At 45.2% G+C, this 68686-nt stretch overlaps 7 protein-coding genes across 11 annotated transcripts; 3 read left to right on the top strand and 4 right to left on the bottom strand.

The window, feature by feature from the left end:
* Positions 1-14502: 14502 nt before the first annotated feature.
* cdkn1cb (cyclin dependent kinase inhibitor 1Cb) lies at positions 14503-16645 on the bottom strand. Its single transcript, XM_040163668.2, has 3 exons — positions 15860-16645; positions 15634-15751; positions 14503-15196 (listed from the first exon to the last, which is right to left on the bottom strand). Exons 1-2 carry the CDS (start codon positions 16389-16391, stop codon positions 15636-15638), a joined length of 648 nt encoding a protein of 215 aa, XP_040019602.1. The 5' UTR covers positions 16392-16645; the 3' UTR covers positions 14503-15196; positions 15634-15635.
* A 3743-nt stretch (positions 16646-20388) lies between these two features.
* Positions 20389-35895, top strand: ptdss2 (phosphatidylserine synthase 2). 3 transcript variants are annotated; one of them, XM_040162904.2, is made up of 13 exons: positions 20389-21147; positions 21743-22119; positions 25166-25267; positions 27126-27208; positions 29266-29333; positions 29937-30071; positions 30471-30521; positions 30834-30947; positions 31874-31992; positions 32123-32237; positions 32403-32548; positions 32982-33167; positions 33842-35895. In XM_040162904.2, the coding sequence occupies exons 2-13, from the start codon at positions 21905-21907 to the stop codon at positions 33993-33995; spliced, it is 1488 nt and encodes a 495-aa protein (XP_040018838.1). In that variant the 5' UTR covers positions 20389-21147; positions 21743-21904; the 3' UTR covers positions 33996-35895. The 3 variants fall into 3 exon arrangements, with proteins under 3 accessions (XP_040018838.1, XP_077939074.1, XP_077939075.1); XM_078082948.1 differs by having other exon boundaries at positions 20899-21259; XM_078082949.1 differs by having other exon boundaries at positions 21071-21106.
* A 723-nt stretch (positions 35896-36618) lies between these two features.
* LOC120808868 (transmembrane protein 168) lies at positions 36619-40790 on the bottom strand. Of its 2 annotated transcripts, XM_040162115.2 has the most exons (4): positions 39247-40790; positions 38975-39117; positions 38030-38304; positions 36619-37826 (listed from the first exon to the last, which is right to left on the bottom strand). In XM_040162115.2, the coding sequence occupies exons 1-4, from the start codon at positions 40375-40377 to the stop codon at positions 37276-37278; spliced, it is 2100 nt and encodes a 699-aa protein (XP_040018049.2). In that variant the 5' UTR covers positions 40378-40790; the 3' UTR covers positions 36619-37275. The 2 variants fall into 2 exon arrangements, with proteins under 2 accessions (XP_040018049.2, XP_040018048.2); XM_040162114.2 differs by having other exon boundaries at positions 38975-40790.
* Positions 40791-41194: 404 nt separating this feature from the next.
* On the bottom strand, positions 41195-48120 carry samtor (S-adenosylmethionine sensor upstream of mTORC1). Its single transcript, XM_040162117.2, has 5 exons — positions 46215-48120; positions 44321-44462; positions 44106-44234; positions 43621-43735; positions 41195-43495 (listed from the first exon to the last, which is right to left on the bottom strand). Exons 1-5 carry the CDS (start codon positions 46537-46539, stop codon positions 42857-42859), a joined length of 1350 nt encoding a protein of 449 aa, XP_040018051.2. The 5' UTR covers positions 46540-48120; the 3' UTR covers positions 41195-42856.
* A 149-nt stretch (positions 48121-48269) lies between these two features.
* ppp1r3ab (protein phosphatase 1, regulatory subunit 3Ab) lies at positions 48270-52755 on the bottom strand. The gene is made up of 4 exons (XM_040162112.2): positions 51815-52755; positions 51458-51510; positions 51275-51372; positions 48270-50859 (listed from the first exon to the last, which is right to left on the bottom strand). Exons 1-4 carry the CDS (start codon positions 52645-52647, stop codon positions 48397-48399), a joined length of 3447 nt encoding a protein of 1148 aa, XP_040018046.2. The 5' UTR covers positions 52648-52755; the 3' UTR covers positions 48270-48396.
* Positions 52756-54826: 2071 nt separating this feature from the next.
* Positions 54827-59007, top strand: LOC144383752 (uncharacterized). Of its 2 annotated transcripts, XM_078082947.1 has the most exons (6): positions 54827-54917; positions 55520-55664; positions 57229-57318; positions 57791-57877; positions 58184-58292; positions 58710-59007. In XM_078082947.1, the coding sequence occupies exons 2-6, from the start codon at positions 55533-55535 to the stop codon at positions 58883-58885; spliced, it is 594 nt and encodes a 197-aa protein (XP_077939073.1). In that variant the 5' UTR covers positions 54827-54917; positions 55520-55532; the 3' UTR covers positions 58886-59007. The 2 variants fall into 2 exon arrangements, with proteins under 2 accessions (XP_077939073.1, XP_077939072.1); XM_078082946.1 differs by lacking the exon at positions 58710-59007 and having other exon boundaries at positions 58184-58660.
* A 210-nt stretch (positions 59008-59217) lies between these two features.
* LOC120808869 (forkhead box protein P2-like) lies at positions 59218-63668 on the top strand. Its single transcript, XM_078082945.1, has 8 exons — positions 59218-59346; positions 60172-60259; positions 60387-60506; positions 60889-61024; positions 61348-61418; positions 61634-61735; positions 61834-61955; positions 62616-63668. Exons 2-8 carry the CDS (start codon positions 60176-60178, stop codon positions 62836-62838), a joined length of 858 nt encoding a protein of 285 aa, XP_077939071.1. The 5' UTR covers positions 59218-59346; positions 60172-60175; the 3' UTR covers positions 62839-63668.
* The last annotated feature ends 5018 nt before the right edge of the window (positions 63669-68686 follow it).

Below are 68686 nucleotides of genomic sequence, written 5' to 3'. Positions count from 1 at the left end.
CTACCATGCGGGACCTACTCCCAGTGTGGAGATATCGTGTGTCCTACACATTAGTGAGTAGTGTAGCGGGGTGTTGCCTATTGTAACCTCCTCCTACACCTTTTTTTCAGTGTGCATTATGTAATATCTATTTCTATTCTGTTTGTCGAGGGGATTTTTTTTTCGGTGCAAAGGGAAACCAAAGCGAAAAGCTCAAGGGTTGTAACGTCATCCCTCAAAAAGAGATGCAGAAGGAACACGACCGATCAATTGTCACTGAGGGCCGACGCTCAGACGGAGGACACATTGCTGATAAAGGCCTGATGGCCGGAGCTTTTACAGCCTTTTACTGTCTGGTAACTCAGCGCCAACAGATGTGTTTACACAACCTTTACTGCCGCCATTAACACGCTGTCAGCGTGTGCGTGTGGAAACAATTGAAGGTTTGCCTCAGAGACGCATGCAGAGCTTGTTACTGGAAGGTGCTTTGATTGATCTGAAAAAAGTGATCATTTGATCATTTTGGGGAATTATTTCCTCCGTTCTCAAACCGCACATTATGAATGAATTTAAACCTGTCAAATAGAATTTCCTTCTTCCTTCTTCTAAACATATTTATTGCAATAACCTTGTAATACACTTTTTAAAAAATAAATTCAGAGAAAAAAACAGGTTTGGTTTGACAGATAAAATGTTTGACGTGAGCATGATTCATATTTTTGTAGAGATTGTAGAGATTTTGACAACTAAAGAAAGAATAAATAAATAACGGCTGCCAAAAATGTCATGATGCACACATTATCAGCGTGGACAACCGCTTCTTTTACTTACATAAAATAAGATGATAAGATGCTAAACACAATATTTGTTTTGTTTCGCATCATAAAGGAAATCATCATTTGCATCAACAGCTGAGCAAAGCTTGTAGACACGATACCAGAGACTGATCCCAGGTCTCCTGAGCAAAGTAAATCAAAATGCAAGAATATTGTCGCGGCTGTTGGTTTATGGAAAAGAAACATAGTGACTCTCAATGGCATCATAGTTTTCTCAGTTTTTAAACAGTGTAAATATATTTTTTTACGTGACTAATTTGTTGTGTTGCAGGACGATTCATGGCCACCAGTGTTCCTCTGCGTCCGTTCCAGATAAATCATCTATAAAATTGCAGAACGATCGGAGAGGTTTCATAGATGATTGACTGGACGCTGTTTGTGTTTAGAGAGTCCACAGCTGCACGGCCATGTCAGCCAGGCCAACACCTACAGCGTGTTTCTCTTCTGTTACATTGTGTGTTATGGACAGCTGCCAGTGGAAAGAGGGGCCAGCGGGGGGGGGGGGGGGGGGGGGGGGGGGGGGGGGGGGGGGGGGTGGTATCAGTGTTTGCTCTGGCCCGCCGCCAAAAGACTCGTCTGTTTTCGTCAGCTGGCGACAACGCGCAAAGGAGAACGCCAGAGAGTGTAACAGAGTGAAAAGTACGGAGGAAGAACAAAAGATGGAGTGGGATGAGGAAAAAGAAGAAGAGGAGACGGGCAGACCGAGGAAACTGAAATAGATCCTCAAAGAAATGTTCGAGAAAAGAGAGAGAGAAAATCTGGACAAAGCAAACAACACTGAGTGGATTTGCTTTAAGTACATTGGAGCTGAGGGACCAGGAGGAAGTCGAAGTACAAGTCGAAGCCCAGATGATGGTGAAGAGGAGCTAACGGTAAAATGAAGAACGAGGATCAGGAAGAAGGAAAAGAAAAGCCAGCGCAAACAATACGGAGAAGGAACTGGAAACGATGGAGAGGGGAAGAATGTCGATGTGCAGTACTCTTTAACTTTCATGCAAACAAACACAGAAAGAGGTTTACGCTATTGTGCCAGTCGCCTCCACTGGCATCAACGTGTTTTCATTTCCTGTTCTGATAAAAGACAAATTCCATTTCCTTTGTGGACCAGACAGACACTGAGAGACCACTTAGACACCACAACCGACATCAATCACTCCCGCGTGTTCCAGTGCAGCTGCTCTGTGATCAGCAGCAAAGGACTGGACTGATCCTTCATCCAGACAGACACAGCGACGGCAGAGATCACTGCTCATTTGGTGCGTCTGGCCCAATGGTTTCTGAATAGGTGGCTGGTTCATTTGTTTTCACTCTTGTGAATTAAATCACACTCAAGGGGCTTATCGCTCTTATCTGCTAGTACCGATAAAGTTAATCAATATAGTCAAATGAATACATTACCAACTAGCACATTAGTTGATAGCAGCGATAGCAGTACCAGAGATGAGGTAGTACGGTTACATACTGAGCTAAACAAATTAGGCCCCGCTATTGATCCCTGAGGAACGCATGCACTGTTGGTGGGAGACACACACCCTTGCACACACACACACACACACACACAGTGTGTGTCATAAGCTAGCACATTATTGCCATGTTCGCTCATCAAGTTACACCAGTTACAATCCTAAAGAACTACAGCGTCGGAACCCATACACTACTTCCTCTCCCTCTTTCTTTCACACACACACATGTCATGCAGCACCAGATCCGTCATCCCATCTGTGACTTTGATCGCAGAGACCACAAATCCAGCCGGGGCGGTGTTTATGGTGTGCAGTTGTCGCCTCGGAGCAACTTTAGAGTGAAGGAGGTGGGCGTGACGGCGAGCGACACGACTTCCAACTTCATAAAGAGCAGCTAAGCGCAATTAGTCGTTTTTTTCTGTGTGTCTGCTCAGAATGGGGCTGCGAAACACCCCCGCTAGCTAATTGGGGCCCACATCTGACAAGGAACCCTGCATTGATGTCAGATCAGAGGCCAGATGTGACGTTGTGGGCGGATGAAAGAGTTTTAATAGACAGAATTCATTTTGTTTTTTTCCATGCACAGAAGCAATGAGCGACTGGAAGGTTTTATTCCACGGAGCAAGGTTTTGGTAGAACTCTTTTCTAAGAATAATGGCTTTATAATGCCAAACGATGAAATAGACTGCTGCTTATAGTGTAGAAGCAGTGGTCCAGAGGTCCAAGTTTTCTGCTGCAGATAAGAGGACCCTCAGACCATAAAGCTTTGTGTTGAAATACTCTGCAGGCCGCTCATTACGGGCATCTGATAAAAAAGAGTCAAACAAAAAAAGAATGATTTGTGTTTTCATTACAAAAGATGAACACACAACTTCTCAGTCCCAGTGGCTTTTTTTGCTTACTTTGTCGACCTCCCCTCCGGTCTCTGTTGCAAGGGTCTCTTGAGGCTCACTGACAGTTTCACGTGTTTGGGTTTTAACATCTTAGCGCTCTCCTTCTTTGTTGGGGTACTTTAGTCAAAAGGGAAAATCCTCTTGGGTGCAGCAGAAGCAGGGATTGAATGTGTTTGTAAGATGGTCAACAAGCCACTCGGCTACTAAGGGACCGAGCTACTGATCCACAGTGAAAACACATTCCACTCCGATAGTTCATCGGAGAGAATCAACATGGGAAAACCTTTGTCCTTTTGTGTAGAGCGGAAGTGCATGCTGTGGTGCATCTTCACTGCATCTTCAATCGGGAATGGAATCAATCGGTGGTTTGGTGCAGGTAGTATACAGTGTTTTATGTTTAATTATTTATGAAATGAAACTGTACTTGGACTCCTGCCTCATCTGCAGGTCTCTCAAAGACAATCCAGCCTGCAAACGATCCACATGTCAGAACCCTGAATTCACACATCAGCTCCATCACCAAGAAGGCTCAGCAGAGGTTGTTCTTCCTGGGGCAGCTGAAGAAATTCAACCTGCCAAAGACGATGATGGTCCACTTCTACACGGCCATCATGGAGTCCATCCTCTGCTCCTCCATCAGCGTCTGGTACGCTGCAGCCACAGCCAAGGACAAGGGCAGGCTGCAGCGTCTCTGCAGAGAGGGTGGGAAGCCGACCCCTCTCACCCCGGACACAGACTCCTTGACCCCTTCCCTCGGCGGGCGACTTCCGCCACAGAAACAGCTTCTTTCCCTCATCAGTTGGTCTAATGAATTGAGTCTTAGTGGCCCATTGACCCAAATAGTAACATTTGCACAGTGGTTACTCACCATGGAAACAAATGGACATACATATGGGTTTTAACAAACTTATCTTATCTGTTTATATGCTTTTAATTTTGCTTTTACATTTTTATTGTACATTTTTTCGTTCATTCTATTTTATTCTCATTTTGCACCAATCACCAAGACACATTTCTCTGTGTTACATACATGACAATAAATACATTTCTTCTGATTTCAATACTGCTCCTCCCTTTGGCTGTTTCAAAGACTTTCCCAGGACCCATTTTATTGATTTTTCTTTCATTGTCACCCACCGATAATAGAAATGACATTGAACTAGTTGTTGTTGGAGACAGAAGTCTGCCATCCTTGTCCTGCCACCCTGTCTCCACCTTCTATTTCTCACATCGGTCACATGGGGGCATACTTGAACCGGCAGACTGCTCTTTCCCACCCACTTTGGCCACACATACACAGACACACGCACACACACACACACACACACATACAAGGATACACACACGCTCTCACTTACAGAGGGCTCCGACATTCACTCTCACACAGGGCGACGCCCCCTCTCTTTTGAAAATGCACAATCGCCATTCACTGTGCAAAATCACCACGGCCTGTCTGCTTGGGTAGACTTTATCAACACACGCACGCACAGACACACACACACACACTTCACAGAGGGCCCCTCGCCTTATTGCCTCTCCATTTGGCTAGTGCCATTTGTTCCACGTGTTTTGTCGGAGGCTGACAGCAGAAAGTCGCTCTGAGCTGGTGGGGCCGGGAGGCTGCGTGATGGACGGGCTTGTGCTGACTCGTTGAAGTCCTGCGTCGTTACTCCGAGACCTCACTCAGCCTTTATCAGACAAGCTTTTCAAACAGGACAAGCCTCACTGAAGGTCTTGCGAGAACAGCGAGGCTTTGGAAGATGATCCTATTGCAGTTACTGCAAAGAAGTGCAATTTAATGGCAAAATCATATTAGAACACTTTCTAGTCCAAATTTTCAGTTTGGTAACTTTTTACTCCCAGAGGTCTGATGATGAAGACAAGATGTTTGTATGATGTACAGATATTTCCAGCAATAAAGTAGCGTTTGGAAGTAGATGTTGTCACGTCCTTGGTAAATATCAAGCTTATCTGAAGAATGATGTGTGCTGTTTAATTAGGGGCTAGACCAGTGGTTCTCAACTGGTTTGGCTCCGGGACCCACCATCACCCCTTAATGACAAGCCGCGACCCAAATACTACCTGAGACAGTCTGGAGACAGAATACACAAAAACAAGTTTAATGAAAAAACAAACAGCCAGCAGGTAGCGATGCTAGAGAGGGAACTATTCCCTTTTACAGTCAATTAACCCCAAAGTGTACCTTAAGGACACGAGGTATTCCAACATACATAACAATTAAGAATCTTCAGCCATTTCAAACAAACTCAACAGCTTTCATGCACAAACAAAAAAGTGGAAAAAAGACACGCATGACCTAACTTTAACGGATCTATGACAAACACTACGTCTTGAGGAGCAGCTTTTGCACAAATTCAAAATAAATGAAATAAACCTGGCACACGCGGCTGAAAACATGGACGGACGAGCCGACAAAAAACGACACTCCGCTGCATTAAAAAAGTCCCTTCAAAATAAAATCACAGGATGAATTAAAAAAAAAAAATGTTATTCTAATTTTTATTTTCCCAGGCAAAGGCCCGCGACCCATTAAAACATCATGCAATATGCTTCCCAACACACGATTAATCTGAGAGGGGCAATAGGATGGAATGCATAAAGGAAGACTATTGCATTTTTCCCAGTTTGTCCTGGATACCGGATACATTAATCTAACCAGGCATCAGAAGCAGTGAAAATTGATGATCTATCTTGACGAGGGGTCCCAAATACATATCATGGATGTAGATCTATGGCACTTAACAAATCCAATGACGCAGGTTCTTCCTAGCGTACCCTTTCCCATCATAAGGAGGGGATTGGGGGCGCGGAGGAGGATGAAGGTAAAAGGGGGGATGAAATTTGGGGATGGACAAGAAAGGGGGTGCCGACAGCATCTTGGAGCAGATGGCGCACCTCTCCCTCTCTCTCTCTTTTTGGTGCCGTCCGCTGGGAATTGGAGAGGCCTTTGAGCATTCCTTTGGTGGCCAGAGACAGATAAGTGAGTTATGCAGTTCACCACCATCTGGGCTCAGACAGCGCCTGGCCTGCAGCTGACAAGAGTGTGCGTGTATGTGTATACTATAGTCATAGCAATGGGGAGGGGTAGTGGTGCGTTTCCATAGCGATAGGCCATATTCATGGAGAAGGGGCCTTGCATGCGCTCGCACGCTGCCCTCCTCCGAGGTGTGTCCTCATTGTTAACTCAGTTAACAACCAACTCAGTTTTTTGTTTCTTCCTTCTTTTTTTTCTCCGGCCCCAAACGTCATTGTCGACAAATTTCAGCCCATTCTTGTGCAGCTGACAGTGTCTTCATGGAACGTAGCATCTGTTGTGAAACAGAGGGAGGGAGCGAGGGATGATGGCAGGGGACCATGTTCAGTTTGCCAATTTCCCCTATTCCCATCGTTCCAGGCATTGTGCGCTTTGTAAGATGCTGTGCAGCTCTGCCAATTCTGAGCCGCGCATGACCTGCTGCGTATCTGCACCTTGGTTAGGTCTTTTGTTTTTCTCAGAGGTAACATTTTGCTAATTTATCTGAGTGAACCGTTCTGCAAAAGTTGTCTTACTCTGCATTTAACTTTATTTCTGTATTCTTACTTACAATCTTTTGGTGAATTATATTGTTGCTCTTCCAGTGGAAACTATAGCACCTGTTCATCCTAGTAAATGAAAACGAATAACAAAATACTGGCAGAAGCAGTGGCGGCTGGTGGATTTTTTTTTTGGGTCGGGCCAGCCAACCAGTTTCAGGAAACATCCCAGTATGATTCAATGCAAAAAGGGTATCAAACACACATTATTACTTTGCAGTTAAATATTTAACATTTAACATATTAAGGACATCTTCATATATTCTACATATAAAACAATTCAGAATATGATATAACTACCATATCGTAACTTTTATAAATATCATATAATAATATAATATCATATAAAATCATATAATAAATATATACATATTTATCCTTGAATACAAGATAAGATCTATTAGAACATATATATTGAGATGCACCTATGAACCAAGTTTGTTGGGGAAAGACCAACTCAAAACTTCACACAATGAATTCTTTTGGATAAAATCCACGTCCTGGTTGTGTGTCCTCACCGCAGTCCTGTGTGCGTTGCAGCCGGGCAACGTCCTTGCGTTTTCAAAGAAACGCAAGGACACGCAGACGCAAGAGCCCCTTGCGTGTCCCTTGCGTGTCCCTTGCGTGTCCCTTGCGTGTCCCTTGCGTGTCTTTTCACACCTCCTTGCATGCGTCAACCCATTTTTCTAGACTTGCGATTGGTCTGCTGACTACGTCCTTTACAGAGTCTCACATCTCCGTTTTCACAGCACAATACGGCCGTTATTAAAAGGAAGAACGTTTACGGGAGAACGGAGCAGATTGAAGAACTTTTGTGGGAAGAAATGCGTAAATATGAGCGCTTGTACAAGCCGTCATTGGCGGACTATGAGGACGCCGGATGGCCTCTGATTCATGGAGGGAGATCTCCACAAACGAGGGGACAAAGTCGTGGAGGAAAATACGGGACAAATGTGTCCTTGATGAAAAGCAGCAGTGTGGATACACGGGGCAATAAAGTCTATGATTGATAAATAAATAAAGCAACCAGCGACTTCCACACACAAAGACGTGACTCTCCAGGTCGTCTTCAACAGAACACGTGACTCCACCTGTGTGGATAAAAGGGTCAGCTAAATGACTTGTGATGTAATGTAATAGCTAGCTAGCTAAACTTCCCGGTGTAGAAGCGTCATATATCTGCGGCTTCCCTTCCACGCCTATCCGTTGTCTGATCCACCTGTTTTACCGCTAGTTTCTCCAGCAAAGTTCTCGCCCTGACGAGAGCGCAGCGGAGAGGACGTGCAGGAAAAGCATATATTTCGCAAAGATATCTTAATCTACAAATATGAATTATAATCCACGTTTCAAAAGCACAAAAACACAAATATTGACAAATTTATTTTAACATAATAAACAACAGAAATGACTGAAACCTTTTTTTCTCTTCTTTCTTAGTAGCTGCTGGTGGCCCCATTGGCCTCCATGGACCAGCTAGATATCATTTAAATCTAATAATTTAATTTGCTGCAACGTTCTCCCTCAGTTATTTTTCAAAGGGTAGGAAGATTACAAAGTGGTCTACTCGTCACTTGTAAGAAATGCAGGATTCTAGAATCTCTGAATAACACCATGCGTTGGATTTGAATTGAAAGAATGTGGCCAGGCATCTGTTGGCATTCCGATGCTCTGATGAAGTACAGTGCCAGCTCTTTAAAGATAAGCTGCTGCTTAGCCCCTCAACACATTGATTTCTATGTATGTACACAATGTAGGCTGTTCAAGTACGAAACCCCAAAACACACAGTGAGACACTTTCTTAAGTCTTCCTCAAAGCAGCCTACCGCCACTTCAACTGCTTCTCTTTCCCTTTTCAATGCATCTATCCATCCATAAACATCACTATGTGTGTGTGTGTGTGTGTGTGTGTGTGTGTGGGTGTGGGGGGGGGGGGTCTAAAGCCTTTCTTTTTGTGTAATTGCAGGCAATTCCATTGCCCTGCATGGAGACAACAAGATGTTGCTAATCCACCGACAGAATACAGCAGGTCAAGCAGCCAGCAGCGGCTGAATTCATTCTCAGGAGCGCAGCCACAAATTAGGACAGCCCGACAAGGCCCTGCGGCATTCTGGGTATTGTTGAGAGCTGCCAACAGGCCTCTAAAGCTTCTGGCCCGATGTGAAGGAGCCGCCAAGGAAAGGTGAAGATTAATAGTGGCTTGGTGACCTGAGAGTACGGCTATAAATCTATATCACCATCAGACGCTAAGACAGTCTAAGCAAGTCTTTCTTTGTGCTGCACACACACACGCACACACACACACACACACACACACACCATCAGCGCCCATTGAAAATGAAAAGATAAAGAACAGATTGACCTTTCAATAAACAAAACAAAGACAAATCTTTCGACATTACAGCTTCACATCGTCGACTTTTCTCAACTTGCAAGTATTTCCAAATAAATCCAGCGTGTCAGAAAATGATGCTGGCAGACGGAAGCATCTGAGAGCCCAACTCTCCCGCTTCTCGGTACTATGCAGCCTGATGAGTGATGGCCCTTTGTTGCGTGCCCCATAGAGGCTGCCGTGGTCATCCCTTTTCATGGGACCCTGCGAGCAAATGGAGGCGTGAATAGCATTAGTCCGAGTCAGTGCACCCAAAGCAGTGAAGCCAGCCCTGAAAAAACGGCCTGCTAGCCCTGTTACCCAAGTTTTATGGGCCAAAATGATTGAAGGAGAAGAAAACTGCTCTGCCAATACAGAGGGACGGTGAGGAGAGGAGAAGGGCGAGGAGGCGCGGCGTCAGAGATGGATGGATGGACAGATAAAACAGAGACAGCAGCCGCTCAACAGAGGACTCGCATCCCATGCAAGGAGGGATGTGAAGGGGAACAGGTTTGTTTCGGGGAGACTGAAAAGGATCCGGACAAAGGGAGAGGGCAGAAGAATGGAGGTGGAGGACTCTGGCTGTCAGGACTGGCGCTGGGATGGAGTTAGATCTCATTTCTCAAGTGTCATCGCAACTATCTGTGTCTCCTCCTCTCTCCTCTCTGTCCAATTACTGCCACAATGAAGCGGACTGCTCCCCCGCAGAGTCGCATATGGCTTCTCCGGGTTGGAAAGCCGTCACTCGCGAGTGAAGCTATGCAGTTTTTCAGATGTACAGTATGTGCGAAACTCAAAGGGTTCACAGTAGGTTGTTGTTTGACTGAGACGGGCCGCTGCTCTGCCAGCGGCCCTGCAGACAGCGGGATTAAATCATCCACTGTTAGCTTCAACGTCAGCCTTTAAGCTTGTCGGTTTCCAATTTGATTTCTCCATAAAATAAAAAAGAGTCATTTGCTCAGGAAAGGAATACCAGTATCATCTGGTGGATTTTGTTTTTGGCAGCGCCAGCCAATCAGGATTGCAGTTTTAGTAAACATCCCAGTATGAGTCAACGCAAAAAAGGGTATCGAACACGCATTATTACTTTGCAGTTAAATATTTAACATTTATTCCAACAGTTTAACATATTAAGGACATCTTATTCAAAAAATGCAGTATATCAAGGAAAATATGGATATATTCAGAATGAATATAACAACCATATTTTAACTATTAGCAGGCAAATCATAGCCTATATTTTCCACAGATACATGAATTTACTAATATTGTCGGGTAAACACAAGCACACAAATATTGACTATTTGTCAAACGTATTGTTTTAAATTTGTAAAAATTGTTTTTGTTTTTTTGTCGCTCCTGGTGGGGCCACGCCCCTTTGCCCTCTATGGACCAGCCGCCACTGCAATACTTTGATTTGATCAAAAACTCTTTTTGCTCTGATTTAATAACGACTGCTATGTGATAATGAAGTGGAGCTATCCAGACATGACTCAGTCACTTTTGAAAGTTGCCTAAACCTTCTGCTCCCCTGATATATTTTGTTCAAGCATTCGATAGTTACTTATAAGATCACTTATACAGTAACACATGCACACGCACACGCAATATGTTGATTGCAATCTGTTGATGGTGCCTGTGTTTGTGTAACTGCAGCTCGGGGTCATTCAAACAGGAATCACTGTCTTTTTCAAGGACATTTTGCCAGCGTACACACATGAATGAATCCTTCACAGATGCTGTTTGTTTAGTGTTTGTTGACTTTCCTGCTCGACATGTCGCGTTTTATAATACTGATATGCTTTTGCTGTAATCCCTCATGCTGTGCTGTAAAACATCTCTGGTTGTAATACTTTAAACACAGATAGGGTGTAAATACATTGTTTTTTAATAAATGTGTGTGCATGTATATGAGACTTTGTATTGTCCCTAACTTTGACTTTTGGGTCTTAGACAATCGTAAACACGTTTGAACCCTTTTGGACATTTGAAAACATTCAGGGTGTTTTGGACGTTTCTATGATGGAATGTTAATGGTGGAATTTAGTGCTGCTTGGCGCCAAATCAATACACCTCATGACCTCTTCACCCACTGGGCGGCAAAAGGAAAGAAATGAGTCAAGTGTTTCTTCTGGTGGGAAGATGCCTTCGTGGGAGAGTCAGAGGAACACCTCCATTCATGTTTTTGAGTTGGATTCATTACAATCTGCCTTCAGTCAACCTGTTTTACCACAATACTTTTTACGAGCTCCATCTTTTGCAGCGTGCTTGTATCGATCTCTCAATAATGATTCCAAAGCCTACAGGATGAAATAAACAGTGTTAATATGTGCAAATTATGACAATCACTCCTGATGTATTGTTTATCAAATGTGCGTTTAAAGTAAATGTAAATGTTCAAAACGTACTTGAAAAGAACAATTGTATCAGCGGCTGCATCATCGTAAAGGAGCAGCCTTTCAGTGTTAAATCCCCTTGATGCGTGCGGAGAGCAAAGTGAATTAGAGATGGAGGTGGGAGGCTGATTACCCCCCCCCCCCCCCCCCCCTCCGGTCCGACTGAGACCAAAGTTGCGATGCAAAGAAAAAGGAGGAGACAGAAAGGAGATGTTTGAAAAGCTGCCACGAGTCCCCTGTCACACCGCCTCCTGCGTGGATTGAGCCGTGCGCTTTGTTGCCCACGGGCATGAATACTGAGTGGATGTCAAGGGAAAAGAGGAAAAAAAGAAGCCTGCCCTGAGAAAATCTACAAAATAAGGATATTTTCCTTTTTGTATTTTATTGCTCCAAATGCTATTCCAAATATTGGAAGTTCCTTTATAAAGTGAGGCGTGTGCAAAAAAAGGAGCAGATGAAAATAAAAGAGGCGATTTGATGGTGAAGAATCGGTCAGATCTCCTCATTCTCTCAGTTCCATTTCTCTTATTTCATTTCTGGAAACAAGATCGTATCATTTGGAGATAATTGGCTCCCTCCTGCTTTGGTTTATTTCAGAACAATCTACGGGATTTGGTTTGATTCGACCTTTAATCACAAGCCGATCTGCAGGAGAGCGTTTGCTCTTTTTCAACAATCGTGTTGATCTGAGCTCGTAAACACACTCAGACCTGAATCGAGGCCTTCATTTGTTGCTATAGGTTGAAAAAAAGAAGTGCTTTTTAGGGGAGGGTGTTAAAGGGGGTCAGGGAGCTTTAACTCGGTGACAAAGCCTCATTTGCAGGTCAATGCGACGGCACACTCGCCTCTCCTGCATCCAGCGCGCCTTTGTTCCACGTCGCCTGCGCCGATGCCAGATGGTCATGGAAAATGCTAATTCCAATGGGCGGATTTTGACTCTTTTCTATATTTAATTGCAGCCCCCGCAGATTGTCCGGTTAATTGTTGGTATTTTTTATTTTTAGTTGTTGCGTTGGTTCGCAGCCCCGAAGCCACTGTGATGCGTCTGAGACGTTTGCAATTTCACATAAAGGAGAAATAATTTGGAGGTTTACTGGTAGCTGGCAAGATTGTATCAGCAGTCATTGTGCATCAGGCAGATAGAAATAACACGCTTTGCCCAGAGGACGCATTTGGTTCAATGCTAAGATCCATTTTATTACTTAACTTGACTCTTCACGTGTTTTTATTGCTGTGATAAATTACGATCGAATTCACTCGGATTGATTCGTTCCTCTTAGTAGAGGATACAACATAATAACGCAATACTCCATCACTTTCATCAATTTCATCAATTGTATGAGTTCGATCTAAAATTGATCGAACCCAAATGAATGATGTGCGGATATAAAGTATTGATCTTTAAACGAAATAAATACTTTAAAACCTTTTTTTTAGGATGATCATTAAAAGATCGACTTTACTTTTGTTTTGTCAGTGAAAACTGCATAATCCAGATCATCCAATTAAATATAAATATATATATATATATATATATAAATATATATAACCAGCTGCAGCTGGTATTCTACTGTAGGGAGCTTGTTAATGAGGTCTACATGTTAGCATCACTTTCCTGTAAGTCCATCAGACATACAGCAGGGATACTTGTCTTTAAAGAACCTCTTTAAACATGTAAAGGTCCTTCAGGGCGTAAAAATGAACGCCTTAAAGGTCATTTTCCTTCAGACAAATATGACTTGTTATACATGGCAGTCTGATTTAGTTCAGACTTTGTGGAGAGAGAAGCTATGACCTGGGCTGCAATGGCCCAAATGAGAGAGCCGATGCGATTTAAAGTCATATTTATTGGGACAAATCGCTGCGCGGCTGTAGAGACAAATAAAGCCAGAAGTGTCCTTGAGTCCTTGAAAGTGTCCAGTCTCCAACATAGCGGGACTTCATTAAAGTAACACACAAACAGCTGTTGTCTTTAACATGTAAACTATTGAGAATTTAAACCTCTGCACTGAAAGGCCTCGCCGCTCCCCGTGGGCATATGGGCGTTAATTAGCTGGATATAGCCATAGATTAATTATCATATTTTTTGCCCATCCGTATCAATAGAGCAGCCAGACAAAGTGTCTTTTGTCCTCTGATGCAGGACATTGTGAATGGGTCTTGGCTATGTCTACATGGATTTGCCATATGGCAACAAAAAGGAAAGAATGGAGCCGGAGGGGCTTTGTGTTGGGAATCCGAACAAGGCCGTCACAGCTTATGGCTGCATGGAGCTGACAAAGTCACCCTGGCCATCAAAAGTCTCCATTTTCATCGCGACATTAAAGTCAGACAGTCAAAGCAATTGAAACCAGTGGAGGAAAAACGTTGATAACGTTGTGAAATGTGCCGTTTGTTCGTTTGGCTTCTTTCTACTAAGAGGGTGTGAATGGTTTGTTTCAATTACAAAGACTACTAGCTCTCTTTTTCCAGCTCTGGCAGGTGGCTTCCACGCCCGACGTATCCACGGCGGTGTGTGTGTGTGTGTGTGCGCGCGCGTGTGGGAGTGGGTCTTTAGAGGGCTCGTTGAGTGCGGGTGGATGTGGGGGTGTCTCCGTGCGGACAAAGCGGGGATCCAAAGGCAGCTGCTGCTTCTTTCGAGGGGCGAAAGGCTCTTTAAAGCCCGCAGCTGCCATGCGGCTCAATGCGCTTTGCCCCGTCAGGTACATGAGCCACGGGGGCAGACAGATAGGGGGCAAAGCTCGATGAAAAGTGATGTACCTGCGCCCCCCCCCCCCAACCATCCCTCACCCTCCTCCTCAACGGGAGCCTCGAACGTCTGCGCCCGCGGGGTGCGAGGCGTTTGTCTTGTGTCATATACAAAGAAATCATTTTGAAGTGATTCGTGTTTACGGATCAAATCAACAAAAACACACAAGTCAAGTGTGATTGGACTCACTGGTTTCAGAGAGAGAGAGAGACCAACAAATCGGCTTCAAGTTGCAGTGAACATTGTTTTATTCTCCTCTTTTACAGACAGAATTAGGCCACTTGTATGCAAACACAAAAAACGGCTCAGAAACACACAAAAAATTGGTTTTTCAAGTGTTGACTACTAAGCTACATGATTGCAAAACATCACAACAACACGAAATGGAAATGATAAAATAAAAACCTGCCCTTTGGCTAAATCAACAAGGCATTTAGCAAACGTAAAGAAACATAAATAAATTATAAGTTAGAATAGACTTAAAATATACATAGAAAAACAGAACAGAAATAAACAATTATTGTCTCTATAAAGCTTTACACTTTTGGCCAGTGTAGACAATTATTTTAAAGTAATTTAGGATTGCACAGATGTTAAAACATTAACACTGTCGAGTGGCTGTATGCAAAGCAACAATGGATGCTACATTTGTACTGGATAGAAGTCAAACATGTCCTCTCTCTCCTCTCCCCTTCCTCCCCAAACCGTGTCAGTCCTGAGAGTCCGGTCCGAGTGCTCCGGGCGGCGCACCGAGCCGGAGACACCGGCCGGTCGGCCTTACTTCTCCCGCACCGCCTCTCCCTCCTCCTCCTCCTCCTCCTGCTCTCTGGCGTGGAAGAAGCAGGGAGAAACATCCCCGTCTTGATCCTCGTAAAAAAATGGTATATAGTGCAAAAAATAAAATAAAAATAGAGGCACCTGAGGAAAAGAGTAGAAACACGGTCAGTTTGGTTTCATGTTTCCTTTCTAGAAACAGTCGCTCCGGAGAAGAAAGACGCGGCGCAGCTTTCCGAGGAAACCCGAGATGTGACCTCAGCGGCGGGCGTCGCCCTTTACGCGCAGCCCTTTCCCGCCACATCGTGACGCACGTCCCCCTCCCCCACCCACTGGTCTTACTACAGCTACTACTATCACTACTACTGCGATTTCGCCACCGCCCCCGCCCCCCAGATAACACCGCCTGCCTTCCTGCACTGTTTTTGCCTCACGTAATCAATTCCAATTAACGCAAACAAATGATAAGATAAGCGCGTGCTTAAAGGTGACTTTTAATAACGAACGAGCATCTAAGGAAGAAGAAGTGTCGCAGATTTAAGGACTGGAAACGGTTGACAAAATACGGTGAATCGTCTCACCTTCAACGGATCCTCTTCCGTGGGGTTTGTTCCACTGGGATCGGAGACTTGGAGAGGTGGCACGCGCTTGTATCATTGGGTTTTTTATCGGCAGCCCTCTTTCGCTTGACGAAGAAGTCTGCGGGAAACGAAGAGATACAGTTAATACACAGGAGGGAGCTTTGGACACTGAGCCCAGCCAGGAGCGCACACGGGAGGTTTCTGAAGGGGTCGCGTGTTCTTTTACCTGTGATGTGTGTGTTGTTGTCAGTAGCGGCCGCTCTCTTGCGTCTCACACACGGGACGTGTCTCTGCGCTGGCCTCCCGGAGTTGAGCGTGTCTGTGCGGTTCTCCTGGTTAACCTCACCCGGGCACGGAGCGCCGCTGCTCTCGGGCACGGCCAAGCGCTCCAGTACATCCATGTCAGGGGCCTCCGGGAGGACAGAGTCCGCCGAGGGCCTCCGCGTAACGGGCGTCTCGGCTACCTTGCTCCTTTCGTTCTGTACAGAGTCCTGATAAAACCCCGGGCTGGTATCCACGGGCACCTCTTCCCACTCGTAATCCCCCACCAGCGGGGTGTTGGCCTCGAAATTAAAGTTCCATCTCTGTTGGTCCCGTTCGGAAATCTCCCGCATTTTGTCTTTCATCTCACGGCTCAGCTCTTCGTGATCCACCGGTCCGAAGAGGTTGCGGCAGACGGTCGTGCGCCTGTGGAGAGGGAAGGTCCTGCGGGCCACCAGCCTCTCCTGCACGCTGCCCGACAACTGGACGTTGGACATCTCCAAGATCTTGCAAACCAAAGCCAAAAATACACAGATGAAGATGCCCCCTTTTTAGCTGATCGAGCCCCGTCGTGTCAGCTGTTGTGCTTTTGTTGTGTCTCTGTTCCTCCACTCTCGTCTCCGCTACAGGACTCGGTTTAAATGTACCTTCTCGGTACGGACGTGGGAGTATATAACCTACCGAAGACCCCTCAGGCAGCGAAGCCACCTCCCATTGGTGACCTGAAGCCCAACCCCCCCGAACGAAGCCCGCAGTCCCCCCACCCTGATTTCCCATCGGCCCCTGGTGCCCACTTGGCTGTGCGCCGAGCGGAGCAGGTTGCTTTTTCCTCCCAGAGAGTCGAACCTCTGAGCGGACTCGATGTCTGCGTCAAACGTCAATTTCTGGGGGATCAATTTCTTACACTAGCAGCTGCTGGTTGTGTATCGATTATCGGACTTTATTTTCCTCCTTTTTCCGCACTATTGCCACCGTATTGTGCGATCGATAATGGACTAACGGGGATCGATCGTCTTACGTTTCATTAACTTAACGGTATATTTTTTAACCACTTTTCAAATCGCAACCATGTAAAATGCTCATAGAAAAGAAACAACTTTTTAAAAGCAAAATGAATCTCGCTGGTTTCATTCTGTGTCTAGTATTGCCCCCCAGCACACACTATTTCCTCACCCATCATAATGTCACTGCGAGCTCCTCGGGTTTGTATCGGATCACACCCTTATTATGTGTGACTATTGTTCAGCCGCACCGAGTATTCGGTGTTATTCATGCAACAATATGGATTTCGTTAAATAGGCCTGCTGTACATTACATCCATTACAATCATAACCATAACCATCAGTGTCTTCAGATCAGGACGCGCCCAGTGACCTCTAGTGGCTCGAAGCCGGTACTGCACCACGAGCTGGTTGAACGTGCAAACGCATCAGCAGGAGCGTGCTGTTTACAGGACACCTTCTCGTGACACCACGCTGTCACATTGGACATGTGAGAGTTAACAAAGTCACGTAATTGTAAAGTGCAAGACCCCCCGTGGAGGGGGGCATTAGGATGGCATTGTTTGCAGCAGAGTGCCTTAATGGTTCGTTCACTCGTTGGTTCGGGAGGTTCTTTCACCCACGTGACGTTCGGTGCTCACGGCTTGGACGTGTGATTCGGCTGTAGTGATGCTGCGGATGAATCCACTGTGAAGTGTGGCAGCACCTGAGGACACATATAAGTGCTCAAGATCGGGTCATATTGTATTGATTGTATTGTATCCTGATTATTTGCACGTATAATATTGGGTTAGGACGGACAAAGACTTTTGGGAGTAGTAATATTGGAATTCATGCAGCTCATCTCGTGGCACCTTTTACATCTTTCGAATCAACATGAAATATCTTTTGTTATATTTGAAAGAGATCAAAATAGTTCAAATTTTCAAGAGTTGAAGTATGATTGCCGTCCCACCTAGTGATTATACATCATTTTAACCCCAATCATAACCCATAAAAGCAAAACAGTCAGTCTTTTTCGACCATAGGCCGTGATCTCGATGTTGTTCGTTAGCTCCCTCTAGTGGTGAGAAGTATTCACTAACATGTGGCCTTTTCCATTAGCCGATTTTAAAGCAGTGTGCAGAGAGAAGAAATTGTATCTCACAAACGATTAATTCCAGTGCTGACTTTGATGGTATTATTATTCCTCGTAAATAACAAAGTGTATTAGAGCCCATGCTGATTTACAGAAGCCGAATTAATGAGCCTGATCACAAGTGTGCTTCTGTCTCACTATCCCTGAAGAGAAAATTATCTCATTAGACACATTCAAACTGGTCACACATTTACTTTGACAAGTTGGAGTAGGACTTCTGTTCCTCACCCTCCAACAGATGTGATCAGTTAATGTTTTAAAGGCCATTAAAATGCAGGGAGGACTGCATTAGTTAATCGTTCAAAGGGAGGTTCATCCCAGAGCTTTCATTGTGGCAACGAGGACAATCAGTCAACTAGAGTGATGTCCTCCGGCCTGCCTCTCTCTGACAAATGCAGCAATATGATTCTTTTATCTCCAAACAGCCACACACACACACCTCACATGGCTCAACTTGACTGACAGGGGCCGAAGGCAACGTTCCATTAATGACCTACATGTTTTTATTCACATAGAAAACCTACCTTTACCCTTAAGCCCGGTTTGCTACAAAAGACACCCCCCTCCCCCTGTCTGGCTCCCCTCCCACCTCGTCTGAAGAAACTCATCCTTCTGATTTTAAAAATGGGCTGCGGGCATCACCACAGGCCGCCTTCAAAAGAAAGATGAATGGTAATTTGACCCCACAACCACATGCTCCACCTATACAACACTTATCTCTGCAGGCTGCACTCACGCTTGAAGTTGCCGTCGTTTTGAACCCTTGAGTGATTTCCTGAACGAGTTAGCTGCTGTTTATAGCAATTATGTGTTTCGGAATCCCATTAGACCTTACAGAAACAGCCCTTTTCCCAACAAACAGCTATAGCTATGGTTGAATGCACGTATTGTACGTCGCTTTGGATAAAAGCATCCGCTAAATGACATGTAATGTAATATAGAAAATACACAATTGTTGCATTATGTCATCAGATGAATTGACATTTGAGGCTCATTTATTAAAAAAAGACAGAATATCTAAAAGGGAAATTTGAAATATCTGATCTGAATCAATCAGGAATCAGGAAACATTTATTGCCAAAATATGTCAAACATACAAGGAATTTGTCTTGGCGGTTGGTGCGTGACAGTAGACAGTGTAACAATAGACAACAAGACAGCAGTGCACAAGTAATAAAATAAAATGAAATGCTAATGCAATGGGGTTAGTAGAATAAGGCTATGGGTTAGTATAAAACAAGGGAATAAAGTTAAAGTTAAAAATTAAAAATATTAAAAAAGTTACAAAATATTAAAAAATAAAGTGCACTATCGAACAAGTGACAAAGTGACGAGTGACGACAAAGTGAAAAATGACAGTGATGAATTACAGTTAAAGTGACATGTGCAGTGTGAAGGGGAGTGACCGGTGGAGTGTTATAGTCAGTCAGTGGGGGACCGGCTCTGTTGATGAGCCCGACTGCCGACGGGAAGAAACTGTTGGTGTGGCGGGAGGTCTTAGTCCTGATGGACCTCAGCCTCCTGCCAGATGGAAGGGGCACAAACAGGTTTTGTACCAGACGCTGATGGAGGAGCAGAGGACGGACTCCATGATGGCTCAATCCACATGCATGTTTGTGGATGTAAAGCAATGTGTTATCAGAGGAGTTGATTTGATGCATGTTTCATAAAATAACATGTGTAGTGCCAGCAACAAAGAACTAATAAAGAACTGTGTATTATCTTTGATTTATATAAAATCATGCTTCATTCTAGATGTATTATTACCATACACTCTGGCTTTGTGGACTCCTTTTGGTTTTCTTTTTTTAAACCTTAAAGATATTCTGATAAATGGCAGCTGCTATCACCTTCTTTTTTAGAACGTACTATTGTTCTTTTATTGTTCAACTAACGTAGAACTGAAAAAGCCTCTTGAAAAAAAGAAAATTGTTGTATCCTTAAAAAAACAAATCATTCATGGGGTATTTTCCTTAATTCCTTTTGTCGGTAAAAAGGCAACCGCTCTTTTAAACCGCATTTTTTACACCGGCTGGTCCATTTCCCAACAGTTTTTAATCAATCATCCAGTAGGTTAATGTTTTAGCAAAAACATGCCTGTGACAAGTTCTTTAAACTCATTTTGACGTAGTTTAGTTAAAATAGCTCTTTTAATGTTCTCGCTCAGATAAGACTTTTAAGATATACTATACTCTCCTTCATGCCTCTTGCTGATTTTTAGCTGCACATCATGTGTGTAAACATGCATTTCAAAATGTCACAAACTGGTATTAGACATAAAATGAACTCAAAGGGTTAACCAAAGCGTTTAGCAAAGAAGAACCCAAATCAGTGTCTGAAAAGCACGTGCACTCTGTCACAATCACAGTGACGTCAGTGGCAGAGTCGCTGTTTGATTAACAGTTATTGAAAGTACAACTTAAAACTAATCACCAATAGGCCAAGGGTATATATGAGTAAAATGTGAACATATTTCTATTGCGATGCAGTTTAGTAAAAGTATTAAGTCGTGAAAATGCTTGAGTACAGAATATATATTTATCTTGGACTCGGATCGGTTAAGAGTGACATAACGGTGGTGACACCTTTTTATTATTATTGTGGTTTATGGCGACTGATGAGGCGTGTGCTAAACGGAAGTGACTACGTGCACATTATCGAAAACAGGATGACACGACTTTTGTTCACATATTTTAGCAGGTTGCCGATAAAACTGCAAAAGGGTTGTGGTGTTATTTTGTATGTATCCGAAGCGTCAGAATTTACTCATAACCAAATCGTTTGAACGGCTAAACCTCAGCTAAACCCGCCAGATGGGTCACGCGATCCTTACACCATAACTAAGGAAAGTAACATATGTTGAACCTCTGAGCTAAACGTTGTGATTCCAGAATAATGTAATTTATACGTCCGACTTTAAGGGCGTCTTTTATTGTGCAGAAAATAGACCGGATACGGTGTCGTCGCTACCATTAGCTTGATGCTAAATGTGCTCGACGGGCATGTGACGTGAGCCTGGTGGTAGTGAGGTTTGGCTTTCAGTTGCAACTGTGTCAGACAGTCACCAGGCGGAGTATGATCTTGTTTACCTCTTAATGCTTCGTCCCTCTACTGGTAAAACGGATTTCAGGCTTTTGCCCCATTTGTTCGCACTGATGTAACGTTAGCGGCTCACGAGCTTCATCTGGACTCCACTTAGTTACGTTAATCCCATAAACGCAACGTGGTACGTAATGTTAGCTTAACGGTGGGGACACCACGCGTAGGTAATGTAAGGACAATTTGACACTTAAGTGTCACACTGGTGACTCGTTGCTTTACGTCAATCGTTAACGAGCCTGTCCGTTAATTTAGCCCTGTTAACGTTAGCTAATGCAACTGAACGGGGAATAGTCGCGGCTAGCCGGCTAACGCTCACAGAGCTAACGCGGTTAGCCTCGCGCGGATCGCGGTGTAGCTGCTGTGATTTATTTAAGACGCGTTACGCACGGCTCGTCCGCCGTGTCGCCCTTCTAGTTTGGTATAGATGCGGTGATATAAATAGACTGTCAGAGAACAGGTCTTATCTAACGTTAACTGCACGTGTGTAGTCACATACTGTGATGGTCGCGAGGCGACCGCTACTACAACCGCGGGACGGGCTTTTCAGGTTATTCAGTCTTGTGAGTGCGGTGATATTAACGTTAATCCTCCTCTGACTAAACCCCAGGATGCCGGTGTTCTACCTTTGGGTGGGGCTGACACGCGGATGACTCTGCACGGGAGCCGGTGATAATCCGCGTACCCCGCACAGTATCTCTTTAAAAGCAGCCGAGGGGGCTGGTGGTGGTGGTGGTGGTGCTGCTGGGTGGAGGTGGGTTGGTGGGGGGCGATGACCAAGCCCGAGTCGAAGAGGAGCGCCGCGGTCAACGCTACCGGCAAGTGCGCCACATCCGTGTCCGGCGGTAACGCTTCGTTGGAGCCGGACTGTCCCAGTCAGAGCGCCCTTCTCAAGGCTAACGCGATGAAGCAGACCTCCAGGGAGGGCATGCATCGGAGGAACACCGAGTGCGAGGTCTACGACGACGGGACCAACACCTTTTTCTGGTGAGTGCTTTTGTCCAGCAGGCAAACGGCTTGTGACGTGAGGGCGCAGCGCTGTAACAAAAGACACCAGGATCACAGCTCCTGCAGAAATATGAAAGACAGAAAAGATTCGTTCGGCCTTCAAGGTGAACTGAAAGACAGGCCCAAGGGACCTATGTTAATCCCCCCCCCCCAAAAAAAACGGTGACCTTGTTCCAAATCTTTAAATATACAGGGGTTTAAATGGTTAGTCCAGCTGAAATGTGTCCGGGTGACATTTTTCAAATGTAAAATGATAGGAAGGACTCCCCAAGATCCACGAGGTGTCAGTTATAGAGAGTGGTGTGCTTATATGGATGCTTACATTGCACATCCCCGCGCGGAGCTTGTTGTTCACAAGCCAATAGCCAATATCCCAGCCTGCACCTTCAGCAGAAACTGATCCACGCCGGGTTTGAAGTCGAGACAGATATTCTGTGCATGCGGTAAACTGAAGGAGTGAGTTCTGCACGAGCCCACTGACACAAATGCACCGGGCCAGACGGAGCACGTTACCAGGATGCAGGTGTTGGGGCTATTCTGGAATAAAGGGACGTTCTGCTCTACAGCCGCCTTTTAATGTTTAGCCACCATGGCCCTTCGACCTGTCTCTCCAGGAATATGTAAGTGTGTATGTGTCTCGTCTCTGCTATGTGTGGAAAGCAAGGGGCAGTACGACTGATTGGATACCATGGCAGAGTCATGTTGTTGTTAAAGTTTCTCCAAGAGAAACTTTAACAACAAAATGTCATTGCCTTAACGTGTATATGTCTGTCTAATACTGGAGACTTTAACTGGAGCTCTTTAATATGTAGATATAGTGTAGAAACTCTCTAATGATCTGCACTGACTAGGTCAGGTTAGTCCAAATTTGATGTGCTTTGGTTAACACTGCATGCAATTGTCGTGTTGGCTGGTAAGGAATTTGGCCTCACAGTGGTTGGTCGGTACTCCCAGTCTGGTACAAATCAAGACCTGATCAGGAAGAATGTAGCTGTTAGCCTTGTGGTCAGCTTGAAACTGTGTGCATGGTGATGGATCTCTATGGGTTAATATTGCACATAAGTAAAGAGTGCATTTTACTCAACACGTGTAGCATCTTCGGCTTCTTGTCATCATGTCATGAAAAAAAAGTACATTTGGCGTTTTTAAAAATATTTTGTCTGGCCAACCTCTACCTCAAATTAAAACAATACGGCCTTTCTTTCACAACTCAATGTGGTTTACTCAAATGGGAATAAACCACACAACAGCATCGGGGTCAAGGTCAGGATGGCGGTATTGGTTTGTTTTGTGGTACATTTCTGATCAGCGTCAGTGAAGAAGCTCATTGGCTGTGTTGTGGGAGTCTCCCTAGTGCCAGAGGTATGGACACAAGCTGTTTGTTGATGGTGGGAGCTGCTCTTGGTTTTGGAAGGTAACAACGTGGCATGCAGTCTTCCTGATTAGCACAGGCTTTAGGGAAGTAGGGCAGTGCTTTTATTGAGAAAAAGAGGAATAGCATGGATAAAATGGAGCCTTAAATAGTCAGTCTGATGACACAACATTTTGTGCTAGATCTTTCCCTAAATAGCATTGCTGCCCACACACTTCAGTTCTCAGTCTTTATGCACAGGGACTACTCAGTGTCTTGGAAATGTGTTGGTAAAGTTTAGAGTAGTAACACCACAGCTCATGACAGGTATTAATGTTAAGGGTCAGGCCAGTGAACTTGTGAGTTATTGCAAATGGAGATTGTGGAAACTGGAGCCCTCCGCGGTACAAATATATTAAACTGACACTTCTTTGACAACAAGGTTGTTTTCTTTTTTGGGGGCAAAGTAATACTATCTAACTATTTTGAGACATCATTTGGTTTCTTCACTGTTTTTACCAGTTGTCTGTTTTATCTGGATGTTCATCCTCAACCGGCGTGGTCGATTTAAGCGTAGCCGGCCTCCGAGTCGCGCCATTCCCGCTGCGTCTGTTTCCTCGGTGGTGTGGTTGTCAGGCAAGAGAGCAGTCGGGCCCTCCCTTGTGTCTGCTGCCAAAACGGGTCGAGTCAGGAACAGGGACACAACGCTCATGACTCCTGGCACGCCGTCTCCGTGTATTTTAAACCTCAGCTTTATTGCTATATCGGGTACTTTTGAATAATAAGACTGGTGTCCATTCTGATATAACTTTTTGACCGCATTGTCAAAGAAGCTGTCAGTCGAATGTTACTCATCATGCCTTGGGGACACAGTGTATTGTTTATGCATCGCTTGGCCACCTTGATGAACTGCTAGGCTAAGATTACAGCTGCTGTTTTTATTTTAAAATCCTGGAAAAAAATCCAAAGAGGCTGAGAAACATACAGCAAAAAGAGACAACTGTCTCCAAACGTATATGCATTGAAGATTTGGGCCATTTCCCACACTCACTTTCTCTTCCTACCCCTATTTTTTCCGTCGTTTCATTGTCAGCTTGCCCCAAATCCTTCCTGCCCATTTGGTAATTCCTGGGATGGTCCATTCAATAGTTCATGTTTTTGTCACGGAGGATTAACACTTCACCCCTTTTTTAATTGTAACCATTGTAGCTTCTAACTGCAACTGCGAAGGCCACAGTTTGCTTCACGTGGGTGGTGTGGGTCTGTGGCCAGCATCACAGCCATCAAACACCAGTTCAACGTGTCTACGTTGGGGCTGATGCTTTCACGGCCACCAGATACAAAGGCTGAGTTTGACTTCCTCCATTGAAGAGAGGACATTTCTGAACTGATACTTAAAATTCATTTTTTTTTTTTTGTGTAACTATTTTCAGCTGAAGTAACCCCATTTCAGATGGTTTCAACTGATGGACTTTTATGTCATCTCCAGTCATTATGTTTACTTCTGATCATTAGAGACAATGTGTAAAAGCTCTAATTTACAGTGCACATACATTGTTTTCATGTCAGATATTGGTTAGCTGATCTTTTCTTTCCTCTGCAGAGGTCATGTTCCTCTTTTATAAATGTTATTACTATCCCTTTCTTTGCTTCTTCTCTCCTTTTTTATTGCAGGCGAGCCCACACTGTGACAGTGCTTTTCATTTTGACCTGTGCTCTGGTCTACGTCACGCTGTTGGAAGAGACCCCCCAGGACACGGCCTACAACACAAAGAGGTCAGTAGGCCGCGCTCGGCACTTCCACTGGCTGCCCAAAGAAAATCCTTGGAGACTTTTAGATAGCTAGTTCATCACAACTTGTTCTATTAGCAATCAGCGTCACGCTTTGTTTTAATTTTGAATCCGGCTGGGTTTTCAATTTCCTGCCCCTCATAACCACGAATCGACTACTTTTCCTCCCATTTCAAACAATTTTCCCATTTTGTGTGTGTGTGTGTGTGTGTGTGTGTGTGTGTGTGTGTGTGTGTGTGTGTGTGTGTGTGTGTGTGTGTGTGTGTGTGTGTGTGTGTGTGTGTGTGTGTGTGTGTGTGTCATGACTTTGGAAATCCGGTGCATGGTTCACATACTAAAACCAGCTAATAAGCACCTTCGTTTTGAGCACAAAGCCCCACCGCCGAGTCCACATGGGCGAGGTGCTGAACTCCTCAACCTGCGTCATTAGCATTCACCTTGAACAGAGCGTGCCCTCTTCTGAGGACACGTGTAGCTTTCTCACAGATAAATTCAGCCCCGATGACCACGACAAGGAAGAGCCTGAATGTCGGCTCACCATTAGACTTGATTTGGAGAGTGTGTTTTATGCCCTTAATCTTTCACCGCAGTCAAAGAAGCAACCCAGTTAAAAACTAAAGTTAAATGTAGTGAACCATAAAGACTTTAACGAGTGCAGCAAACCTGAAGAGTGATTCCGGTTCCCTTGTTAGTGTTGCATTGTACTAAAAAGATGCACTTTGAAGTGTCTCGCTGTCAAAAGTACGGACTGGTTTCTGCAGAATGTATTCAAAAAACAAATGGCGTCACTATGTCTAATACAGCAAATGAGTCACCATACCAGTTTATCCTGTGGGTGGTATTTCGGTCACTAGCGTGACAAATATCACCACAAAGTTGTGGGTCGTTACTGCTTGTTTGTTTGTGTAATTGATTTGTAGAGGAAAGCTCAAGTGGCTTTTCTTCTAATTCTTCAGAGCAGGGTTTTGGAAAATGGGATGGTTCTCTTTAGTCCCTCAAGTCGGTCAGCAACTCGAGACTCATCGTGAGCATTTTAAAAGCACCAGTAAATCCTTTGATTAATGCACTACATTGGAATTCATTCATTTTGGTCAGAAATTGTTACTTGATTTTAGAACTGCCCTGGATTTACTCACTCGTTGTGTCTGGGCCTCCTCTGGCCCAGAAGAAGAAGACCCTTTGAGCTTCTTCCCAGCAGAAGGACGCACACAGATCCAGTCATGTACACACTGGGATACACTCATTTGGACACATGAACTCACTTTCCCACCTACTTAAAAATACACACTTGTGATATAGTGTGTTGAGCTGCTGAGCCCCCCCTGTTCCTGGTGTGCTTGTTTGATTCTAATGGGGACCAATAATCCACGGTCACCAAATGAAATTGTGACCCATTCATTGCTGTTTCGACCGCTGACATCACAGATGTTTTTCTCATGGCTTTGAATAGTTTTCATTTTATGGGCAAAAAAAGGTTGTTCTTTGTGTATGAAGAGCGCCCATTGGCACGTGTCTTGTAGACATCCAGATAACACTGTATTTCACATTTGCCAAAACATCTGTCCAGAAGATCCTGTAGAACTGGTTGTAAGGTGTGTTGGAAGCACAGACATCAAATTCTATTAAAATAATCCAGTACAATGCATCCTGCCAATTTTATAGTATTGAGAGTTTCAGATTTTTATCAAATTATGCATTTTGTTTAATCATAAGGTAGTTCATTATGCAGTTTAACGATTTCATTCTTCAGCTAGCACATAACTCCTGCTGTGTTTAGTTATCTACCCCAGTGTATTCATGATAGTTATTATTAATAATTGTATTTTTCTGTGTGCGCTTCTAGGGGGATTGTGGCAAGCATCCTGGTGTTTCTCTGTTTTGGAGTGACACAAGCCAAAGATGGACCATTTACCAGACCACACCCAGGTAGGAAAGGCAGCATTTCATCCTCACCATTCCATGCACACACACCTTGTGCAAAGCACGTTCAAAGTCTCTGAATTAGAGTAGGTATTTTTATTACATGCCTTAAGAACACCTGATTACTGAGATATTGAAAATATATTTTTCCACTACATTAAGTGTGGAGTCTTTTTAATGCTGCATTATTTGTTACTCCGTTCCTATGATGTGTACAAGGGTAAGAGTACCTGAGAGCCATTGCCACTAATTCAATCAATAGCAACATTTTAGAATTCCATGTAACATGAAGCTCCTCTAAGTGAAGGGAATCAATCTGCAAAATGATTTTAATGACAATAATAACCCTGTACTGCTGTGATGTTGCTGCTCTTCCTCTTCTCCTTTTACAAATTATTATTATTGTCTCTTTTGAAAGGTTATTCTTTTGTTTCAGTTTTAGTTTATTTAATTTAATCTAATAATTTAATATTTCTATATTATTATATTGTATATAATGTGTATCGTTTTATTCTATTTTCTTCCCTGTACATGCTGCTGTGATACCAAAACTTCCCTCTTGAGGGATCAATAAAGTATCTATCAATGACTAGCTAAATGTAAGCGTCAGAATGGAGGTGACATCTGGATGAATGAAAGGAGGTGCAGTGTTTTCCTGGCAAGATCCCTCAGACAACAAAGTAAACAAGAAAATCGTCGTCACTATTGATGACCTGTTTACTGGCTTAAGGGCCGTAGTGCTCAGTAAATAGTTGCAACGGGAAACGTATGGCCACCTTGAATGCATGAATAGGAGCAGAAGCGTGAATAAATAGCGCTCTAGTGCTCATTTCAGACAGACCTGGCGAGCTGTTGCCAAGTTGTCGCCAGCAGCGATGACTTAATTTCTCTCAGGTTGTGTGTTTGGAGAAAGGACAAATGAGGAATAGTAAGTAGTTATTGAGTGTGCAGCTTTCCGGTTTGTCCACTCTAGGTTACCGTAGAAACATGCCCGACTCTTCTGTGATGTAGAAAAAAAACAGCCCTTATTTTTTTCAGGTGATAAAACAACCGTAACTATGCTATAATGATATTGTATTCCGTATTGTCCAATTGATCCCCCTACATGTGACGCACTGTTCCTTCTATAAAGAGTTGGTGCTATTTATAAAAGGGCAGTTCATAAAAGTTGTTTGCTATTTAGATTTTTAACCAGGTCAGCCATGCAAAAAATGCATCTCTTGTATCACACAACGTGTTCCCACTGACTCAGAGGGGAAGGATGGAAGGAAGACAACAGGGTGTGGGGGGGTCAGATGGAGACACAGTCACGTTGAAGGCGTAAAGTGGCGCTGCTGCTGTTATTACTTGTGCCTTGTCGGCGTCTCCTTTTGTTTATGGTGGTGTTTGTGTATATTAACTGACGGCGTCATACTGGCTGACCCGTTGAGCTGGCCAAGTGGCTTTAGTTGTTGTTCAGCTCGCTGTAGTTGTGCTGCAATCCACATGTTTGTACTATGGGAAAGTAGCCAAAGGGCCTTCAGGGTTTACAACCGGCATCTTGTGAGGGAAACCACCAAAGACTCACTCGAAATGAGATGGAATCCCTCTGTGGGTCACTGATTGCACTCTACTGCTGTGATGGCTTTATACTTTTAACACAGCCAATAACGAATAACCAATCTGAACTTTAATGGACACCAGATTATCTCTGACTGTTTCACCCAATTGTTGAAAACTGCTGTATCATTTATGTAATCAGGAATTCCTCACTCTTGCATAACCAAACAGTCAACAAGGTCTGTGTGGACAGAATCACTCGGATGCTATTTGAATTGTTGAACCTAACCTTTAAACGCCCCCTTTTTAAATAAAAACTATTCGTTCCCAGATGGTCTGACTCACTGGATGGAAGCGGTGCCATTGGCTGCATCTCTCACGCGTTATTGGCCTCCCCTTCTGCTATCTTTGCTATCTATTTTGTAAGGCCACTGCAGCATCCTGGGCCCGTCTGAGATGATTGTGACAAGTTAAATCAAATATTAACAAGCTGGAATGTGTGTGTGTTTTTTTCCCCTATCCAGCTTACTGGAGGTTCTGGCTTTGTGTCACTGTCGTGTACGAGCTGTTCCTCATCTTCATCCTCTTCCAGGTGGGTGTGATGATTATATTGAAACACTGCTTTTTTTTTTATATCTCTTATCCACATTTGGAACCCTGGAAGCCTCTTAAGTTTAATTGAAATGTCACTGAGCCAGGCCGTGTAAAGCAGCAATACAGTTAACTAACTTGTCTTAGTGACTAGAGTGATACTTAAGCCATCTGCCTTCTTTACGCCTGCAAGGAAAATGAAACGTGTAGCTTGATTAATCTCTCCATGAAAACAACAAACTAATATGCTTCAAGGCTGTATAATATAATAAATATAAAATAATAATAATAATAAACACTCAATGTAGAGAGTGTGATATTGGATGTTTTTTCCATTTGTGTACAAACATTGTAAATAAGCTATCCTGTGAATTGTTGTGTTGCACATTGTTATTGTTCTGTTGTAACTACTGACATTATGATTATATTACAGCAGTTGTCTTAATATGTCAGTTTTCTCTGACATATATCATCATAGCAACCCATGATGGAAATATCCACATCTGCCTTTCAGGCTCATTATGACTCCGTGCCTCAATAAGCGCTCCTCCTCAGCGGGATTAAGCACCCATGATGGTTTCTCTTCTCCTTTCCTGATATGCAGACGGTGCACGATGGCCGACAGTTCATGAAGTACATCGACCCCAAGCTTGGGGTTCCCCTCCCGGAGCGGGACTATGGAGGAAACTGCCTTATGTACGACCCGGGCAACACCACCGACCCCTTCCACAACATCTGGGTAAGAAGATGTTGTCACTTAGTACTGAAAAGGAGGAGGACCTGGATCTCATATAGTGTGGCAGCCTTCTACCCCCCCCACCCCCCCCCTTTCACCTTTTTGTGTATCTCTCATGCAAACACACACAAACTGTTAGTGTTTGGCTGCGTGCAGGCTGGTTTCAGAAGCTTGTGTCTGATGCAGATCAAATCCCGTCAGTAGAACCGGGCCTTCTCCCACCCCCACACTCCCCCCATGGATGCAAAAAAATATATATATATTATATAATGAAGTACATCTGCCATATATTGAGTTGTAGACTATTTTGGACAACCTGAACTCACTTGGAAAGGGTGTAGATTTTAAATCTACTGAAAGAAGATGACCTTGTTAAACCACCATGTTGGTTTGTCTCCACAGGACAAGATGGATGGCTTTGTTCCAGCTCACTTCCTGGGATGGTACATCAAGGTATGACTGGAGAAGGCTCAACAGGACTGCGTCACATGAAAGGCACAGCAGCAGTCGGTCTCGTCAGCTCGGGAACCAACTGTCTCTTGGTTACAGATTAGACACATTTACATACGTTGCACTGCAAAACTCACTAATCATTAAATCCCCCCACATGTGTAATTTGTTGGCTGATTCCTATGCTGCTGGTGTGCTCTGTTGCGTCTGCAATGGAAGAAGTTTCTCTCTGTACGGCATCTCGCTGACCTCCCGCTCCACACCATTCATCCCCACCCACTCCGCCTCCCCCTTTTGCTGTGTTTTCATCCTCAGACTCTGATGATTCGCGATTGGTGGATGTGCATGATAATCAGTGTGATGTTCGAGTTCCTGGAATACAGCCTGGAGCACCAGCTACCCAACTTCTCAGAGTGCTGGTGGGACCACGTACGTACAAATGTCTCTGGCCGTTTTACCTCAGGAATCAGGAAACATTTATTGCCATAATATATCGGACATACGAGGAATTTGACTTGGCAGTTGGTGCATAACAGCAGACAGTACAAGACAGTGCACGAGGAATCAAATATAAGGCTATGGGTTAGTTTAAAATAAAGGAATAAAAGTTAAAGTTAAAAATATCTCTAAACTAAGAATTAAAAAGTAAAGTGCACCAGCGAACAGAATCTGCAGGCCGTTGGGAATGAACGTGCTGCTGCTGAGTCCCAGTGAGAACAGACAGGACCTGCAGACGTCACTGTAAAGTGAACCAAGGCCTATAAATCCTTCCGTATGTCTGCAGCGCAGCTTTTGCCTTCTTTACGAGCTGTTTGGTCAACGTCTCGCCGCATACTGAGATTCTCCGAGGTGGCAAAGGTGACCGTACTTCTGAGCTGCTGAAGGCACAATTTGGAGCAGTGTCTTTGATGAGGCGTTTTGTTATTTCTCTAGTATCCGCAGGCTGCTTATTATTCTGCAAATCTGCTACTCAGATTTATCACAGCAATTAAAGTGGTCATTTGTGTGAAAGATAAGAGGCTTTAGTTTAAAGCCATAAAGCGAGACAGTAGTGGGATATTAAAGAAGATTAGTAAACACATTAGTTAGACTGAGGTGCGACGATGTTTCACAAACAACTGCCTATTAACAGTAAATATGAATTAATGTAACCTACTACATTGTGTGTCTTTTACATTAATTGTGAACATGAAAGCTACGGTGCTTCAAACCACATTCAATGCTGGGATTCTATTCTAATGTCACCACCCACCGGGGTGTGTACAGGTCTGCAACAGAACTAAGCCAGAAGAAAAGCTTCCATCTAGCAGACCTGCGTCGCTTGTGTTATTGGTAACGGTGTCGTCTCTCCGTAGTGGATCATGGACGTGTTGCTGTGTAACGGTCTGGGGATCTACTGTGGCATGAAGGCCCTGGCCTGGTTATCCATGAAGCCCTACCAGTGGCAGGGCCTGTGGAACATTCCTACATACAAGTACGACCATCAACCTGCTCTCATAGGACTGAAACCACAACAATTAACTTAACTGCACACACGTGTGTGACGGATGTAAGATGTAATGTTCCTCTGTTTCTAACCGCATCTCCTCCGCCGCGTCTCCCAGGGGGAAGATAAAGCGAATGGCGTTCCAGTTCACTCCCTACAGCTGGGTGAAGTTTGAGTGGAAGCCCGCTTCAAACCTTCGTCGCTGGCTGGCTGTGTTGGGCATCATCTTCATGGTAGGAAATATCCTGGCATTGCAATGTAAAAAGTGAAAAAGCTCCCCACAAATAAAGATATTCTCAAACAAATGGTGGTGGCCATAAGAGACGAGCCGCTCGCTACAGTTCATTCTCAGTGCTCCCGAGTTGACGCAAACTTCCTTCCATGTCGACCGTTCCCAGTTCCTCCTGGCGGAGCTGAACACCTTCTACCTGAAGTTCGTGTTGTGGATGCCTCCTGAGCACTACCTGGTGCTGCTGCGACTGGTCTTCTTCGTCAACGTAGGAGGCGTCGCCATGAGGGAAATCTACGACTTCATGGACGACCCGTGAGTAGCAGCTAGATGAAGCTGAGGGGGCTGGGGGGGGGGGGGGGGGGGGGGTAATTGAATAAAGGCTTTCCACCACACGGTGTCTTCAATGCTGATTCATAACAGACACTCGGGAGCTCGTTGCCATTTACTTGAGTGTAATATTTTTCGGCGAATGTCTTCTGGGGGGTACAAATGCCGGCTGTACTCAAAGTGTTGGATCCAAGCAGCTTCGTCATATCTGATGGCTTCTGTGCTGCTGCTTTCAGATGAGCTATTTCATTTTTATTTGCATGCATACTATTGTCTTTTTCTGCAGGTGTGTAACCGAGTAGCCGAGCGCTACTATTCTGCCATGTGTACTGTGTGTTCTTACCTCCACACGGTAAAAACATCCCAACAGTCATATCACTTCTCCATAACAACCTCTTTTGGTCATTTTTCATGGCAGGAAGTTCCACAAGAAGCTCGGCCAGCAGGCGTGGCTGGTGGCAGCGATCACAGTGACTGAGTTCCTCATCGTGGTCAAGTACGATCCCAACACCATCATGCTGCCCATCCCCTTTGTGGTCACGCAGTGCTGGTTCCTGGGAATCTTCCTCATCGTCATCTGGACCCTGTGGCGCTTCTTCATCCGGTGAGAAGTGGGATGGGTTCCTATGCAGAGGGGGTGGAGGTACAAAGCTACTGTGCAGAAATGATTCAACTGACTCATCTGAGCGATGAACTAAATAGCCATTGATTCTTCGTCCGCTGTTAAACAAAAAAATAGTTTAATCACAATGTCAATTAAGTTTCATTAAAAATGGTCTAATTAGCATTGCCCCCCCCCCCCCCATGCTCAGCAGAAATGTCTGGTGTTGTAGGTTTAGTCCATTCTGTTTCCTTCTCCCTCCAACACCTCACTGCTTGGATCCATAGTTGTATTCAGAAGATCTTTGGGACCCTCCAGACGACACGCGTGTCACTTCACACGGCTCCTTCCTCCCGCATGGCACCTCTTTGTTTTTCCGCTGTAGTGAATTTTGTCGTCTTTATCAGTTTTAGTCTTGGTTGCAGTCATTAACGTGTGCGTGGTGCAGAGGACCGTCTGCTTGTGTTGCAGGAGCTCACACACGCACTACGTGCCTGTTGGCATGACAACCAGGGCACGCTGTGGTATAATTACTCCCCCCTGGATACATATCTGAGTTACTTCAACAAATGAAAAGACAACGTCCTTCAGATCCTTTTGACTTCAATGAGGACGAACAGAATCTGGTCACAAAAGCTGATTTTCGATTAAGAATCTTTCCTATAATCTTCTCACAGTGACATCACGCTCCGTTACAAAGAGACCCGCCAACGCAACCAGGAAGTCCCCGCGGACCGGGACCGTCCTCTGGGCAACGGCAGCACGTCCACTCCATCCGGGCGGAGCAAACTGAACGGCAGCTCGGAGACGGTGCGGATGAGGAAGTCCTGAGGGGTGAGAGGGAGGGAGGGGACAAAAAGAGACGACTGAAGGACATTGGTGACAAAAAGGCCGACGTAAAGCCAAACCCATGGACACGTGTGTGCTGTGGTGACTTTTTTTTTGCCTACGTGATGTGGTCATTCAACAGACTACAGGGATTTACCTCATTCTCATTCGAGGAATCACACATGCGTTTCAAACAGTCCGTTTGTGGACGTCGGGTTGACAAAGTGTCGCGTGCAAAGAGATGGAAAGTAGCTGGAAGGGTCGCAGGGAAGCAAATCCACTTTTGACTGACGATGAATTCTTTTCTTAGTTGCGTCACAGGCGTGTAAATGGTCTGTGTTCTGTGGGTTTGACCCTCGCTCAGTCTGACTGTCCAAAGCCGTCCTCTCCTCCACAACGACTTCCAGTGCAGATGTACCTTATTCTAGTTACTTACCTGCTGATCATACTCGACCCACGGGGTCGTTTTCAATGTTTTCCTATTGTATTGTGATTTATTCTGGGTAAATCGATTAGAAACACTAACTTGTACTCTCATTTCCTTTTTGTGAAATGCTAATGAGCATGTTTGTGACAATCACACTTATAGAACAAATGATCGTGGCGAGCCGAATCACACCAGACAGTGAATTTAATATTCTTAATGCCAGATGCTTTTTTCTTTTTATTATTTCATTCTTGAATTTTATTTTAAAAACAGGCGTGTCATCAGAAGGGGGTGGGGGGGGTCCAGCTCCAAAGCTAAGATCCAGCTAAAGCCACACAAGTCTAACCTCTAATCGAGGCCAGCGGCTCATGACGGAAAAGCACATCTTTTATTTTCCCTCTAAAAAATGAATGATTAGAAAACTTCATTTATTTGTGTTTAAAATCCTCGATACATTGAATCATCTCGGTGGTCTTTGCTTACAAAGCTGTTAAATGTCGAGCCGCATCGACCAGCTTTGATGTGACAACTTGTAAATCGTGAAGTCAATGTCTATTTCTTTTGGGACTTTTTATAATCTAGACGTGTTTAATGTAACGGTAATAATAAATAATCCATAGATGCAGTTTAAGATGTTTTAAGCTTTACGGAATGCTAAAAAAAAAAGGTCTGGTTGTTCTGGACCGCTTGTTCCATTCCGATTGGCTGTTCTCTGTCCCCTAAACCCAGAGGAAGCTGTCTTTAGTCTTTGTCCTGTTGAGGTCTAGTGGCTGTAAATGTCTGTCCCAGAGGCTCAGCCGACGACATCAGTGAATCTAGCTGCAAGTCTCCCCGTTGTGAACTAGGCAGACAAAATGTATCGATTAGTGTGTGAATTTAACCCGGCAGAATCTCGTGTTCCAACGAGAGGTTGTGTTCATTATTTCATTATTATTATTATTATTATTATTAGTTCATTGTCAGTTTTTGCCGTAAACACCGAACCAAAGTTTGCCATTTCTGCGAATCTCGACCCGACTAACAGTTGCAGCTTCATCCCATTTTTTTTAATGCAAATGTACATGTGAGCCAGGCTGACAAGTCCGTGTGTACTTGTTAGGCTGTGCAGTGCGTACTCAGTTTGCACGTGTACTTGGTAGATGTTCAGGAAGTTATCTCCTCTCTTGGATGAAGGCTGTCCCCGTGTCCCCGTGTCCCCGCCTAGAACAACCCAAGACAGGAATTTCAGCTCTGAAAGCTGACATTCATAAATGTACCTCGTTAATGAACCAGTCGTAAGAAAAGGGACCTTTTCCTTTAGTGTGTTTTAGGGTTCAGTGTATCTTCACCTGCAACTACATGGAAGTGATAGCTGTTCTGTTCTTGTCTCCTTGACAACGGTCATCAATGTGAACTTCATAAAGATCTTGAAAACTGAAATATGCTGCTGCACCATCATTTTATAATGTTTTCAATAAAATGAGCTGAAAACCTGAATCTACTGTGCTTGAGTTTTGTGTGACTGCAAAGTCGTAAGGTGCTCAAGTCAAATGCATCCAAAACCCCCCAAAAATGTTTGCATATGTGTGTATCAATGTATATTTTCTGTAACCATGCGAACAAATGTTCTAATGAAGCAGACTTCTTAGGCAAAAGAAGATGGTCATAAAACGCTGGAACCACAATTTCCACTTAAGTATTCCTCAAAAGGGGGGTGCGTTAAAAAGTTGATAAACTGAATTTTGTATTCAGCGTTGTGAGTGAGCCAGAGGGGGTGCGTTATTCAGCGATAAAGTAGTTGCTGTTCACATTGACCCGAGCGTTCAGTAACACTTGGATTGTTAGTTGATGTTTCAGCTTTTAGCTCGGTGACGAAAAAAGATCAAACACCACAAATGATCAGTTTGGGGCAACGAGAGCTTTCACAAGCCGACAATTCAGGTGGCGTCATGAGCGATGTGGATGAATGAGATGCTGTTTACGTGCACGTACGGGGACTATTTGTCTACTACGACGAGATACACAACCTTTGGTGGCTACAACTAGTTTAAGGTACTTGAGGCAGTACTTTATCCTGCCTAACACCCCGAACTGTTACATTATTGGACAATAAAGTACTGCCTCTTGTACCTTTATTGCTTTGTTAAATCAATTTGTTGTCGTAGTCCCCAAACATGAAATAACCGATTTTTATTTAAGAATATAACCACGAGGGGCCCATTTAATTCACGTCTCCTTTATTGCATAGTTTCAATCCTTTCACCAGAAGAATCCCGCATAACGCCGTAAACTGATCAACACCAGGAACAAAATGGCTCTTCATGTGATGCATTTCATTATGACATAAATACTATGAGTCACACATACTTGTGTATAGTGCAATCGTCAGCAGTTTAAACTCTCTGGACTCCCTGAAGCAGCTGGAGATCATTGCAAGAACTAAAAGCATCCCAGGATGCTGTTAGAAGACAAGGTGCACTGAATATACTGAAAGCTTGGAGTGGGACACGCGTAGTGCTGCTGGCTGGAAGAGGAATCATTTCAGGGCCAAAATACAAATGCTATAACATGCCTGTAAAAAAGAATATTTGTTTAGGATTTATGCCTGAGCTCTTCCTCTGAAACTGTACCAATGTCACTTTTGTTAAAGGTAAAACAAACTAAAAATATATATACAGCCTGACCAGCTGAAGGTACTTTGGTGATTTTACATTAAAAGGCACAAGAACATTTGTAACAGTAAATGATGCAACAATTAACATTGATGCTTATTAACACACATTAATAGAAACATTGAGAAAATACAAAATCTGGTGCTGAAATACGTTAACAAACCAGAAGCTTTTCCCAGAAAAAGTCATCATATAGTGATCATTTCTACGAGCGCACTAGTTTGAAGCCTTGCCCAGTGTCCAGGACCGCTGGTGGAAACCAGGTTAGTTTGAGTCTCTTGAGATATCGCAGGGGGACGCTGCAGAGCCCCCGCCCGCTGAAACCGTCGAACCGGCCCTCGCTAACCGGGACTAGAGGCCCGATCATCCGGGGGAAGTGCATCCTCCAGTAGTTGCTGAGGTAGCTTCCTGTCGGCAGGGGCAGCGTGTAGTCGCTCCAGTACCTGGAGACGCCGTAGGTGGCCGAGACGGACCGGGCCCTCTCCGACCACTGGATGTGGCTGCTAGAGTTGCAGTTGTACTCCACCCACTGAGAGGTGAAGTCTCCGAGCTGCGGGGGCTCCTGCTGCTCGACATCCGTCACCAGAGAGAGCGTGGCCGCCTGCACCGCCACATACAGACCCTCCGCCTTCTTCACCTCATCCACCCACGGCGAGGAGTGGTTACAGTCGAGCACAAAGATGAGGCGGGAGCGGAAGCAGCCATTGGTCTGTTTCCACCACTCCAGGATCTGATCCAGGCTGAGGGTGTCTCCTCCTGCCGATGAACACGCGGGTTCAAAATAGAATAAAATATACAATAATATCCAATTGTGAGGTGACAAAAAAAGAAAACTGCCATAGTAAAGATGTGCCACAAAAACGAAAAAGGCTTAGTATGGAATATCAAAAATATATCTCCCCCAATCCAGCGTCATTAACTTTGAAATGACCATTTAGAAGATACTAATCCCCCCTCACCTGCCAGGGCCCACTCCCCGGAGTGGTGGCTGTGGCCGCTGTAGAAGATGACGTAGGTGTCGTGGCGAGGTCCGTCCGCCGTGCGCAGCTCAAAGAAGGACTGGATCTTGGCCCGCAGGGCCTCCCGGGTCACTCCGGTGGTGGAGTAGTCGCAGCCGAAGGACTCGATGAAGTGGTGGGCGAAGAAGCGCTGGACGCTGTTCAGCATGCCCATGGAGCGCTCGCTCAGCTCCTGCACCTGGCCCGGGGGCAGCAGCGTGGGCTGGCCCTCCAGACTGGGGGGCGAGATGAAAGCACACGAGGGTCAGTCCAGCTACTGGACGTCCTCTATTGCAAGCTGTACTAGGACGCCGTCCCAAAAGCTGAATATCTCAAATTATTATTATTATTCATTTGGTTAAATGGACATGAATTTCTTAGCCTTTTAATACATTTGGTTTAAATACTGGATTTGGGCTAAAACGTCTCCTAACACGCGTAGCTGTTTATATTGTTAATTGCACACTTTTTCTCATTTTAGTCTTTTAATTATATTGTCTCCTTTTATTGTACCACCCATCATGTCAAATTCCAGTATGTGTAACATACGTGACAATAAGTGGCTTCTGATTCTGGACACGCAGCTTAAACGGATTTCCCAATTATTTACAACTCTTTGGGTTCAATTATTGACGTTCACATATTTCCCTGCTCACAACATATTAACCATGGGTCATATTAACCATGGGTCATATTAACCATGGGTCATATTAACCATGGGTCATATTAACCATGGGTCATATTAACCATGGGTCATATTAACCATGGGTCATATTAACCATGGGTCATATTAACCATGGGTCATATTAACCATGGTCCTCGTGGGACCCAACAAACATCAAGAATAATACGATTAACCGTCTCCAGCTGGGGATCCTCATACACGCGGCCCAGTTTGAACACTACCTGCAGAAGAAGGTGGGGATGACCACCGCGTAGCCCACGCAGGTTCCTCCCAGGCTGTCCCCCAGCTCGTGGAAAAGCCCCTGAAACAGAGACTGCAGAGGCAGGACGAGCAGCAGGATGCTCAGGAAGAGGCTGCTGGAGGCCTGCAGAGCACGCATCATCATCAAAGAGGTGCCGAGGAGGAAGTGGCAACATTTTACACCATTACTTATTTTTTTGTGGATTGTGGAAAATCTTAAGACATGATTACGCGCTTCCCAGCTTTCCCATACCTGCCAACCAACTGCTGCCACAGCAATAGTTGAGATCATCAAGACCGTTACCGGGCGTTCGGCGAAGAGGCAGAAAAGTCTCATGCCCTTTGAGGCCATAACCTTGTTCAGGCCGCTGACCCCTGACCCCTGGGACAAGCACAGCGTCTGGCATTCACTGAGCTTGGTGTGAAAGCTCCACACCGTGTGGACGAACACCACTTGGCTCACGGCCCACCAGAAAACGCAGAACACAAAGCCCGGGATCCGCAGGTACCACCGGTCCAGGTCGCTCAGCCTCTGAGCGGCCACGATGACGAAGGTCACCTCCAGCATCACGTGAGGGAGCAGCGACAGCTTCCGCCACGGGCCGTCCCGCGCCAGGAGCGGCTGCCACCGCTCGGTCACGGAGAGTCCGCTGAAGTAGAGATCCAGCAGCGGGTCGCACACTAGCCGGATGAAGAAGCAGGCGAGGGCCAAAGGGTTGCCGGAGATGTTCGGAGGCTCGAAGATCCACACGGCGGCGACGACAACGAAGCAGACCAGGATGGGAAGAGCCAGGAGGACCTTCATCCGGAGGGCCACCAGCAGCGCGGCCAGCGCCGCCACCAGCACCGGCACGCTCGGCGACTCCACGGCGAGCCACGCCGCGCCGGCGAAGCCGAGCAGCTCCAGGCCCTCCGCCGAGGTGAGGAAGGCGGGGCGGTACGTGGCGCGGCCGAACAGTCGCTCCAGCAGCGCGCACAGAGCCCCCACTGCCGCGCTGGCCGCCAGCAGGTGGTTGGCCGCCTGCGCCGTCGCGTCGCTCTCCGGAGCCGCGCCGTCGAGTAAGCACTGGAGCCCCAGCAGGAGACCGAACAGCAGGTGGAGGAGACGGAGGCTGAGCCGCTCCGCGCTGAAGTAGAAGTGCGTTACGCCCGCCGCGCCGAGGAAGAGCAGAGTCAAAACGAGGACGACCAGGGGAGCGGTCTGCGCGGTCCTCTCCCACCGGGCGTAGAGCCCCAAACACAGCGCGACCAGCAGGACGAGCCGGGACAGGTAGCCGAGCCACCGGGCGGACGAGCGCATGCCCATCGCTCTGTGGAGCTCCGTGACCCGCGTCAGCGTCGCGCGAAGGCAGTGACTGACACAGTAGCGTAGAAAACGACACATCTTCGTCGGGGGGGAAACGGAGACACGTTAGTTAAAGAGCTATAGTCGATTTCATATTTGGAATCCGCCGAGGCCGAGCTAGTTAAATAACTATAACGTTAATAGCTAACTACTTGTTGAAAGTGTAGCTAACGTTAGCTTGGCTACACTTCTTTTTTCTACGGGTGAAAGTCAGCGCGCAGAAATAGTTCCATGTTGATTATTTACGTTGTGTTCATTTCGTCCGATGCGGATTCAGCGCGTCTGGAACTCTGTCGGTACAGTGAAATACATTTCGCGAGAAAGTTTGTCGCATCTAAAGTTTCGGTTTGACAGGCGCCATGACGACGTCTGCTTTCGCCCGCTACGGCGAGTCCGAAGGGTCAAAACAGCTTCGCCAGTGTGAACACAAACCGGTTAATAGAAATATTTTCAACCTTAAGATTTACTCATGTGTTTATTTAGGGCTCAAGTTCCCCATCTGAGTGAGTAACAGTCTGAAGGTGACCTATGACCTGCTGTAGCTCTGGAGTTTATCCATGTCCAAGCGGTAAAATATAGTGTAAGTGGGAAACAGGGCAGGAATATGGATAAATAGACAATCCTTCATTCAGAAGTCATCATTTAAATATTTAGAAGAAAATACATTGATCGTGATTCAGTGTAAAAATAGCCGTACGGTGAAGGTCTACTACTCCAGTGAGTAGTATAACAGCAATCTCACCCCTTACCAAATGTAAGGGGTGATCCTCTCAAACTCCATAAGCAGTATTTGAAGTGTCTAAAAATAAAAAAAGGTACAGAACACTCACACAACTCAGGAAAAACCCCACAAAGCTTACATGTACATTCATTTATAAAAGAGAAATACAACCAAGCACACATTGTTCTGTATTGTTGGATGTTGATAATGAAGATGAGAACAATTCATGCAAATGCACCTAAAGAAACATTGGAAGACTTAAAGCACTGAGATTGTTTTTTCTTCTTCTATTAACGCAGAGGAGATGTGAGCAGAAAACGTGCATGAACAGGAAAATGAGATCGGACCACAATGTAAATATTTCTGGGTATCTATTAAGATGACAAAGGAGAACTGGACAATTATTATTTAATATTTGTCCAGAGAAGCTTGATATCTTTCGGAAAAAAAAGGTATGCGTTCCACTTTCTCCACAGGCATCAAAAGTCACTCCCAACATACAGCAGATTGGAGCGAAGAAGGCACCTTAGACCCCATCATATTGTTTCGAAAAACTGTCATCATAGGAAAATAATTACATTTTGTGACACCCTCTGGGATCAATGATAAAGTGCCACTGACAATAACACATTGACGTAAATTCATCTTTTCATTCACACTGACAAATCCAAGCACGCACCTCGAACATGTCGTCTGGTAGTGTCTTCAGCTCAAAGCCCCCGTCTTCACATCTGCTCTCGCCTGCTATTGCTAAAATCTACAGTTCCTCGCCTGTCCCTGAGGTTCTGTGTGAAAACCCCCCCAAATTAGTGCAAATCTCGTACCGAGGAGCTCGTATCCGGATCTTTTTGTAGGCAGAGCACTTCCTGTAATTACCCATCGAAGTTACAAAATTGTGTCAAAGGATACTGATGGATAAAGTCCATCTGATATGACTCACCGACTTGCAGTGTTGTACTACGTCTCTGCTAGAGATCAAGAAATCTATTGGAAAGCGAACAGCGGATAACTCGTAATATTAGTGAGGACAACGAGAGGCAGAAAAAACAAACAAATCACACTTACCTTGTTATGCAATGAGTAAACAGTTTAACAGTAGTAAACCTAGTAATACTCCTACCATATGCTTCAGAAAATGTTTGAAATGCTACAAATACCACTTTCCTGTAAAATATACACAATATCCAGATGGCAAGTTAAAATGGCATCGCCCCCCCCGACACCGGACAACACCAAGGGTTTGACTTTTGTTGAGAATATAGATTTTAAAACAATTAACTTGTTTTTTAGGGCGGGTTTGTATCGGAAAACTAAACGCACATCGAGAATGTTCAGAAGGTCCGACGTCAGCAGAGGCAAGCGTACCAGTCCCGTCTCTGCAGTGCAACACACTGCTTTCGTCGGTTGTACTGACCCGCCTGTCACTCCAGCTCATTGAAAGAGAGACGAGTGCAGACAAGCTGACTTTTGTCATTAAAAGCTGATTGGAAGGTTGCGTGGACATCAAGGAAAAAGGAATCTTAGGGGCATTCGCTTTCCAGCTCTTTTAAAAACCTAGATATTTATCAAAATATATCCATCTCGGTGTGTGTGTGTGTGTGTGTGTGTGCGCTCTCCCAGAGGAGTGTGGATACGAGTCAATAATCTGTAAACTTTCGCACTGTGCAAACTGCATTGTTTTAAGGGAGGGGGGGAGGGGAGGGGAGGGGGGGTGCAGCAGGTTTAAATTTGGCAGCGCAGCAGTTGGCGGGGAGGTGACAGCTCCGTACGGTGAAAGGAGAAGGGGAGGGGCTTAGTCTAGCTGTGAAGCAGGATGGGGTCTTCTAGCTCGTGGAAGCCAGGCACCGAGCTGCTCTGACTCTCCCCGGAATCGGAATCGTAGGGCGCGTCGGGAAGCTCCGTGAAGCCCCACGCCATCTGGTCGTCCTCGAACTCGGAGCGCACCTGCACAGGCACGTCGGCGGACTCCTCCTCCTCCTCCTCATTGGAGTGGAAGTCCTGAGGGATGTAGAGCATCTCCGGGTAGTTGCGGGACACCAGGTCGCTGGTGGTGGCCAGAGACACCTTCCGAAAGGCGATGAGATGCATGTGGGAGTACTTGACGTATTTGTACCGCTTGAAGCCCAGAGACTCCACCGCAACGCGCCAACTACGCATCATGAGGGCGTGGCGGTTCTGGTGGGAGGAGTCAGGCGTGATGATGAGCAGCAGGCCGTGCAGCTCCAGCAGCTCGTGGGCCTTCTTGCAGCAGATCCATCGCTGGTAGGGTGAGGGGAAGTAGGACAGGAGCAGGGAGAAGACCACCACGTGGAACAGCTGGGCAGGCAGCGTATCGATGGGGTTGTGGAGCTGGCGGAGGAAAGCCTCGACCGCGTCGCTCGCCAGCTGGAGAGGCTGCTGGAGCTGAAGGTTGAGGAAGTCACACTTGTACACACTCTGCAGAGTAGAAAACAGGCAAAAGGTGACCTTGTGAGTCCTCGGCTGCCTTGCTATTGCTCCAGACAGGAACCCCATGCGTTTTAAGAGCGTATTCATAAGAAAAACAAAGTAAGCATCCGTACCTCCACTGCTGGCACTATGTCGATCCCAACTGTGAGGAATTCATCAAACTTCAAGAAAGGGTTGAAGCAGCTTCCCACATCAAGAAGGCGCATTTTCCCCAGATTACAAATGGAACTACAACACAAAAGTGGGAAAAGTGTCAGGGTCAAACCAACGTAACTTATGTCATCCAACAGTGTCTCTTTGTCCTGTAACACACACACACACACACACGTATATTATATATATTTCTTCAAACAAACTAAAAAAACACACATGTAAAGGCCCAATAATATTATGTTGTGTTAATATTAAAGGAATATATATATATATATATATATATATGTATGTTAAACCCCTGATAGAGGGAGAGGTTCACACATATGAGAATGCTTTCTATAAGAAACGAGAGAAAAGCAAACATTATTTTCTGATCTATAAAGGACTAATGGAGGTACGGCAGCTCCGGTCCTGGGTAATGGGGGCCTTTGGCGGCTCGGTTTACCTGGGGATGGTGCCGTGCGGTGGGGCACACACAGAATCTGCGGTCAGACCCACGGTAAGCGCGGCACTTTTCTCATCCTTTTCTACCATCCTTTTCATCCCGCCATGCAAAAAATATTCTTGACAGACACTGTGAAGGTAGAATTAAAAAACACTGCTCAAACATCACTGCCAAAGTGACAGCGACATGTTGGAAGAACTGCAGTGAGCCGTTACCTGCGACACCATTCGATGCGTCCCTCTCCTTCGCACTTCTTGGTCCAGTGGTTGTCGGCCAGATTCTTCATGGCGAGGGCGTACTCGCTCAACGTCTGCTCATCGCTACAGTGCTCACGCCAGATCTTCTCAAAATCACCCACTGTGGGAAAAAAAAGGTTGAAAAGACGGCAAATTGATCTTTAAGAGTCAAATGAGACTTTAAAAGCGATCTCAGGCCTGTTTTTATCTCCGGTTAGTCTGACACGTCCATCCGCAGAAAGTGACAGAAAACATTCACACTTTACTTCCCCTTTAGCACCAAAACATGCTGAGAAAAAGCCTGAGCCACATTAACTGCTGATACATCGCCTGCAAACTCACTCGTCTGCCACATCACAAGTGGAATTGCGCCTCCAAAAATCCAGTTAGAATAAAGTCCAGTTTCCCTTCAGCATATCTTCACGGTTTACAGCCTGGAGCAAAGGCAAACTCGCTGATAAGGGAGCAATCCCGTGACCACAGGAAAAAAAACTGATTCCGATTTACAGAAATGAAAAGGACAACAAGCGGAGCGTCGGTAAACAGCCGCGCTGACCGCCGGGATTCTATGCCGAGCTTACCAGATCACGCTTTACTTATTAAGCACTCATGAGGTCTGCTAGCGGGAGGACATGTTGGAGTAAACAACTACTGTCATTCATTTGTCAAACATCCTTTAAGAACCATTAATTGTGGTTGTGTAGTTTCTCAAGTGAAAAGTAGGACAAATCTAAAATAAATCACGGCGAAATGTGACCTCTTTATGCATTTATTTATGTAACTGAAGGTAGAGAATGTGGCAACATTTGTCACAGCACAAACAATTCTTACTGAAAATAGTTTGTGCACAATGGATTGTTTTAAACTGGTACAAGAGTTCCCTTTTCACTGCTTGCAGGATGATTTGAGGATTAAAAAAATCTGATGCAAATTTTCAATTCAGAGGCAGTTAAATGACACAAACCAGCCTGACTTGTCTTTTGGTGTGTGTGTATGTGTGTGTGTGTGTGTGTGTGTGTGTGTGTGTGTCTCCGTCTCCATTGGACATGCATTTTGAGTGAGAGTCAACAGCAGCACAAACCCCCCAGTGTGGTCGGCATCGTTCCAAGTGTCTCTTGGTTTTACATCCAGGACACTTCAGCCTGCAAACAGCTTCAGCTCCCAGCTGGCGGCTGAAGTGGAACTTGAGGAAATCCAAAACCGTTACAGAAAAAGTCACCGGATCACAAGCAAAGGAAGGAACGAAGCTGCAATTTGGTTTGCATGTTGTATCCGGTGTAAAAACATTCGGTTGTTGTGGGCTTGCTCTGAGCGAAGAAAGATGAGGTGACCCCCCCCTTGGAGGAACATTTGAATGAGACATTTTTACAGAAACATTTGCCTTTCTTGTACTTCCCCAAAACACAAAAGCAGAAGTGAGAAATGACAAATATGTCTGTAAAAATAAAACGTAAACACTGGATTATATAAGCAATCTTTGATTTACCTTCAACTTTTGCGTTTTCAAGTAAAAAAAACCCGCCAATACTCAGAATTAAAGCTCATTCGGCTAAACATTTATCACAAATGTTGTTCAGTCCACAGATCTAGAATTTAATGTCCCAGCAAATAGCAGATCTCACTGGTAACCAACTGGTTTCACGAGTAGTGACTTGAGTTAACCCAATAAACCGCCTCGGTTAAAGGCCTCGCTTTGCAGCCCGGGGTCCTTCCTCCATAACCGCTAACGGAGCTTACCGGCGAGACCGGCGACTTCTCTCAGCCGGAATTACAGTTAACGGAAAGTATTTTGCGCTAACGTTCGCCCGGGGGGGAGAGAGGGGGAGGGAGAGAGAGAGAGAGAGAGAGAGAGAGGCCCACGGAGGCTGCTCACCCTCTCTGTATTTCCTGCGCAGTTTTCTGTGGACGTTCTTAACGACCCCCGACAGCTTCTCCTGCTCCCCTTTGCACGCCACATCGTCTGGAATCGGCACGTAGAAGAGCTCCGTGTGGTTTTCCGTCTCGCCCGTCTCGACATTGTCCCGGAGGTCCATAGCAGCGCGCGCGGACGACGTTGCCCTCTCGCCAGTTGCTTCCCCTATTTTTTCCCCCAGCTGAAAAACCTGTGCAAAGCCGACCCGGCAAACCGGTGGACGGGCCAACAACACGCAAGCGGATTGGTTGTGTTTGACAGGCGTGCTTGAGAACTGACAGTCCATCGACCAATCACAGACCCGGAAAGCTACCTGTGACCATAGATATATATATATAAAGGCTAGATGTCTCGTCCGCACATGGCAGCCGTCTTGCTACACCTAGAACATTGTGTTGATTGTTATACATGTACTTTTTAAATAACCATAACTTAAAACGGTTTGGTTTGTTATAAACATAACTACATATCTTTATAACAAACCAAACCGTTTAAAATTGAGCAAATTATTATTATTTAATGTACATGTACCACTACCAACACAATGTTACGGATTATCAAGCTCAGTGTAGGAAGATGGCCGCCGCGTGCGGACGTCTAGCCTTTATATATATATCGATGCCTGTGACCGCGTGCATCCCGTGGAGCGTTTAAGTGTTACTCGTAAATTCTAAAACTAACCAAGCGATTGCCATAATACATGGTTGTTTCTGTTCAATATAATCTCATAATATATTGAACAAAATGAATGTTAAACAGCTTATTTCTTTGTCTTACAATATAAATACTGGTTGAAATGTTATATAATATATATAACGAATCAGGAACATTTATTGCCAAAATATGTTAAACATACAAGGAATTTGAATCAGACAGGTTAAAGCTGTCGGCTTTAACCAACATGCTCTGATGACACTGGGTTTGCTGCAAGGGCAACAACTATCACTTCAGTCCAGAGAAAAAATCAAAGATATATATGATGTTATCAACTCTCAAATATCAGTTCATTGTGAAAGGATAAGTGCACAGAAAGCTTTCCCTTGAATGCTATACTGTAACTAGAATTCGGAGGAATGTACATTTACCAGCCAGTGCGTCTCACTTTTCAAAACTGTTTCTTTTTGGTGCTAAAAACGTTTCCTCCAGCTGTGGAATCCGCTTGCATGTTCAACACTGCAGCTGTGCTCAGTTCAAAACTAAGCCAGAGCTAAAACAGGGAGCAGGAGTCGCTACAAGGGACCTGATTTATTACAATCTTCCTTCGTACTCGTGCTCAGGGTTTTGTCCTTTCTTTGCCAACTCTCCCAGAGAAAGAAAATGACGTCATGATAATAAGGAAAGAAACATTGACTGCTACACTTTTCCTTCATCTATTTGTACATTTGTTGGTGAAAATACAGGTTGATACCCCTGAAGTTTAGCTGATTTGTTGTTTGATTGATTGATTTGTTGAATGTTGTTTACCACAATTGCTGTGATTTTGTGAGCTATTTGAAGATATAAATTAGTATAATTAGTTAACGCAGAGCAGACAAAAATATCTCAAAGTACACAGGATATATTACCGTGACATTTTATTCAGACATTCACCGTCCCTTAAAGACGGACCCGAAGACCTTGGTGAACGCATGACTTTTGGACTAAGAACAAACGTGTGGTTCAAATTTGTGGTTTCTAGTATAATGTTCTAGTATAATGTTGGATGGAACCCATGAAAGCTTTTCGTATTCATATCATGTGTTCATGGTCAATTTGTTAATGACCTTCTCATCATCTTCAGCTGTACTCTTTAATGCCAACACGGCAAACTAGGATACTGTGACGCTCTGAATACTAGTGCTGGGAACACTAATAAAAACTATTGTCCTCATTGAATTATTGATCTTGGAGAATGTGTTTATTTCATATTCATGTTAATTATTAATGTCAGTGTGAGCAGCCTGTTGTCTGAGACGACAGCAAAGAATAAAGTGAAATGGTTCATACTCTTGACAACAGAGAGTCAGCAACCTCCCGCAGGGAATATACAGCATTTATTCTGATAGGTGTCATATTTAGCTTGAACTAATGCCAATTGTCTTTTCTTCTCATCCTGTTACGTTTTTATCTCCAGATGAAGGACAGTATGAAATGATGGTACAGTTTAATCCAACCTATTCTGTTGTTTTTGTTGTTGCCTCTCTTCTTGACAGTAGAGCCAAACCACGGATACCAAGTAGAGCCCCAAACAAGCAAGGAAATCATAACGGTAGGCCACGACAAAAAATACCACCAACAAGGTGACCAATAACAAGATTTTTGAGATCTCGCTGCAGGAAAAAGCCTCTTTCCGCCGTGAAACCTTCGTGTCGGTGTCCTCCTGTCCTCTTGACGTCGGCGGAGCTGCAGCTGTGGGACGGACGTGTGCTGTCTCCTCGTCCTCACGGAGGCAGCCGGGGTGTTGTTCTTCATCCTGACACTCACTGATGGACGGCATTGGCGGAAGTTTGCCTCTGCTCACAGGGGGCCGTGACTTGCCCTCACCGAAACCTGCGTCCTTGTTCCTGTCCGCCTGGGCCCCGCTGTGCACGGCCCTGAGGCAGTGCATGTACAACTCCACCTCGTCGTCTGAGTCGGACTCTGCTGAGGCGCTCTCGCGGCTTGTTGGATCGTTTTCAGGTTCACCTGTAGAAAGGAACCAAGCGGCGGATTCCTTCTCCGCCCCCACGGCTCTTTGTAGTGTTGCTTTTGTGAAAAAGTAATAATCGTCCTCTTTGCAGAGATGCGTTTCACTTGAGATGTGTTGGGTGTCAATTCCTGCCGAGTCCTGGACATTGTTCACCAAAGCAGATAAAGCATCGCCGACCTTGTTTTGTGTGACGTCTGAGGAGGCTTCAGAGCAGTGCTCTTCATTCTGCCCGTCCTCCATCGTCCCGCCCTTTGACTCTGCATCGATCATCTCTGACTCTTCTGTTTCAACAACAAACCTCTCCCCGCTGTGATGTGGATTATCTTCTTCTAGGTGTACCTCTCTTGGTTTTACCTGATCCTCCCACCCCAAACCTGCCTGGTCATCATCGCTCAGATGTACTTCCATCCCTTCCTCCTCTTTGTTTCGGACATTTTTCCTTTCAATATCAAACTCTTGTTTCTCTCTTCTCTCCTCTTTAATCTCCTCAGTTAGATCTTTTTCTCCAGCTTCATTAGGGGCTTTGCTATATTGGAATTCTTTTGCAACTTCTTCCGCACCTTTTCGGGCCTTCGTTTCCCCACTTTGTTCGCCATTCGTCTCTGAAACATCTGCTTCCTCGGCCTCGTTATATTTCTGTCTCGCAGCTTTAATTTCCTCAAAAATGATTTCCTCTTCTACCGTCTCTGCGGTATCTTTTTTTTCAATTGCTGTTGTTCTCCCTGCATCCTCTAACTGTCCGTGGTCGTTCGCCACTGCCTCTTCATCTGTTAATATGTTTTTCTCCTCTTCTTCAACCATAGCTTCCCAGTTCACGCCAGCCAGTTCCTCCTGTTTCGAGTCCATTTCATGATGCTCTGCGCTTTGAGCGTCCTCACTTGTGAGCTCCACAAACACGTGATTGTTACCAATTAAAGAAGAACCGCAGCTCATCTGCGTCTCTTCAGTATCTGAATTATGCGTGTGTTTAGGGCTGAAACCATGTGAAGCTTTAATGGCTTCACCCTCCTGTGAGCGGGCAGCGGTTGGTGGTGCAGCTTCTGTCTCGCAGGCGTCATCCTCTGCGTTGGCGTCGCTGTGGTCTGCTCCGCTGGCCTGCCGCTGCGTCTCGCCGCCAACGCGCTCTGACACGCTCTCAGAAGGTTGAGGTGCCATAAATGCTGACGTGGCTTCTCGTGTTTCACGTGTCTCAGCAGGCTTTCGTGGACTCCAGGAATCTAGAGCTACAACCTTCGCGGCGTGAGAATGTACCTCAGATGTGTTTGTCTGTATCTGGTCGTAGTGGAAAACGTGATCTGGATGCCGCACAGTTTCTTTGTGGTCCGTGATGTTGTTTGCCGTCACGCTTAAACTCCGTTCTTCTTGTTCCAGTGGCGGACGATTTGGAACTAAACATTCTGGGTTTGAATGTTGACTCTGAGTGTCTTGTCCTTGGGGACCTTTTGCACCTGTATGGACCTGTCCTCTCTCAGTGTGACGGGGACTCGAGTCTTCAGGGTGCAACGTGGACTGAACTGGATTTTTATTACCTACTCGGCCAAACATCTGATGATACAACGGAGCCACCACGGTTCCAAATGAGAAGCTGTTGGTCTGCCTGTCTGCGCTTTCTCTCCTCTCTTCTGGTGGAGCTTTCTGACTCTTTTCCTCGGCTGTTGAGACCGACTCGTCGATATCTTGGCATTCTGCAGCCGCAGGCTTCTCAGCCAAACGGATGCTCGGACATTTCTCAGTGTCGCACGCCGGTGACTTGTCACGGAGAACGATGAGTTTGTCGCTCCCCTCAGGAAGCGTCTCCTGCTCTGGGGTTTCTTCTTGAGCTGCCTTTTGGTTTTCCTCGTCTCTTTCAGTGTCATCCGATCCTACACGTCTCTGAGAAAAGTAGTCCCTCACCCGCGCCATCCGTGCAGCCTTTCTGCTTCTTCTTTGGCTGCAGGTCTGTCAATCAACAACAGGGATGCGTCTCAGTTTGCTCACACTGTAGCTGCTGTTTTAAGAAGAGTCAGACAGAAACGTGCTGGGATAAAATAATATCCATAATACAAACTGAATCATGGTTGAGACGGTGTTAAAATAGCCTGCGCGACGTAATCGAGCGCAAACAGGACGCACTGTGTGTCCTTTAGCTGAACGTTATGTCACGCTGGTGTCACTGAGTCATCTGATATTCTCTCCCAAAGTTTGCTGTTCCTTCTGTACCTCAGAGACATATCGTGTTGTCTTTAGGCTAGCTTTGCTAGCTGTGATATTTATATCTGGGCGAGGAAGTCGCAAGACAACTCATAAAATGTTTCAGTAAACTACTGATACTCACAAGAAAAAGGGAAATATTTGTGTTTTTATTTGTACTCGCCAGTAATTTCTGTCGATCCTCCTCTGAAAACGCTGACGGCCCATCAGAGGTTTTCTCGGCCTTCAGAGAGTCAACGTTCGCTCCATCATCTGGCACATCTGGAGAAAAGAGAGATTTCAAAACCCTCTTTCTAAGTTCCACAATTACTTTCTTAATTTCACAATCAGCAGAGTGAATATTCACCCGTTGAGGATGCTTCCATTTCAGCAGTATCTCCTCCAGTGGAAAAGCTCCGACTGTGAATCAATGAATTGTGATACGTCAGACTTTTATGGGGCCGTCGGTAATTACCAAACCCCCCACGGGAGCCACGTTGACACCCTGCAATCCTTTTGGAAAAAAACCTACCAGTACATATTGGATTTTTAAAGACCTTTGTGTGTTCTCCTGCCACAAACAGCTGCTCATCCCCTGAACCTCGAGCTACATTCGGTAACAGTTTCATCCAACCACTATTGGAATGCTTGATGTACATTGTAATACATCAAACGTATCTAACAAAGCTTCTAAATACGGATTAGTGAAAGTTTACATCCTCACCCGACGGTCTTCAGACAACTTTTCGTTTCGTTCCTGTCTCTCGCTCTCCGGTGACAGAACAGCACGTAGTTGCGGCCGTTGTTGTTTGCCCAGAAGGTGCCCGACGGCGTCTCGTATCTCAGGCAAAAGTCAACTCTGGCGCCCTGCTGTCCGAGCGGCGGCACAACGGGGAGCTTAAACGAGAAACGGTCCGTGGCACCGTCACTGGAAGCGGGGACGTACTCCGCCAGCAGGTCAAAGTGGCTGGACCAGGCGTCCAAAGTGGTCCGGATGTATACGGCTTTATTGAAGGAGATGTTGAGGACGCGGATCACTCCTTTCAGTACCGTGGTCCCGGGAAGTAACTCGATGGTCTCCAGTTCAATCTTCTGCTCCTGGACTCTTAGGAACAGCTCCTCGGGAGACAACGGAAGGCAGAAAGTGAGAGGAGACAGGAAGTACACCTCTCCATCGCTACCGTGGCCCTCAGAGGAGTCATATGCTGGCAGCTTGGGTCCATTCCAAGTCTCAAACTCCTTCACGTGCACCAAAGTGAGGCCCTTGGCGTCTGCAAAGGACACTCTCCTGGAGCCGGACGGGGGCGGCCCGGGCTCCCAGTCCTCGTCGCTGTCAGAGCTCCTTCTGCGAGGAAGGGGAGAGGATTTGGGCCTGATGCCGATCACCACCTCACACTCATCGTCGTCCACTTCCAGGGAGCCGAGGCCCGGCACTCCTAAGAGGTTGGAGGCCCCGGAAGGTCTCGGTCGTCCCACAAACTCCATGCGGCGCTCCGTAGGAGAGTCAGCGGGAAGTGAAGCGCAGTGCGTCTGCTTCTGGCAACTGACATTCAACATGACTTAACAGATGGAGTCCAGTTACAGAGGACATTGTTGCAAGGCCCAACGCTATAAATAGGCCAGGGGGGCTTTAACTATGTACAGCAGTCTTAACTCAGGAAGGCAAAATACCTTCCCTTTGCCTCTTTGAGGAAGAGGAAGTTTGTGTTTTATGATCAAAGAGTAATAAGTAATAAGTGGTTCTCATGTAACTGTAACGTCTCCCTGTAATGCTGTTTGTAAAACAAGGAACATGTTTATCACGGCACATATTTGTGTTTTCTTGCTTTTGGCAAACAATGTGTCACATGACGGAACAAAATCCTTCCCACTGACCAAGTCCTGACTCCCCAAAATACCTTTAAAAAGCTGATAGAAAAAAGAAGCATGAGCTCATTCTGTTTTCTGCACATCCAGATTGATCCTGTGTTGATCTCACGGCTGTGACAGAGTAAGAGCGTTGTGTCTCAACCCCTTGAACTGATTATGAACATATAACGGCTGTCTGGAAGGAAATAGTGACCAGCAACAGGAATGAAGCGGACTGCCAGAATATGTGGGGTTGGAAATCTATCATATTCCTGCAGTGAATAAATGAACCAGAGAGAGGACAAATAACTCAACATCGCTCGGATTCTTCAGAGAGCAGCAGAGAAACGCAAGCAGCTCCTTCTCACGGCCCCCACTCTCCTACATCGCATTGATGCCAAAGTCCTCCTGTCCTCCCCGTCCAAGAAACTCAAGCTGGCGTCCATCTACAGAGCCAAGGAGGAGCGCTTTCCTCACCTCAGGAGGCGCCGTCCGGGCTGGAGGAACAGCGTGCGCCACAACCTGTCCGTGAACGCCTTGTGAAGGTGAGCTGCTGCCGGGGCGGTCGGGGCCATTACTGGGGTGTCCACTGTGTCCACAAGCTCACCTGAGAGGCTTCCAGCAGGGGGACTCCAGGCGGCACAAAGCCCGGGGGAGGAGGGAGACGCAGAGAGGCGTCCAGGCCGCGAGGAGGCCGGCTGCTTCCCGGGAAGGTTCTGTGATGGCAGATGTTTGTGTCGGGTGGAGCCACAATGCCCCATACAGGGACAGAGAAGGTATCACATGACCTCTCTGGACTGGACACCACACACAGCTCCCTTGGGTCTGCACTGCTGTGAGTCCAATGATCCGGCGCTGGCAGGAGCTCAGGTTCCCCTCCATCCGTCCAGGAGTTGATGAGACCTTTACTGTGCAAAGTCAACCTGTGGTTCCTCCCTGAGGCGCCTTAAAGACGGGAAAGGAAACACCAGGTTCTGACCACACAGGAGAAGCTGACATTCCTTTTGTCATCCAATAAAAACATTGAGGGCAAATAAATACTAATCCAGCAGGTGGCAGAAAGTTTCCATAGCAACAATATCTCCATTTCAATCATTCATTTCTATTGTGTCTAAATGTAGAGCACTAATCCACATCTAATCCACATCTACATGGTGTAAATAGCTGCACATTTAATTCCCAGCTACGGCGTGTTTTCAGACTTCTACCATGAAGAGAGAGAAACACTTAACATTGTGCGCAACAAATGAAATAAAATGACCCGTGTGTTCTTTACCTTGATGTCTCTGTCGTCCTCATGCTGCATTGTGTCCTCGCAATCTGTAACACATGTATTTGGAAAGGAAGAGCTGACATTACAGGAAGACGCGGCGGGAGTTTGAAATCATGGTGTGCTCAGAAGACGAAGGAACAACATGGAGACATGTTGTTTACACGACAGGATGCACTTTATTTATCAAGAGGCAAAAGTATTTCTTTTTAACAGATCAAATAAAAGCTCTACTGTAAATAGCTCTTTGATAACAGTTTGACAGCTGAGTTCTGTTCCTTGTTGATACATTTCTAAATAAAGTCACAGACGACTCTACTTATCTTTTTTCAAAGAGAACCATTTGTTAAGACAATAAATGATGCTTTATTTATGTCTAAGAATATCAATAAAAATAGACGAATAGAAAGAAAAACATTTCTTTCATTACAAATAGAATACGTCGTCTTTTTAATAGATGGGATTTATTGATTTTGCAAAACGTAGAGGACTTTTTTACAATTTACCGAAAAAGAGCAATGACTCCAAATGTAAAGACACGCAGCAGTTAAACCTCCACAGGATCTACAGCTCAAGCTGCTCTGGTTCATCCTTGTAATCAACGTGGCTCCTCCCCCTCAGGTAGACGCACAACGCCATCACATCTGCCAGCCGCACTTCACACTGCGTGACTCTGCCTGCTGCTCCGAATCCACGCATCAGCTTCACGGTACGTAGCTCTCACCATTCGCCCACAAATAGAGCAGGTCCAACTATTTCAGAGGTAATAGTCTGTATTGTATTGCTCTGTTGCATATGTAGCATCTTTTTTTACCTCTTAGTTTCTTCTTCATGTGCTGCATTAGTTAAAACATGCAAAAAGTTGCATTTCATTACTGCATTATTCCATATCCTGGCTCTTACGCCTGCTAACAAAGGGCCACAATACATCTACTGACTATAGCAGTGATTTGAGGAAAATAAAAGTGCAAAAAAAGGTGCAAAAGAGAATGTTCAATATATCAAATAATATTGTCTAAATGTGGACACTTTCCTTTAAGAATTCACTGTGAAACTTGTTAGTTGTGTTCTGAGATTTGGATGATTTGGAAATATAAACTATACTGAAGTATTGATGAATCTCTGTAATTCCCTGACATTTGAAGCCTTGTAAAGTTTACTGCAGTTGTGAAAAGACTTGATGTAGTTTTCTCTGTATCTCCTCAGTCAGGCAGCACGTCCGTTATCTCTGCTCTTCTGCGTCTGCGTCGCGGAGCCACGCAGGTGGAAACAGTGTCTCACAGCACATTCGGCTTGACTGTTCTCTTTTAGGACCCGAGCTGGGATGCCTGAGTCTCCTCTCGGTCCGCCGACAGCCCGTCAAACGCCGGCCAGCAGCCTTCTCAGTCACGCCGACGCGGCTGCAGGAGGGAGAGTAGCCGATGGGGAGAACTGGCCGTGTCTTCACCATAAGCAGGTATCTTCATCCACCTCCTTCTCCCCGTCAGCCTCCTCTTCATAAAAGCAATACGCGACGGCTCTTTGTTGGACGTCTTCTGACAGGACACCAAAACTCTGCTGACGGGTTCCGTGTGAGGTCCGATCCGAGACGGGAGTTTGTCCGTCCAGAGTCAGGGAGAAATAATTGTCAGACAGATGCAGGGAAAAGCGAATGAGCCGACCTGTTGTCTGCTGCTGTGATCCTTCTAACGAACACTTGGTCCTTCAGCCGGTCCGCTCGTCACTTTTCTCTTAATTAACTTCATGAACTTAACATTAAAAAGGGTCTGCTGGCACCCGTGAGCACAATCTTTAAACGTGCTGTTTTATTTGTGATTTTCTGTGATCATATGAGCCTTTGTGTGTTTAAGTGGTTTGTTGTGATGAATATTCTTTTTTCTGTTAATTTTGGCATAATCACTTTTTCTTTTTTCCCTCAAATTAAAATAACCTTTTATTTGTGCATTTAAATAATATCAGGAATCAGGGATCATGAACATTTATTGCCAAAATATGTTAGACATACGAGGACTTTGACATGGCGGTTGATGCGTAGTAAGTAAGACAATGGACGACAAGAAAACGGCATGTTGAATTTACAAATTTACAATTTAACTCTAGAAAATAAAATATGAGGCTATGGGCTGGGGGGATATGGAATAGACAAATTAAAAATAAAAGCGATAACCGTACTACACACTGTAAGTGAAAGTGACATGCGGGGTGTGAAGGGAGTGACCGGTGGTGCTGCACATGGAGCATGCTGCTTGTTCCACCACCACTTTCTCTGTCCTATTTTTCCGTATTATTTTTCTCTGGATGTTTAATTTGAAATGAGAAAATCTGAAAATGTTCACCTTTCCTCGCAGAATCATAAATGCAGATGTTACATCTGTAGTGTCAAAGTGTGAATCCGTGTGATAAATGACAGACTTCAGGTCCTTCATGCGTCCTCTTTACATCCTACAAGCCGCTGAGCCACGAGGCTTCATGCGACCTACTCACAGCTTTTACAGCAAGTGATATTTATATCTGGAAAAATATGTTCATTTAATAAGTTTCCTCCAGCAATCAATTGACGGCCTTGCTCTTGTTTCCATACAACATGTTGCATTGTGAGTGTTTTTTTTAATACATTCACGGCAATTGCTGTGTCCTCAGCGTGAACACAAAGGGAGACGTCCACTCTGTTATTTGTCCCTCAATCCGTAACAGTGCAGATCAGTTATTATTCCGGGAGTGTTTGCCTTCGTTAATACCCGTGCACTTCTATTAGGAGTCACAACAAGCGTGTCATTGTGTTGCTAATTAACTGCTCAGTCCATCTTCCATCTCATTTACGGCCAATGACACAATTCAGCATAATGGTGTTCACAAAAGGTTGACATCACTGCTTGGTAATTGGATTGAAAAGACTCCTATTGGATGCTCATTACTGTTTAACACTTGACTCCTGCCTTCCGTCTCGCTCACTTGTCCTCCAGCCTTCCCTCTGTAGACTTTGGTCCTTAATCGCTTTCTCCTTCCACTTGTGCTCAAAGGTTTTTCTGGCTATGATGCAGCAGCTGCTGTCCCCCGACCAGCTGCAGGCTGTGATCCAGCAGAAGCAACAAGCTCTTCTCCTGCAGCAGGTGCTTGTGCAACGCTCACATGGACTACTGCTTGCTCTTTTTGGGGGTTTGCAATAATGCACAAAAGTGTCCAGATTCGCATTTCTGACTTGGAATCCCCAATCAATGGGGTTATATCAGTTAGCATAGTTAGCATTAGCTGCTAACCTTCCAATTGTAGGAGCTAGACTGTACTGGTCACTAGTTTCATGGCACTAAATTGAAACAAAAAAGTACAATTAAAGGTTTTCTTGTACTCCTTTCTGCTTTTTTAAAAATGTTTTTGAGGTTCTTTGAGTTCACCGACTGCAATTGTACTTTAATCTTAGTCACCAAAAGAAAACGTGTTAAACTTCCCTAAAGAGACAGACTTGCAGAAATGTTTTACCGATGGCAACTACATTTGTACTCTTTTACATATTCTAGTCTAGTTTTGACTAGTAGTCTTTATTTTTTAACATCGTTTCAAAATGCTACATCGCTGTTTTTCCAGCAACATCTGAAAGAGTTTTACAAGAAGCAACAACAACAGATTCATCTGCAGCTGCTTCAACAAAGGTCCTGCAAGAAAGCCAAAGAGGTGAGTAGTTACCTGCGCTTGTTTGACTGGCTTTGCGCTTACTTGACATCACTATTTCAGCGTAAAAGCTCTTTTGAGTAATTTCAATAGAATTTGTCCTGAAAATTACAAAAACAATTTGAAGGTAGAGGATCCGTTAGAAAGAGATGCAACGCTGATGTGTTTGAGAAGAATGATTTACATTCACAGTCAAAGTTAATTGTGGAAGAATGCATGAACGTACGCAGTAAACGCCACTGATCCAAAAGTGTTTTCATGAAAAGTACCTGTTGTCCTCTGAGTGACGCCGTGTCCTCCATCCTGCAGCTCCCTGCGCAGCAGCTCGTCTTCCAGCAGCTCCTCCGGCTGCAGCAGCAACAGCAGCAGCTCCTCCGGCTGCAGAGACCTCGGCTGCCCCCCCCGGCCCTCGCTCCAGGTCACCTGGTTCTTCTCCCTCTGCAGCAGTGTCTGCAAAGCACCACCAAAGTGTTTGTGTCTTTAGTGTTGTCGTTTGAGGTGAAAGTTGAGTTAAGGTTGCATAAAGCCATCGGATTAGAATTTAGTCACCGAGGCCTCTTTCTTGATGATCTTTTCACGCTTTGTCACATAAATGCAATAAACTCGAAAGCGACGACAATGAAAGTGAAACCTGAGAGTAAAAGTTGATCCTCACTCGTTTTCAAGCTGTGATAATTATTCCTGAGTTACAGTGGGAAGGTGACACGAGGTCACGAGAAAGCGCTGAGCCCCGAAGCTTCATTCTACACTGACTTATTTTAAATAGCAGTTTAAGCTGAGCATCATTTGTAGACGCTACATGTTCATTGTACTGTGTGTTGCTTTAACGTTGCAGCTGGTTTCGGCTCTGCAGAGACGTGGAAAGAGCTCACGACTGAAGACAAAGACGCACCGAAGAGCCATTGGGAGCCTTCCGGTCCCGACCTGGGGAGGCCGAGCGGAGACCAGCGGTCGCCGTCTCCTCGCCGGGCGACGCGGTACGATCCGGGTGTTGGTGCTGTGAGCTGCTAGTGAGAAGCGAGACGACGGCGCTTCTTCCCAAACACCAAAGGCTTGTCATTCTTCCTCTCAAGGAGCGAGAAGCTGTTGGCTTTGTTTTTGCAGCAGAGACTAATTCCCCTCGGGACCGTCGTGTTTTATCTTGTTTGTTTGCTTCACGTTGCTCCACCTTAAGTGGGTGAAGCAAAGAAAAAGTTTACATGAATACACGTCCCAAAATCAAAAGTAAATAGTTTGTTTTCCACTTGCTCCCCTGCACCTCTCTCTGTCATTTTCTGCCAGCTGAGAAAGAAGGAAAGTGCTTTTCTATTTGTTTTACTTCTGCTTTGTTGCTGTGGTTTTGAATCATGACAATACTTTGACTGCAGCGCTGTCAAAGAGGAGTGCGGCGCCACGCGCGCTCTCTACGCTCACGGAGTGTGTAATTGGCCCGGATGTGAGTCGGCGTGTGAAACCCTCAGCCAGTTCCTCAGGTAGGTTTTAATCCCAAAGTCCTACTGACTCCTTCCACCTTTGTCTTTAGGATTCAAAGGAGTTTCAATTCTTTTATTGTCAAGTTCCACTTTAAGCTTGAATAGCGGCATTGTTGCAGTTTACCATTACATTCATGTACCAGAGTTCTGAAACATGGGAAACACAATCACAGTTACAGATGAGCTACTTTTCGTCCACTTCCCTCCAGTTTGTCAAGTTGTCAATTCGTATTTTGTACGACATTAGCAGAAAATGATGTTTTTTACCTGAGCCATCATCGCTGAGATTAAATGTAATTTAGAAATACAGGAATCTGGATTTAAAAATGTATTTCTTTTAGCCCAATATTTGAGAATGCTGGAGACACATTTCTTTAGTGAAGATGACTTTTCTTTTCTCGGGATTTATCTTTTAGATCAACTGATGCTTGTCTCAGGCACTTAAAAGTACGGATAAGGCACGACAAGCACAACCTGCGGCTAAAAAGTCACACGGATTACAATTACAATCTATTTCAAGGGTGAATAAGAGACAATAAAAACAAATAGATGGAATAGAAACCTCTCAAAGCACTCGAGAATCCTTCATGCCACCTTGATGCATATTTCAAGTATGCTTCAAACATTCTGCACTTTTATAGCTCATGAAATTCCATTTCTTTCCAGAAATATTTTGATAGATTTTGACACGTTTCTCGCTGTAGCTGCTGTGCATTCAAGCTGACGTTAATTATCTCTGCAAAGCTCCACCCTTTTTAGAAGTATTTGATGCTGAATAGACAGATTTTCAGTATGGCTTTAACGCCCCCCCGCTGTGTGGTTCAGGCACATGAGCGGCGAGCACACCCTGGATGACAGAAGCACGGCGCAGTGCCGAGTCCAGACGCAGGTGGTCCAGCAGCTCGGGCTGCAGGTGAGTGCAGGAAAGGGAGCGAGATGCTGGGGGGAGAAATATACGCCGCCTCCTCCCTCTTGTTTGACACTCGAAGGTCGAAGCGTTTCAGCGATCCGCGTTCACTGATTCTCATTTCTTTTCCCAGCTCGGCAAAGAACGGGAGCGTCTGCGGGCGATGATGGATCACCTGCACCTGCCACCTCTGGAGTCTCAGTCGATCTCTGCACCTCTGCAGCCGCCACAATCAGAACCGGCCAGTCTTCAGGTAGACGGGACACAGGTGCATCGACAGCTGTGTGAGCAACACAGAAGGAGTGAATGAGGGACACAGAAAAACTGCCAGATTACATCACAGATGCCTCTTTCATTTTGGGCCTTTTTGTTCAGATGTGGTTCTTGTTTGGTGTGAGTGCTTCCCAGCTGTTGGCCCAGATGGCTGTTGCTCATAATGTGGAAGCTAATCAGATGTTAATCTAGCAAATATTGCACGATAATCAAAACACCCACCAAACAATTTCACCCTATAATTAACAATAATTGTCTTCCTTCCTCTTGCGAAATAAGTGGAATCACCTCCGAGGAGGCGAATCAAATCGCTCCGTTACACCCTGTTGTTTTTTACCCCCCTCCCTCCCCTCCGCCCTCAGCTCGGCTCCGTCCTGCCCCCCCCGCGTCCATCGGACTCGGCCCGGGTGTCCCCGTCCCCGGTGTGCGGAGGACAGTCCCCCGGTCACAGGGCCGCACGACGTCGCCATCACCCTTTGGTCTACTCGCTGTCCTCAGGTGTGTGTGTGTGCGCGTGTGTGTGTGTGTGCGTGTGTGTGTGCGTGTGTGCGTGTGTGCGTGTGTGCGTGTGTGTGTGCGTGTGTGCGTGTGTGCGTGTGTGCGTGTGTGCGTGTGTGTGTGTGCGTGTGTGTGTGTGTGTGTGTGCGTGTGTGCGTGTGTGTGTGTGCGTGTGTGTGTGTGTGTGTGTGTGTGTGCGTGTGTGTGTGTGCGTGTGTGTGTGTGTGTGTGCGTGTGTGTGTGTGTGTGTGTGTGTGTGTGCGTGTGTGTGTGTGCGTGCGTGTGTGTGACGTCCTTCACTCACCGCGGTGGTCTCGTTTCAGAGGATGAACACGAGCTTTACAAGACCACCGACATCAGACCACCTTTCACCTACGCGACCCTCATCAGACAGGTGACGTCACTTCACGTCTTTGTATTATTTAAACTCCTTTTTTCTAACAAGTTATTCTTAGTTTGTTTTCACGTTTTGGATCGTTGGTCCTCAGAATGTGAAAAGGAGAAAAACAACAGCTCGACGTTCTGTAAAGGCAGTTTATTCATAGAATAATTCAAAAGACTCGTAATAGTTCATTTGATTATTATTATTATTACGATTATTGTCTGCAGGCAATAATGGAAACATCCGACCTGCAACTAACACTCAACGAGATCTACAACTGGTTCACACGGACGTTTGCTTATTTCAGACGCAACGCGGCCACTTGGAAGGTAACCCCCCCTCCACCCCCCTTCACCCCCCTACCCCCCCCCACTATTAACTGTCATCCCGTGTCAGTAACGTCTCCTCTGCTGTCACTCCGGGTCAGAACGCGGTGCGTCACAACCTGAGCCTGCACAAGTGTTTTGTGCGCGTGGAGAACGTGAAAGGCGCCGTGTGGACGGTGGACGAGGTGGAGTACCAGAGGAGGAGATCCCAGAGGGTCACCGGGTACGAGCCAACAGCTGCTTCACCAATACAGCAAGAGTCTTGCTATAAAATAGCAAAACATTGTATTTGGTTGAAGATACTAAAATGTTAAAATATAGAATCGTATAACATTAAACGTAAATGATTAAACGTAAATGTTTTTTCTTATGAAATCATTTTAGCATATCTATGATCATACAAGGTTACATGTACAACAATAAATAATTACAGATGTTTGTTTCATAATAAATGGTGACTTTTATTAAGAATTCAACCGTTTGGCAAATTTTAGGAAATTATTTTCACCCTTTTTCGTCTTGGTTCTTTGTATAATTCTGTTGAATAAAAGCTTGTGAGCTGTAATATGCTGACATGAATGAAAGATCGTCTCTAGTGAAGCCACGTTCCTGTACAATAAGATCTGAAGTACAAAATGTGCTCCACCAAATAGTTATTAATGAGTGTCAGTAGATGAATGATACATGTGACTGGTGACAGTTTCAAGGTTCTAGTTGGAGGCTCTTCAACTGTTCTTCATGCAAGTGAATTATTTGACATCATAAGTGACCTTGCCTCTAACTATTGCTGTTTTCCACATTGTGGCTTCTTTAATATTTGCATGCTATTGATTTGCCTGCAGAGAATCACACATGGGCTGCGTCCGTTTGTACATTTCCACAGGAGTCCGACGCTGATGAACAACGTCTCCTCCAACCTGGACTTGGGGACCATCCGGCCGAGCGGCAGCCGACAGCGACTAGAGGAGCTGGAGCCCCTCGAGCCACTTTCTTCTTCTTGTTTGCAGACGTCGGTACCGGGAGGACCGGAGAGCGCTGATGGAAGTCAAATACAGGAGAGCAATGCGACGAGCAGCCGCAGGAAAGCAAACTTCTCCCCAGCGTGAGTCCGCCAGCGAGATCCGCCTCATGCAAACTCCAAAAGGCTTCGTTTTCCCTCCCGTTGAAGGTCCCTTTTGGAGCAAAGGACCAAGAGCGTTTGTTTGACCTTCTTCTTCTTCGTCTACATCTGTATTTGATCGAAAACACATAAAAACCGACATAATCCTAATGGTGTTCATTATGTTTCATATATTCATACATATGACAAATGATTTTGTCTGAAAAAACATTCGACTTGAAAGAAAAAGTACAATGTTACACGTGTAGTTTTTCCATTGATGGTGATCTTCTTTTATTTTAGAAATTAGATTTAGAAGAAACTTTAAAGCTACAGTTCAAAGATGTGATAAAAGGATTTGTTACAATAATTAGGACATAGTTTGTATTTAAAACCCTACAGTTGCTCTCATGTGAACCATCCATATGAAAAAGTCCAAGAAAATATATCGAGGCGAACTCAAAGTCACATTGGACACCTTAAAACAAGAGCTGCAATCGGAGTTTGGAGGAAATGGAACTTTTCCAAAGGACAAAGCAGAGACACATTTGTTCTGATATGAATGAACGTGTTCACGTAGTAAAGTGAACGTTACGTGTGTGACTTCTCTCTGTTGTCCGTTTCTTAAGAAGTAAATACATCTTGTGTGTTTCTTGTATCTGTTTCTGAAAATAATGTATTGAATACGACTTGTTTCCACTGAAATAAAGAAGTCACACATTTATAACATTTTGAGTATTTACAATAGATGCTGTGCTCATACAAATATCTGTATTTATAAAACATGTCAGTAATTATTTGTGTCTGATTGCAATAGAATAAATGTATGTAGATGGGAAGTGTTGTCATTTTTTGTTGTCATCGCAAATCGCAGTAGCATGTTGATCAGTTTGTATTATTCTAATAGGAAATAAGATACTGATCGTTTAAAATCTTCTCACATTGGTTGGATATCTGGTGCCATCAGAACCCTCCACAACAACTTTAGTGATGTGTTTCAGTAGCTGCTTTGAACAAAGAAAAGCATGAGAATAAAACGCAGGCAGGTGGATGAATGCATTAAAGTTGCCATACAGAAAACAGCAAATACACATCGTGTACAGTCACAATACATTAACAGCACCTACTGTTTTCTCATCGCGGTCACTGAAAAAAGATTTGACGTTCTCCTCCGGTTCATCACATCCTCACGTAAAATGCTGAAACAAACGGATAAACTACGGCATCGTGCCGCTGACGAGCGAAACTTTAGGCTCCATCACCAAACGCACAACAAAGGCCTCTGCTCCTCCAGCTTCCTGTTTTGACTGATGTCAGTAATTGTCTTTGCTGATAAGAAGTTAGCGTTCCCTTTGATTGGCTGTCAGCCCGTGAGGTGACACTTCCTCCCCTGCCTGACTGAACGTGAGCACGGCGCCAGACAACCTCAACAGCTCCGCTTACGCGTGGCTTTGATGTGCCGTACGCTCGCTGCGAGTCGACATGTTTTTGCACGCAGCACTTTTGACAGCACTTAGTCAACAACCCCTCAGGAAGGACCGGCCTCCGTTCATCAGCTGACGCTGTCCTCCGGGTGTCCAACCTCTTCAACACGTCCCAGTCTTATTTAGATGTCACTAACCGAGCCTTTATTTGAAGACGGTTCTGTTTGGTTCCGGAGATACAAACTTGATTGATTACGTGTCTCAGATGATGCACTTTGCACTGAAAATGCATCAACATACATTCACAGTTTGTATCTTTGGCAAAACAAACGCCACTGAAGAATGACCGTGAGATTTAGCATTTATAATAACATGTAAATATATACAAATAGTGTTACTTACACTGCACATGAATATGTTGTTGCATATAATCTTGAACAATGTCATAACTAAGGATTTTTATTGTTGTTTGGTTCCATTGGTTTGTTTGTTTGACCTTTTTGATATAAATTGGGTTGAATTTGGATTCACGCTCATATTCTTACTTCTTGGTGTGTTTCCATCTTACATCTTTTAAAACACTACGGTAACTAATTGACAGGCACACATCTGGCCGATGTTGGTTTGATTGATTGGTCCCTCACGTTTTGATGACTTTTGAAGAATGGTGATCAATCTCTTTGATATTTTATGATTCTCTCATTGTTTTTTTGTGTTTTGTTTTTGGGTGTGAAATATTTGCGATGCCTTTGTGTCTCAACCAGCAGGTTCTTAAGAGATCTTCAATTGAGACAGAGAAAACAATACAGCTGTGACCTCCATCACATGAACGCCCGGCGTGAAGTCATACTGACGAACAAAATATCAACTCCAACGCATGAATTACAGAGAAAAGGAGCGATTGTGGAGAAGGAGGCTGTACAGCTGTGGAAGGTCAGCACGAGTGTACTGAAGAGAGGCCAACACACTGGTGGGGTATGTGTCCCCGGGGACACTCTTCTGTGATCAGAGCGTCATTAAGTCACTGAACAGCCACCAAACACACACACACACACACACAGTGACTCAGGCCGGCCTGTTGGGTGTTGCCGGAGGACAGAACCTGTCACGGTGTGGTTCACTTCCTGTTGTATTTTGTAGTTTTCTGCCACTCGTGTCCCCGGGTAACTTCACTTCCTGCCTTGTCCCGTCATCCCCTGTGATCGTCTAATAGTTTCCACTTGTGTCCAATCACCTGCACCTCCCTTGTGTATTTAAGCCGTGTGTCTCTTGTCTATTGTCGTGGACGTCCGTAGTTTCTTGCCTGTGTGTTTTTGGCCCTGTGATTTTCCCTTTTCGACTATTAAAGTATTTTGTTTCCGGAGAAGTCTGCGTTTGAGTCCTGCCTCCCCCACGCATCCCTGACAGAAGCGGGATGGGGGAAAAGTCAAAGGGCTGATAAAAGTGGGACGGAGGCCCCGAGCAGTCGTGAGCATCAAACATGGTGCCAGGAGACGCGGAGGAGCCAAGCAACGCGACTAAAGGCAAGAACCCATCATCTGAAATAAGCTGTAAAAGCAGCTTGTTCTTCTTAACACACGGAAGCTGCTGCTAAGGCCTCTTCTCATTAGGCTCCGGCTGAAGGAGACAATACTTTGGGCCCATTTTTATCCCGTTAAAATGTTTTCATTGTTTGCTCAAGAAACCTTGGAGGAAATAATAAGGAAATCAATAAAAACATCATGGGACATCCGAGGGTTTAAATTGATGATGTGAAAAGCACACTGCACGTATTAAATCATTTCTTTGTGCGGTCAGTGAGGAATCTGTTGAATCTTTTGACAGCCTGTCAGCAAACGTTACTTTCTTTTGATGTGTCTCAAGGTCTAAAATCAGCACAGGAAATCCTTTCGGCACGTGAGCCTGTTAGCAGAGGAAACACCGACCCCGCTGACCTCAGCGTACCATTTGTGCACCAAACAACACGGCGACTGAAGCTCAATGTCGTGACTCTCGCAGAGCACTTTCCCTCAAAACAGTTTACGTCGTGTTGATATCTTCTATTTTGACTTTAGCAGCATAATGCTCTCTACATGCAGAGAAATAAGTAACAACGAAATGTTTCAATCGTACTCTTTACGCCAGCGGAGCAGCAGAAAGTTTCCCTTGAAGACTTTCAAACGGCTGCACTTTCTCCTTGTTTATCCTCATGTTGGTGTTGTAACTCTATGAAGTTGTGCGTTATTAAATCAATACAGTAGCCACACATAATGCTCCTATTTCATCTACACGCTATATAGATATTAGCATTTGTTATGCGCAGCCGTGTATAATTTGAGGAAAAGGCTGAACCCGACTCCCCAGGGAATTCTGCCACCTGCTTTCCATTCCCCTCCTTGAGTAAACAGGATAAAACAGCCCGATTTGCATGAGCTCACTCACTTTGTGCTGCTCGCGAGGACGAAAACGGTAGCGGAGTAACGATACAACAGCTAGGACGCGCCGGTGGGGTTAATGCATGCAATCTCATCTGAACCTAATTTGGGTGGGAGAGCAATTACGGAGTGACAGCTTCTTCCTAGTTGTTGTTTGTTTCCGGAAGCCTCGCTGGCCTTTTTTCCTTTTCCCCTGAGGACTGAACGCAGCTCTGTGATTAAGTACACACAATCTCACTTGATCACGGCGGCGGCGGAAGTTTCTCTTTTAAGTTCCAGTCGGCACGACAAATAAAACACGTGCGGGATTAATTTGGGGTTAATGGAGTCATTAATCCCCCGGTTGTGACGTCGGTGTTCGAGGGTCTTTTAGAGCCGTTCGCCTGTGATCTTCCTCGGCTTAATCCGGTTCCCCCGCAGTCTCTGGCCGCACTGCCCCGTGCGGCTCCTGGGCCCGATGGAGGCCTCGGGGCCCTCTGCTCCTGCTGCTGGTCGGCCTTCCAGGAGGCGCCGGCGGAGGAGCACGACTGCCACTCGGTGCTGCTGCCCACCGGGTGTCTGGAGTGCTGCGACGGCAGCTAGAAGGTGTGGACGATGACGTTAAAGCCAACGTGGAGCTCATTGGCACCGCAGAGACATTTCTTTTGACGGAGCATCTTATTGTGAAAGTCGTGGACAACACAAACCGCTGCTGAACTCGACAATACTAGTGATGACACGTGACTTGACCTGAAGCACTTTTAAAGAATATTCAGAATACTTGTTGAAGGAGTAGATGAGATGCTGGCAGGGCGACGTTCGCCTACATCCTTATTGGTCATATCTGACCTGAAAGAAGAACAAAGAACCACACCGGAGGCTCATCTCGATCCCCCGCTGAGCTCATGCCCGTTTCATCTGCTTAATCATATTCTTTAACTCATCATGGCCTGGAAACATATATGCTTATTTTATATGGCGTTCATCCAGTTACAAACTGTTTGCCCACTGTTCCAGTCTTTATGCTAAGCTAAGCTAATCACCTTCCAGATCCATGTCTAAAAGTGTCCAACTCTCAAAGGCCTATTCGATTTTAGCGCGTTAGCTGAGCGTGTTGACACCACTCTTGTATCGGTCTGTTGAATATGAAGCATAAACCAAAGGGAATTGTGCCGATCAGCAGCTCTCTAGCTCATTGTTTAGTTCGTACACGGATCAGTGTCACAGGGGTTGTTGTGTCCATCAGATTACCAGTCTTCATGCTAAACTAAGATATTGGTGCAGTGGTGCATGAGTTTATTCCCTAATCCTTAAACATGTGAACATTCTCGTATGAAACAGCAAGCAGGCCGACAGGAGGGGGAGAGGGTGCATTATTTATCTCCTGGTTGATTTAGTGGCAATTTCATTCAAAGAGCATTTGAAATATTAAAAGGAATGTGTCAAGGTCATTTGGTCTGCTTGTTAAATTTCTTTTGATAGACATGATACATAAGATTGGGACTCTGATTAATACTGAACCAAACGAGAACGGAACGTTGCTGCACTGCAGCATTTAATCTACAATGCATTGAAGATGCAGGCTTTTTACTCCAGAAATACAGCCTTTTGTTTGATTTAATGACTTTGACCTGGCACGACCCCGAACGAGAGGGGTCCGCCTCTTTGCTCGGTTGTGCACGGGTTCTGATGTCGTCAGATTGCAGGTTTGACTTCTTCCTGCACAGATCTTTGCAGCTGAGGAACAGGGCGACTAAAAACGTGTCAGCTCTCTCATGAATCCTTTTTCATATATGGCATGAAAAGCACTTGGAACATAAAAGGATGCTTATTCTCTCCAGATCTCGGAGATCGAAGCCGGCTCCTTTTAAGTCGTCGTGCGAGATGACAGCAGACAGGCAGAGTAAACAGCCAAAAATAAAACAAAGCGGCGATAAAGACAGCACTGTCAATCTGTCCGGCGAGCCAAGAGGCTCATTTAAATCATGTTAGAGCGAGTAAATCAAATTTAAGTATCTCTTTTGCCCACGACGCATTT

The sequence above is a fragment of the Gasterosteus aculeatus genome, chromosome X (assembly GCF_964276395.1).
Source record: "Gasterosteus aculeatus chromosome X, fGasAcu3.hap1.1, whole genome shotgun sequence".
Classification (NCBI taxonomy): Eukaryota; Metazoa; Chordata; class Actinopteri; order Perciformes; family Gasterosteidae; genus Gasterosteus; species Gasterosteus aculeatus.
This window is presented reverse-complemented; position numbering and strand designations above follow the sequence as displayed.

Bases quoted from the DNA above. Each gene is read 5' to 3' on its own strand.
- cdkn1cb (XM_040163668.2), bottom strand. From the start codon at position 16,391: ATGTCCAACGTCCAGTTGTCGGGCAGCGTGCAGGAGAGGCTGGTGGCC. The intron at 15,752-15,859 runs GTAAAAGAACAC...CGTTTCCCGCAG, and splicing joins CAACAACACACACATCACAG to ACTTCTTCGTCAAGCGAAAG.
- ptdss2 (XM_040162904.2), top strand. From the start codon at position 21,905: ATGACCAAGCCCGAGTCGAAGAGGAGCGCCGCGGTCAACGCTACCGGC. The intron at 30,072-30,470 runs GTAAGAAGATGT...TTGTCTCCACAG, and splicing joins ACCCCTTCCACAACATCTGG to GACAAGATGGATGGCTTTGT. The intron at 30,522-30,833 runs GTATGACTGGAG...TTTCATCCTCAG, and splicing joins TCCTGGGATGGTACATCAAG to ACTCTGATGATTCGCGATTG.
- LOC120808868 (XM_040162114.2), bottom strand. From the start codon at position 40,377: ATGTGTCGTTTTCTACGCTACTGTGTCAGTCACTGCCTTCGCGCGACG. The intron at 38,305-38,974 runs GTAGTGTTCAAA...CTCGCCCCCCAG, and splicing joins ATCCCCACCTTCTTCTGCAG to TCTGGAGGGCCAGCCCACGC. The intron at 37,827-38,029 runs GTGAGGGGGGAT...GTTCATCGGCAG, and splicing joins CGGGGAGTGGGCCCTGGCAG to GAGGAGACACCCTCAGCCTG.
- samtor (XM_040162117.2), bottom strand. From the start codon at position 46,539: ATGGACTGTCAGTTCTCAAGCACGCCTGTCAAACACAACCAATCCGCT. The intron at 43,736-44,105 runs GTAAACCGAGCC...TTTGTGTTGTAG, and splicing joins CCGCACGGCACCATCCCCAG to TTCCATTTGTAATCTGGGGA. The intron at 43,496-43,620 runs GTACGGATGCTT...TCTACTCTGCAG, and splicing joins ACATAGTGCCAGCAGTGGAG to AGTGTGTACAAGTGTGACTT.
- ppp1r3ab (XM_040162112.2), bottom strand. From the start codon at position 52,647: ATGTTGAATGTCAGTTGCCAGAAGCAGACGCACTGCGCTTCACTTCCC. The intron at 51,373-51,457 runs GTGAATATTCAC...TCTTTTCTCCAG, and splicing joins AATGGAAGCATCCTCAACGG to ATGTGCCAGATGATGGAGCG. The intron at 50,860-51,274 runs GCGAGTACAAAT...GTTGATTGACAG, and splicing joins AGGATCGACAGAAATTACTG to ACCTGCAGCCAAAGAAGAAG.
- LOC144383752 (XM_078082946.1), top strand. From the start codon at position 55,533: ATGCCTGAGTCTCCTCTCGGTCCGCCGACAGCCCGTCAAACGCCGGCC. The intron at 57,319-57,790 runs GTGCTTGTGCAA...CTGTTTTTCCAG, and splicing joins AAGCTCTTCTCCTGCAGCAG to CAACATCTGAAAGAGTTTTA. The intron at 57,878-58,183 runs GTGAGTAGTTAC...TCCATCCTGCAG, and splicing joins CCTGCAAGAAAGCCAAAGAG to CTCCCTGCGCAGCAGCTCGT.
- LOC120808869 (XM_078082945.1), top strand. From the start codon at position 60,176: ATGAGCGGCGAGCACACCCTGGATGACAGAAGCACGGCGCAGTGCCGA. The intron at 60,507-60,888 runs GTAGACGGGACA...CTCCGCCCTCAG, and splicing joins CAGAACCGGCCAGTCTTCAG to CTCGGCTCCGTCCTGCCCCC. The intron at 61,736-61,833 runs GTAACCCCCCCT...ACTCCGGGTCAG, and splicing joins GCAACGCGGCCACTTGGAAG to AACGCGGTGCGTCACAACCT.